The sequence below is a fragment of the Sceloporus occidentalis genome, unplaced genomic scaffold (genome assembly GCF_023333645.1).
Source record: "Sceloporus occidentalis isolate IW3139 unplaced genomic scaffold, rSceOcc1.0.p SCAF_173, whole genome shotgun sequence".
In the NCBI taxonomy this organism is placed as follows: Eukaryota; Metazoa; Chordata; class Lepidosauria; order Squamata; family Phrynosomatidae; genus Sceloporus; species Sceloporus occidentalis.
The window spans coordinates 55695-125742 of record NW_028317153.1 but is presented as its reverse complement, the minus strand read 5'-3'; the positions used below and the strand labels follow the sequence as shown (position 1 = coordinate 125742).

Below are 70048 nucleotides of genomic sequence, written 5' to 3'. Positions count from 1 at the left end.
TCTTTCATCCCCGTTTTAATTTTACTTAATTTTTATTTAAAGAAATGCATTTCTCCCGGCTCTGGCACATCATAGGTTAACTATATCGGGTGCAGAGAGGGAGAGACGCAGCCTTGACTGCTGTTAGAGTAACTGGGGATGGACTTTATCTCTGGCCTGATTGCGTGGAGTAGTACTCGCTGTTGCACAATTTCCAGTGCTTGTAAAGAGAAAGAAGTACTAAACCTTCACATTTAGAGACGCGTCGTCGGGAGGTCAGAGCCGGCTGCCTGACGGCTCCCATGTCTTCCTCCTCCCTCGCAGGCACCGAGTCTGACAATTCTTCCGGGGAGTTTGCGGAGACCAGCCAGAGGAGTGCTGAGATGACGCTCGCAGATCAAAACTCCGCGGCCAGGGGGGAAAGGGGTCCGCAGGAGAATGGAGTGAAGAAACACCGGTGAGTTTGGGGCAGAAATTTCACATTTATACAGGGATTGGGTTTTTTCGCACCTCGACGAGCAGTAGCTGGGTCTATCGAGTTCCCTTTGCTTAGTAATTAAAAATCTGCTCGGTACCCAAATACTCTCGGTGCCCCCCTGCCTGTGACTGCAGTCCGGTGGGGCTGATACAACACATCGGATGTTCCCAAAAGGGGACGGGTTCCCAGTTTCCTTGTATTTATCTCCAAATAATTTTCCAGGACTTTCCCCTTTTGGTTGCCATCGCAGTAAATATTTTTCCATGCCAGCTTAGTTTTCAGACGGGGGTCCCTGACTCCTCCCCTTACCTGTCCATCACGGGAGACCATCTCTACCTGGGAGTTCAGAAAGTAAGGAGGACGCGTTCTGTTGCGCGGACCTTCACCTCTGTCATAGAGGAAATGGGGGCATGAATAGAACGTTTTATAACACCTTATCTCCCAGTAAACCGGGTATTTCCCAGGTAACATTAATTACCCCCCCCGGGGGTATTGGCTGCTGCTATAGGTGATTGTGTAGATTATCAGATGTGTTACTGTTACGGGGTTCAACAAGGGTCATAATCTAAAACTAGATGGTCGGAGGCTATGATGTGATGAAAGGAGGTTTTACTTTACTGAGAGGGTGGTAGATAAATTGAGCAGCCTCCCAGCAGAAGTGGTAGAGGCTAATACAGTGAGGGTATTGAACATGCATTTTTACACTGAATTAATGAGTTGCAAAATGATTACTATTTTTTTTTTTTAAAGCCGTATTTTGAGCATGTGTCTGTTCTGTGTCCCCCAGGACCTCCCTGCCGGCCCCCATGTTTTCCAGGAATAATTTCAGCATTTGGAGCATTTTAAAGAAATGCATCGGTCTGGTGAGTTCGAGAACCCGTTTACACCTGTGTTAAAGTAAACGCTAAAGAATAGAAATGGGGTTTATAGACAAGGAGATCCTCGTGGGAGAAAGCGGCCCTTAATCTGAATTATATAATAATGATGAATCCGATATATCAACAAACCTCAAACAAGATCCGTGTCGCTGGGAATGCGGCGTCTTGTTATCCCGATATAATACTTCTCTTATTTCCAGAATCTTTAGTCTGTACTGGCGCCCCCTATAGGCGGTGGTGGGGTTTGATTTAACCCTGTGGATGCTGGAGCTTTATCACTCGCTCAGAGGGTCACATCGCTCCAGCTGGCGAGTGATAAGAGATCGTATGTAGGGTGGGGGGACTGTTTAAAGGGACAATGGTCGGCCTTTCTAAAGACGTATATCAAAGTACTCCGTGAACCCGTAATATACATTCTCCAAAGAATAAAAAGACTCGCCTGACGTCAGAACCGCAGCCCTGCAGTCGCCAACCTTCTTCTCGTCATTGATTGGCTGCTGATTGCGCCGGAGCTGTCGGTCGGCGAGCGTGTCACGTGCATGGAAAATAGCCTGGGGGGCAACAAAATGGATATGGGGGGATTCTCCGGAACCCCCCCAATCTGCAAGGGGGAGACGCTATAAAAGTTTAAAGGGACCCCCCAACTATCACACGCATTAACGTGGATATGATGACTGGGGTGTCCCTTTAAGGTTGTTGCAGTTGATGGCGTATAAGGCTAATATCCCATGACGGTAACGGTCTGGAAGGGGTTAATGCGGACTACAGCAGGGTATTTAAAACTCCGATTTCTTCTGCATTTCTGCTGAGATTCCGGAGACGCGTTTGATTTGCCCCGCGGTTGCATGTCGGCAGGATGGGTTTTTTCATCCCGTGTTACTGAATTTTAATGTGTTTCTCGCTAACTTCTTTCCCAATAAGAGAAAATATATTTTATTTGTGAAATGCTCGGTCTGCGCTCCTGGCAGAGAGGACTGGTGGCTCCCAGGGGCCCCCAGCAAACGACTGTTTGTTTTTCTTTTTTTTTTCTTCATTATGCTTTATGTGCCTCCAGGAACTATCGAAAATCACAATGCCGATCGTCTTTAACGAGCCCCTGAGCTTCCTGCAGAGAATCACAGAGTACATGGAACACACGTACCTGATTGACAAGGCTTGTGCCTGCGCGGACCCACTGCTCAGAATGCAGGTCAGTGCGAGCGGCTGTCGGGGTAAATCTGTATCGCCGCGGAGTCCGTGGCTGCTGGCACGTGGCGGAGAGACTCTCGGTCGGAATTATAGCTGGAAACCAGCGCTAATTGCCGAGCGGATCCTTTGAACACAAGAAGTAATGTCTGTACCGGAGGAACGGAGAAGCTGCAGCCTGCCGCCCGGGAAGCTCATTAGGTGGAATATTTGAATGTGCCAGGCGGTGTTAGATTAACCATTCGGCAGCGTTCATATTATAAATTTATTGTTTTATATAGCGCCTTCATGTTCAGTAGCGCTGTACAGTGGGTAAACAGGACATGACAAGTAGCATAGAACATAACAATTTGCCTTACAGAAACAGCATGCGAGGAGGTCCCTGCCCACAGGAGCTTACAATCTAGAGATGAGGAATTACGTGCGTATGCCCTTTGGAGGGGTAAATAGGAGTGTTGGTTATCTGAACATTCTAGATTAGCTCCAACAGCTTGCAATCTCTTTCCGCTTTTGACCGTGCTGAGTGTGACAGTCGCAGGCGTCGGTGAATCAATAGCTCCCGGGTTCCAGACGGATCTCATGGTGTGTATAGATCTCAATGAGGCGTTTGTAATGACTTTAACCCTTCCCTACCCGTGAGCAGTGCTGGATTAAGGGATTTGTGGAAGGGTTAATTTCCAGCTGGTCTTCTAACTCGCGTTACGTAAAGCAGAGACTGAGCCCAGCGGGATGTTCCTCCTCTTTATAACGATTAATTTACTATTGCAAAGGGTAAAAATCATATAATTCGCTATCAGAGCCACTGTTTGAGTGTGGCGTTCAAACTCACACTTGGCTCACACTGTGGAGGAAGCTGCAGCCCCACCTGGCGTCCTGCCTGCCACGTCACGTTGGAATGCTTTCGCATCCAGGGAAAGGAACGGCCCGACGAGGAGGGATGATTATTGGCAGCCCCGGCGGCTCCAACTATTATTACAAAAAACAAAGATTTGCCAAGTTTGCTAAAACGCGTTGGGGGTTAACGTCACATGACCCACAGGAAAGTGTCTTTTTAAGATAAACTTGAATATTTCACCCATTGTACAGCGCTGTGGAATATGATGGTGCTATATAATTCAATAAATAATAATAGTCCGAGCCTCGCGTCCTCCCGCAGAGAAGCGTGTGCTCATCTATCTCCCGTTTTCTCTTTGTAGAGCGTGGCTGCTTTTGCGGTCTCTGCAGTCGCGTCTCAATGGGAGAGAACTGGGAAACCATTTAACCCGCTGCTGGGAGAAACCTATGAGCTGATAAGGTGAGGCAGAGGATAGTGGGAATTGGAGTCTTGTGACCCGGTCAGTTCTTGTGCATTTTTATCATGCGATTGTCTCTTTTTTTTATTTTTTGCCTTTTTCTAGGGAAGACTTGGGGTTCAGGTTTGTCTCCGAGCAAGTCAGCCACCACCCCCCGGTTAGTGCCTTCTACTCGGAGGGTCTCAATAAGGACTTCATCTTTCACGGCTCCATCTATCCGAAGCTGAAGTTTTGGGGGAAGAGTGTGGAGGCCGAGCCGAAAGGAACCAATACCCTGGAGCTTGTGAAGTAAGTCTGGCTGGTTTGCGCTATTGAGAAAATAATGCCCTCTTCTTGGTACTGGCCTTTTCTTTGTTTGGGTAATAGGCTTAGGATACGGAATAACCTCACCCGGGTGTAGTAGTAGTAGTTCCATAGAATACACTTCCAGAGGTGTTGGTGCAGATCAATCTATTACTTTTAAAGTGCCCACTTTCTATTAATATTTGGGTTGCCAAAAATTGCCATATCATCGTTCCCATATTCTGCCCTTGTGATGAAGACTGCTGTGTCCTGACGGCTCCCCGAAGAGTGACGTGAAACAAGGTGAGCTCAGGACAGCCAGGTGGATACTTGGCGGTTAGAGGCAAAGTGTGCCAAGGACAAGTGAAATGAAATAATTATTAAATAAATGCCGTAATGTCCCTTAAACTATAACACTGCCGGTAATATAAATCAAACCAGACAGAGGACGTCAGATTCGAGCGCAGGTTCAAGGGGCATCGCTCTTGGAGAGAGGTTACTTCTAAGATATGAGCGCTCCGTGTTTCGTGTCGCTCCTGAAATGTCAGTGTTTGGGAAGAAATACTCTTTGCCCACGAGAAATTGCTTGTGTTTTTTCTACACATGCCCGTTCCTGAGCAGGAAGCTGCTGTAGTACAAAACAGGAAGTCAGAAGTGCGCAGAGAAATGCCTTCCTCCTGCCGCTTCCAACAGGAAACCCCGCAACGGGGACTCCGTTATTTAAAAAGAAATAGAAATTCTGACTTTACTGACAGAGACCGAGAAATAATTGTTGAAAGTAACAGCCAATGTGCCCCCTACAGGCACCAAGAGGCCTATACATGGACGAACCCAACATGCTGCGTCCACAATGTGATCATCGGCAAGCTGTGGATCGAGCAGTACGGCACGGTGGAAATTGTGAACCACAGGTAAAATTTTATTTGCAAATCAACAGATTTAGAGAATTTGGGCATCCAGTGGGTGGCAAGCAGAGCAGGCTGTCTGTAGCCGCATGCATGCATTATTATTATTATTTATTGTTTTATATAGCGCCATCATATTCTGTAGCGCTGTACAATGGTTATACAATACATAGATATATATACATTCCATATGGAGGCTCTAAAGACCTAAAGTCATGTAGTTTGTTAGGATTTATATATTCTGCTTATTAATGACCGATGCAGAGGATATAAAATTATCCATAAAATGATTGATGGATGACACTTTTATAAAGGCCAGGATGATAGCGCTCCAGCAGTGAATGGGTTATCGGTATTTGGGGGGCGCAGGGACCCCTGTCATAGCTTTTAACCAATTTACTATTTGTCCCCACAGAACTGGAGATAAATGCATCCTGAACTTCAGACCCTGCGGCCTGTTTGGGAAGGAACTCCACAGGGTGGAAGGATATATCCAGGACAAGAAGTACGAGTCGGACCTCTGTATCTCACACACACACTCTCTTCCCGCATTCTCTCTGTATTACAAATGCTTTCTTCTTTATTGTTACACTCCCTCATTCAAGGTGTTCTTTCTGTATTGCCCCTGGCGTAGTCTGCGACGACGTATTACAATGAGGGGCAGTTAATGGTCGGGGGCACACAGCACCCTAGCTTCTTCCCCGGCGCCCCCTTGTGCTTATTACCGCCGCTGCTGATTCTGCACTCCAGTCACGGGCTCGGAGTGTCGCTTCCGGTCCCAAATTAATTGGAGTAGGCAGACCTGTGAGCGGCAGCCGCTCCATCCCGTCAGGAGCCGCAGCGTGCGTCTCGGAAGCTCCGCGGGGCTGCAATTACTGAGCGCTCGCTGCTTGTCGTGCGGGGAGGGCACAGTCGGCTCGTGAAAGGCTGGAAGACACCATCTGAAACTCGGCCCGCTTGTTATCTGGATATTTGGCTGCCGTCAGTCCATCTGTCGGTCTGTCTGGTGTTCGAGTTGCTCTCTGAACCCCTCCGTAGGGTATCGGGTAAAACGCTTCGTATTTGGTTCTGATTTTGGAGTCCGATTTTGTAGCTCTTGATTGTTTTTTGGTTTTTTTTTATAGTAAGAAGAAGCTGTGTGTGATTTACGGGAAGTGGACAGAGTGTTTGTGGAGCGTGGATCCAGCCGCTTACGAGAACTACAAGAAATCTGACAAGAGAGGAGGTGAACAGAAAAAGCCCAAGCAGGTAAAGGGTGTGAGCGAGGGTCCGCGCGTCCCCTGTCCCCCCCCGTGTCCGTCTTCTCTCTTGCCAGAGCCCAGACTCTCACTTTATCTGTCTGTTGATTTTCATCGGTAGAACGAGGTGAGGTCGGAGGAGGACGAGGAGGACAGCATGCCGGAGGTGCAGGAGACGGTGCAGGTCGTGCCTGGGAGTAAACTCCTGTGGAGGATCACTACACGGCCACCCAATTCCTCCCAGGTGAGGAGTGGTAACCGGGAATGCCTCAATACCCCCGACATATGTCTCTCTGCCACCATTCCTTGTGTCGGCTGTTATCTGTGTGTCTGATCCTCTGCCTTTTTTAACTTTTTTTTCTCCATACCAGATGTACAACTTTACCAACTTTGCCATGGCTCTCAACGAGTTGGATAAACAACTAGAAGACACTTTAGCGCCAACAGACTGCCGCCTGCGCCCAGATATTAGGAGCATGGAGAACGGGGACTTAGGTGGGTGATGAGGACAACTACCTCTTGCACTACAGCCTTCCTTTACCCTTGTAGCATGTTTTATCCCCAATACTCAGCCAGCCACCCCCTACAAATCCTCTCCCCCCTTCTATTGAACTGAAACCTGGCATTAGTCACAAAGTGGAAAGGGCAGACCTAGGGACTATGGGTCTTGACATATTTTTGGGTTTCGCCTCCAGATCAGGCCGGTAAGGAGAAGGAGAGATTGGAAGAGAAGCAGAGAGCGGCAAGAAAAGAAAGAGCCCAAAACACTGAACAATGGAGAACGAGGTAATAGAACTTCAGGGGCTTCTTGGTAGCTGAGTAGCAGCCATGTGTAGATACGGGATTTGCCCCCCGGTTACTTTGAGTAAGAAGACAAGGACCACCCTTGGAATTTTTGGGGGCTCCTCCGCTCCAACCAGCTTGTATCGTCAGAGGATCAAACACTCTTAAACCTCTTTTTCGTTTCTTTCGTAGATGGTTTACCCAAGGAAATAACCCGCACACCAGAACGTCCGACTGGCTCTATACAGGAAAATACTTCAATAGAAATTTCACGGACTGCCCTGATATTTATTAACGCTTCTCCCGCTCCTCGGGATCCCCGTTTCACCTTCAGACTTAAAAGTCATACGGACATTTGCACCGGAGCGTCGGCTCGCTAACTGTGTCTACGGCTAAACAGACATATATATATATATATAAATATTCCGTAGGTTTATTTTTTGGGGAGATAACGGAACAATTTAAGGAAAACTAAATTGTATAGCAGAGAGGGGGATTATTTAATTACTGCGGGTTGCCAAAGAGAAACGCATTAGAAATTTCTAGGTTACAAGAAATCAGGCTATGGGTCGGGAAAATGTAACCTAAATTATCATGATTTATTTGGATTTTATATAAGGGGCGATTTAACACTGATTTTGATGATTGGTTTCCGGTATCACTTAAGAGTGTAGGCAATAGAGCAGAATTGAGGTGTTTGAGCGACCGGTTGTGAGATTATAAAATTATGCTTTAAGTCTCAGCTGAGTCAGAAATTCCTCTTTTTCGTAGAAAAAAGAAAAAAGTAGTGCGCTGGGGCCTATCATCTACAGATCGCCGGGTTGAATATCAATTCTAGCTTTGATTTGGTTCTAATAAGCACAAATGCATTTTAAACGTTGAACGTCTTGTTTTCTGTGTATAAAGTATGGCAGGGGTCCCGAGATACTCTGGATCCTTATACATCGGAACGGCCGGTCACAGCAGCACCCTGGAACCTGTTTGTATTCTGAAAGACGCGGCTTGTCTTGTATTTGGATTGTAGAAATTACCTTTTTTTATTGTCTGTGACCCCACGGTAACTTTTCACCCCATAACCACTGTTGCTGTCTCGTATGGGTTTAAAGTTCTCCGGCTCTTTATCCCATTGGCTGGTCCAGCATTTTTATCCCCTGATTGTTACACTATAAAGGGGGAACCTCTCCCGCAAAGAGGGTCAAGTTGGCCCCGCGTAATGCATACTTAATTCCCCGGCTTTCGGCTCGAAGTCAGTTTTTTTCAAAGAAACCGCTATTCCCATGATGATCAGCAAGTTGCGGACATACCCCCCCCCCCCCCAGGTAACAACTGTACTCCATCAAAGAGACAAAGGGGGTCTACGCCTGTTAATATCCACCCCCTACAGAATACCAGGGCTTAGTGGCATTCCTAGGAAAGGTAAAAGGGGGGTAAATACCCCACCCAGGTGTATTTTACTTTATTTAGCACCATTTTCTAGCCATAGGTAACTAGAAGAATGAAATAATAAATAGAATGAAGGATCACGTCTCAAAATGTATCGGGAATCCTCCTTCGTGGTTCCTAAATCCCTTCGCAGCTAGAGGGGGCCTGAAAAAAGAAAGGACTAATAACTGTTACAAGATATTATTTTATATTTAATAACAGATTATTCATCCTTGTATACAAATCCTCTGAAATCCTCTAATGTAACTGCGGAAAGCTTATCAAAAAAAAAAATGATTTTTTTTTTTGGGGGGGGGGGAGTTTTTTTATTTTTTTTTTAATGAATAAATTGATTGCCAGAGTCTTCTATTTTGAGATTGATAGAATTTATATAAAACTTTTTGGGATGAAGTCTGCAGTGCGGCTGATCTTTCAATGTTTACATTTCTCCGGTTTCACTGTTAATGGCAGAAATGGAGGTTCAGCAGTTGGCCCCCGAAGCCCCTCTTAGCTTCTTGGTTGAAGTCTGAATTAGGATAGTAACCTAAGTTGTTTTAAGCTTTAAGGAAATACAAGAACTGTACATATTCTAAAAAGAAAAAGCCGGTTACTCAACATCGAGACGGAGACTTCCTCGGCAGACCTCGGGACTTCCTCGGCAGACCTAAGGAGCTCCTCCGCAGACTTTAACCACATATTGATCGTTAAGGTTTAACTCTTGCAGAGGTGGGCATGCCAGAGTTGAAGTTGCTGCCCTCCGCACCTTCCAGCCGACGTTTCCATCCCCGCATCTGCTTCAGTGTCACCGCCTGCAAACCATAGACGCATACTCTGTCTTAAAAGTAATATTTGTCATGTTACATTCGAGCGGTTCCAGGTGGAACACCTCGACTTCTGCCTTATTGTTTTATGTGTGAAATATAATTTAAAAAAAAGGAATATTTCTTTTTTATACACAATGTTGCGGATCACCTGTACCATACAGCAATATTTAAACGCCAAGCTAATGAATTTATAGACCGAGTGTTTTTACAGAGTCGGAGTGTCCGCGATGGCACTACGTGGGTTGCAATGGACATATTTAACGTCTGTAAAACGGCGGCCCCCGGGTTTAATAAAAAGGATTGTGATTCTAAGTATTTCGTGCTCCGTGGTATTTGTAGATGGAGGTTGACGCACGGCTCGTTACCCCCTACGGATCTATTGTATGCGGTGAGTGTTAAATTGCCATCAAAACCAGCTGTCAGGCGAGGAGATGTCGATACAGTATCTAATTATTACAAATAGACTGAACATCTCTAACGTTCTTAATGGAATGTATTTAATCCTAGGACGCGTACATCTGCTTTCACCGCGAAAGTTCTACTGACAGCCGCCAATATGAGAGCGTCCGGAACGGGTGGTCTTGTGATTATTTGTATTAAAAAATATATATATTGTCAAAAATAATTGGATTCCCAATCTTCGCTTGCCAGCCCCATTGAGTTGCCCACAAGGTGAGGTCCTCGCTGGTGGGTCGGATCTATACTTCTAATTCTTTAGATACATTGTAACTGTTAATTGGATTCAACACCCCTTGGGTATCATTTCTCTACATATATATTATATGGGGTATATGAGAACTCCCTGATGGAATCTAAACATGAGATGTCCCTCCGAGTCTAAAGTCAATAAGTCCCCCCAAAAAAGGACCAAATGCACCGACGCTCCTTTTATTACCATTACCCAGAAACGTAAGGCCGGCACATCAGCACGTAATGGACGGAAAACTTGGATTTTGGCTAAAAGTTACTGATTTTTGCTAGTAGAGGAGCTTCTGGACTTCATGGCTTAGAATATCGATGGACAGAGCGTGCCGCGATGCTTAGAGGTGTTTGTAAGACCCCTTTGTGGATTTTTTGGCACGATTCTGAAGGTTTTGTGTGTTTCAAAAAAAAAAAAAGGCATTTAAAAAGTTATTTAGCAAAAATGTTTTTGGCCAAATAGGTTCTCCCAGATGCTCCGTAATGGGGTTCGGGATGATTTTCTTTTTTGGATGCGTTTTGGATCGTAACCAAATCTCTGAGCGATCGGACCCCCAATCCCACGGACCCTTCTTCTGTCTCTCCGTCCTAATGCTCTGTGAATCCGTCTGTCCATATAGCTGTCTATTGGTCCCGCTGTCTGTCCGTCCCTATACTTCTGTCTGTCCAAGTCCATTTGACCGCTCATCGGTCCATTGCTCTTGATTTGTCTGTCTGTCTGTCCTTGTCAATATAACAGTCCAAGGGCCGGTCTGTCTGTCTGTCCTTCCATCTGTCTCTATCCAGCTTGCTGTCTCCTCTTCACCCTACAGAGAATCACGGCCGCCCCCCCATTCGGTCTCGTTCAGCGGGTCTCCCAGTCCCCGTCTGCCTGTCCTTCCCAACATCTGTCTGTCAATCTATCACTGTACACACAGTCCCCCCTAGGTAACACCCCCCTCCCTGTCGGCTCCTCCCCTGCCCCTCCCACAGAACGATCACACAGTCACTGGGTGACACAGCAGGCCTGGTGCGCTCTCACTCTAACTTTGCAGTGACTACCTAACTAGCCCCGCCTCATATTGAGATTGCATCCACCAATCAGGAGTGTTCCTTTTCAGCCGGCAGCCAATAGGGCGCGCCGGGCGGTGCGTGCGGGTGATGTCAGCGGCCTGGTTGTAGAGAAGCCTGTGGTGTCAGTGCAGAAAGCGTCGCTTGGTAGAGAATCAGGTAATTGGGTACTGATGGAGGGCCCCGGGCCCCAGACAAAGCCCCCAACCTTCTCCTGCCAGCATCGCCGCCCATCCCATAGTTTCTCAGGATCTATCTGACTTATTATCGCCTCAAGATCCCCCATCGCATCATGTACCCTGTATCTCCCCCTGTGAGGATCCCCATGGGGCCCCTGTAGCTCCCCCTGTGAGGATCCCCATGGGGCCCCTGTAGCACCCCCTGTGGGGATGCCCAAGGGACCCTTTGATGCCCATGGCACGATATCTCACCTATTGGCATTCTAGGCACCCATGTGATCGTCCTCTGGCGCCCTGGTGTTTCCTGCCCCTGTTTTATCTCTCACCATCCCCAGGGGGTCCTTCCTGCCCCCTGCAGCCCCCCCTGCTCCCTATTTGTTCCACTCCTCTCCCTCTCGCCCTCTATTATTAAGGGATATTGGCGCGGAGTCTGGTTTATTTGCGCTCGGCTCGTTGCCCGCGGTAACCTCCTGAATCCTTTCCTCCGCAGAATGTCGTCCGGAGCTCTGTTTCCCAGCCTGGTCTCCGGCTCCCGGGGGTCGTCCAGCAAGTACCTGGTGGAGTTCCGAGCCGGGAAGATGTCGCTGAAGGGCAGCACGGTGACGCCGGACAAGCGCAAGGGTCTGGTGTACATCCAGCAGACGGACGACTCGCTCATTCACTTCTGCTGGAAGGACAGGACTTCCGGCAACGTGGAGGATGTAAGCGGCTCGAATCGGCCCCCTGGGGTCCGACCCCTCTAATGCCCCAAATCACTTCTCCTCGGTCGATAGTCCTTTCTTTGAGATCAGGCGAAGGGACTTCTGGCCGATTGATCGGCTGCCGCTGTAAGAGGAGAAAAGGCTCTAGCTGTGCACAGCCAGCAATCGTTCAGCCTGCCGTCCCTGCACGGCCCTCGCTCTATGCCCGGCCGATATGTGCTTTTTGTGCCGTATCGACGCGCCGCGTAAAACCCGCAATCTGCTTTCATTCGCAGGACCTGATCATTTTCCCCGATGACTGCGAGTTCAAGCGGGTGGCGCAGTGCACGACGGGGCGAGTGTTTGTGCTGAAGTTTAAGGCCGGCTCCAAGAGGCTCTTCTTCTGGATGCAGGTGAGCTGACAATCTACTGTTCATGGCGTAGCCGTGCGACGTTGTAAGAGACGGCAACGTGGGGGTATTTGGTGGCCAGAGAAGACTACAGAGTGTATATTTTTAAAAGATTACTTTATTATTATTATTTTTATTAATTAATAAGTTAGATTTTTCATCAGAATTTACTGCCCTTATTATTCTGAAAGCTGATCTCGCTGTTTTCCGTAGGAGCCGAAGGCTGATAAGGATGAAGAAAACTGCCGCAAGGTGAACGAATACCTGAATAACCCCCCGATGCCCGGCGCTCTGGGGGGCAGCGGCAGCGGAGGCCATGAGCTGTCTGCGCTGGGAGGTGAGAATACCCCTCGGGGGCAGGAAGCCTTCATAGTGCATTAAAGAGCAGCCGTCGCCTTGCTGAATCTGCAATGGGGGGTGTTCTGCGCTGTCTCATGCGTTGGGGGGGTGTTCTGCGCTGTCTCGTGCGTTGGGGGGGTGTTCTGCGCTGTCTCGTGCGTTGGGGGTCTGCGCACTCATCTTCCTTTTGTGTTTGGCTGTAGGGGAAGGAGGATTGCAAAGCTTGTTGGGAAACATGAGCCACAACCAACTGATGCAGCTGATCGGACCGACCGGCCTCGGCGGACTGGGTAAAGTATTTACACCATGCAAGGGTACACCGGATTATTCCTCCCCAGCAGGCAGTGATGCGTGGGGGGGGGGGGTTTGTGTGTGAAGTGGGAGATGTCTGCTTGTCCCGAAGGGAATCTTCATGCCTTCTGTTTCTGGCAGGTGGCCTGGGAGCCCTTACTGGTCCTGGATTGGCTAGTTTGTTAGGCAGCGGAGGGCCCACAACTAGCAGCTCCTCATCCAGGTGAGTAACCCAGAATCTTCCGGCATATCGGCCCTCATCCAACCCCCGTCTAGTCGCCCGTTCCTCCTGCTGTAAAGACTCAAACCTTAATCAGTCTTTGGTCTCGTCTTAGATTCAAGAGCCGTATGTCTATCCTGTGCATGTTTAATCCCCTCACTGTATTACGCTCTACCACTTCTGCTAGGAGGCTGTTCCACTTAGCTACCACATTGATGTCAATTGTATCTCACCCTCTAGTTTTAGATTATGGCCTCTTGTTGTAATAATTATTCTCTTGTGTTTATTCTCTATACTGTGAGTTTGGTATTTTGGTTACTAATTTTGTTTTTAATGTAACCGGATTTCTCCGCGGTTCCCGCAGCTCCCGGAGTCAGTCAGCGGCGGTTACTCCGTCCAGCACTGCCTCATCCACGCGCACCACGTCTGCAGCACCCGTCACTCCGGCAGCGGCTGTGGCGGCAGCGGCACCTGCGGCCACTCCCAGCCCGGCGATGAGCTCCGGCAACGGCGAAAGCGCAGCAGCTAGCCCGACGCAGCCGATCCAGCTGAGTGACCTTCAGAACATCTTGGCCACCATGAACGTGCCGGCGACCGGCGAAGGCGGACAGCGAGGTAATTACCGCCTGTGCTGAGCATCCAATGGCCATGGAAATCGCACCCGCCGGCTCAGGGGCCGGCTCTTCCGACGACGCTCTTAGTGAGAAGTCTCGGAAATTTCATTGCCTGGCTATTAACGCATAGATGGGGCCGCAGGGGCCACAACTCCATAGTCTTCCTGTTTCACTTGGTACTTCGGTGCCAAATCGCCGGCAGACGGCTGAGGCTGTGCAAACCGCTTGCTGTAATTAATTATATATATATATAGATATTTAAATTTTTTTTAGAAATAATGTGATTTTTGTAATGTTGGTTAATAGTTGGATCGGATCCTTTAGGATCCCCTATTTTGCGTCTGTCCTCTCTTTTCATATCTGTGATGTATTGTCTGCTTCCCAGTGGATCTGGCCAGCGTTCTCACTCCGGAAATCATGGCACCCATCCTGGCTAACGCCGAAGTCCGGGAGAGGCTGTTGCCGTACCTGCCGTCCGGAGAGTCCCTGCCGCAGACGGCCGACGAAATCCAGAACACGCTGACGTCCCCTCAGTTTCAGCAGGTTAGTCGATCCAGAACTTCATTATTATTAATCCGGCCCGATAAAGGACCCCAAGCCGATGGCTTTTTGTAGCAAATAAAAGGTTTTTTCTTCTTCCGTCTGCCGACGAGCCTCCGATGTCCTTAACCCCTTCAATCCCAGGGGTTTTTGGTACCGCAAAGCCCGGAGCAATTTTGCCATTTTTGGGGTATGTCAGTTCAGCGATGATTCTCTTTTCCTGTGAATAGTGTACCCATATAAACTATATATTGTTTTTTCAAGGAGAGATAGAGCTTTTGTTTGATACCATAGTTGGACGATTAGCTGAAAATTTAGAATGAGAAATTTAGTAAAAACTAGCGAAGATTAGAAAAAAAAAACTAATTTCTTTTTACATTTTCCCTCTGAATTCTCACAAAATTAGGTAAAGTGATGGAAAATCCCCTCCAAGTTTTTTTAATTCAGGTGTCCTGATTTCAGAAATACCTAATTTATATAGATTTTCCAGACTTTCCCAGCACCGGGGAGCATACTATAAGGTGTACAATTTTGTATACTTTTTATGCCTATGGCTTAACGGGTTTGGGGGTTGTGAACGGGGGCAGGAGGGTTATACTGGCTAGATGTTATGCTAGGGCAATGGGAAGTAAGGTTTTTTTAATATTTTTTTTTTTTTTTTATATATTTATTTTTTTTAACACAGAAATGGTTAGAGGTCCTCCTAGGGACCTCCTGAACATGCCAGTGATGTCACAATGACATCACAGCTCACATTATAATTTTTTTTAGTATTATTTATATTATTATTATTTTAATGATTTATTTAATTTTTTTAATGAATTAACTTTTTTTCTGCTTTTCTCTTTCAGGACGGGAGGGGGAGTGAGAGAGATGGTTTCTCACTCCCCTCCCCGCGATCCCCCTGCACCGATCACACTGTGATCTCTATGCAGGTCCTCACAGACCTGCATAGAGATCGCAGCGTCTCTGTGCCTCATCCTTCATGCCGGAAGCTGTTACAGGAGATCGGACAGCAGAAAGCCGGCAATGCCGGCTTCTGCTGTCAGTGGGGACAGCACTCCCATGCAGCGGCACAAAGGGCTGGATGTACCGGGACGTCCATAGGGGATTCTTAATAGGTGTTTCTTGGACGTCCCGGTATGTCTATAGGGGAATGAATTGTATTTTATTTGGAAAAAGCTTGGAAATGTATAAAGGTCGAAGACTACATCGTTATTCTGGCTCCAAACCTGTGATGGGAAAAATGGCGTCTATCTCTTGAACACGCTTATGATGTCATGTGGACGTGGGTTGCTTAGATAACGGATAACAAATCATGCTTTCTAAGGCATTTTTGTCTTTCTTTATAAATAACCCCAGAGATGAGTTGGTGACTCCAGTGGTCTCCTCTTCGAGGCTCATCTAAGATTTGGGGTCTCTGTGTGATGCGGACCATCGCTGCGGCCGCAGGGGGCGTGTTTAATCCCGTGTCCCTTTTTGTTGTCTGGTACAGGCCCTCGGTATGTTCAGCGCTGCGCTGTCATCCGGCCAGCTCGGCCCTTTAATGAGTCAGTTTGGCTTGCCAGCCGAGGCCGTGGAAGCCGCCAACAAGGGAGGTAAGTGGCTTTCTTTGTCTCTTGTACCACGGACAGCGTGTGATGCCCCACCACCGATCGACAAACCCGTCCCACGGGGTATAATTTACGTTTAAGTTCTCTGCTGATCTGATTTGGACAGGAAATTATTTCCTAAAATCTGACCTCAAAAGCTCTCTCCTTTTGGTAACTTCACAAAATCCCAGACAGCGAGTTTCTTTCAGCGAACACCGGGGTTAATTACCCTGCAGGGGTGTGAATTCCTGGCTGCTCTCATGCACCGTATTCCAGAAATCATAACTGCGGCTGAGAACGATTTCTGGATGTAAACTCTGTCTCTGATCCGGGCGTCTCCAGGTTAATGCGTGTCCCTGGTTTCTTTGTGATATAGATTAATTTGGTAAAGCCCCAGCCGAGATTTCTTAAAGATCCGGTCATTTTAAGTTTGAAAAGTCTTAATTTTTTGGTTTTGTCTCCTTTACAAGTACCCTCTTATGCAAATGAGCTGCAGCAGAGGAGAGTCATTTGCATACAGGGGTCCCTGTGAATCGAAATAAGGATATGGATTTTAAAACCCTCCATTTCCAGCAGTCCCGTCTTTAAACCTTTTTACTCCACGATGGCTCCTAATCAGGTTTTTTGTAACATTGTGCGTATTTAGTGAATATTGCTTTTATCGCCTCTGGATCTTTACGGTAGGAAACGAGGGGCTGATCCGCGGCTGATGTTTCTTTTGTGCCTTTTCACTCCAGATATCGAAGCTTTCGCCAAAGCCATGCAGAGCACGTCCTCCCAGAAAGAGAGGGACTCCAAGGAGAAGAAAGAAGAGGAGGAAGATATGAGTCTAGATTAAACGTGTCCCTCGTGGCTGAGCCCCGCTTCTCCCCCTCCACGTGTGTTATTTGCCGTGTTAAATAAACGTCTCTGCTGCAGCTCCGCTCTCTGTGCCGTACATAGGGGACTCTTTGTAAGTAGACTATTTTATGCCTGTCTTAAAAACCTCGCTCTACAGCCCGGTACGTTCTGTTCTAAAGCAAACAATTCTCCGTATTATTGTTCTGATTAAACCTTTTGGAGCGCGGCTGGAAGCGGAGGTCGCCATCAGAGCCGAGCCTCCGCCGCTCGTTAGACCCCCGCTAATTAAACAGCGAGATGCACAAAAACACGAGCAAGAAATGTTTTTATTTCAGAGATGACATTGTACCATCGATTTTACAAACCTCCGGTGGGGCGGAAAAAAACACAGAAAGGTAGATTCTTATGTCTGTGAATTACAAAAACAACCTAGAACCTAATTTTACATGGACGACCCGTCATGCTGTGAAAACCAAACAGTGACATAAGTTAAATTGATTGCCTCTAAAACCCAGGCGTCGGGTGGTGAGTGGTGTGTGTGTGTGTGTGTGTGTGTGTGTGTGTGTGTGTGTGTGTATATATATATATATATATATATATATATATATATATATATATATACACACACACACACACACACACCTTCAATGTGTAAGTGCAGATGTGAAGACAGTGACTGGAATATATTTAAATATATTTAGATTTATCAAAAAAAAAAAAAATGCTACCACGAGAGGGATAATAAATACCCCGCAGACAGTGTTTAAACCCTAGATTTACATAAAGAATAAAAGTGGTTTATAAACAGGTTTTATTTGCAAAGAAACTGGTTCTTAAAGGGAAAGTAAACCGAATACCCCTCCGGTCTACTAACCATAAGGTGTTGATTGTGGGGAACGTGGACTCCAAGCCGAAAAACACTATAAATACTATATTTAAATGTAATAATATTTAGGATTTTATAATGAAATGGACATAGAAACAGATGAAGCCCCTCTTCATTGCATTTTCCGTCATCTTAAATGGCTTAGAATTCTTTATATATTCTATATTTTGGAATTAAGTCATTTCCATAAAAAGAATGGGAAACCCGTTCTCCAGCAAAATCAGCCTAAATTTTAACCGCTCGACGGCTGTGATCCCCAAATAACATTGGTAAAGATGCAGTTAGAGGGTTAATGAGCTCGGAGTCACCATTCCAGTGTTTTTCAATAAAACGTACATACATTGCACACTCTCCTCCCGTGGATTTAGTGAAAAAATAGTAGTACAGTTTACAGCTAATAATACCAGATTCAGTAGTATTCGTGAGTTAGTCGTAAAGTAGGTGGGGGGGTGTTGGGAGGAGTTAAAGTACTTTGCATATAAATATATATAAATCACTGGTGTCAAATAGGAACTGTGCAACCACAGACAAGAAGAGGTTAAGTCGGAAACCCAAGATAAGGTTTAAAGCACCCATGTTCCTGGAGGAGCAGAAAGGGGTCACCCTGTGTTATCACCCCGTTCCTCGCCCCAGTACTGGCACAGTTTAGCGCTGCTTGTCCTGAGGGCCTTTCCCACTGTCGGTCCTCACAGAGCCGGGCAGATGTTGGCTCCGACGGATCCGGTAAACGCGCCGGATTTAGAGACGTCGACGGCCGTCCTGTTGATGACGAGATTCCTCATGCAGCCGTGATAATGAGCATGCGGAGAAGATGAGGCTGGGGGCCGGGCGGTGTGGCGAGACTCTGTGACGAGACGGACAGAAGGTCAGTTTTGGTTATCGTCGCCCGCTAGCTCTCTTTTAATTTGGTGTCTTTCCTCATTTAATCTCACACATTGCCCCCAAACCACACCTTTCCCTATACAGAGCCTCCAAGCTCCTTTACCCATACTCTACCGCACGCACACACGCAGCACTAACCGGGTACGGCGCCCACATAGAGCGTTCCTTTGCTCCTGAGCGGGTGGGATGGACTGGTTCCCACGGTGTGATTCCCTTCCGTGTCCACATCAAGTTGGATAACGTTCCTGCCTTTTGTAACTGAGGACAAGAAGAAAATATTTCCTTAATGGTGGAGAGAGAAAAAAGTGCTCTCAACCTGTGATGAACCTAAAAATCTGCATAATGGGGTATAAGTGTTATTCCTCCTCAAAATCACTATAGTTACAATATGTGGGGGGGGGGGAATCAACTGAATTTGAGATGTAAACTTGGTCTTGATTCACTTAATAAAGTAGGACCATGGGGGACCCTAGACCATGGCTCACCTGCTATTGTATGCCACTGTCCATCACACAGACTCTGCTGGAATCCCACCGACGTGGAATATTCACCGGCTCCGACGTTCACCGCTGCAGTGACCTGGGGCAGCAGAGAGAGAGAGTCAGACATCCTAACATCCAGGTAGCAATCGACTTTGGGCCGGGAACCTGCTCATTACCTTTCCTTCAGCCACAGAGAGCATGAGATAATGACCATCCTTGGTCTCTAAGTGGAGTATAATCCCTGACGGGCGCATCGGACGAATCTCCAGCTTCAGCTCCAGGTCCTCTCCCAAATTTATTAAATTCTCTGAAAGAAAGGATAAGAAAGAGGTCGGTACATCTTTCTTTTGAATGCAGCGACACGCTTTTATATAAGGATACGCACCTAGTGTTAGGAATCCCCCATCCGAGAAGAAGAGTCCCTTTTCTGTGGTCCCCTCGTAGCATGGTGTGACCCCCATGGATTTGTTGGGGGAGTTTAGGAGTCTTCCATCCATCTTCAGGTTTCTGAGACATCCACTGAAACCTCTTAGGGATGGGTCCTAGGATTTTGGAAAGAAGGCAATGGATTAATCTCAGCCAAGTAGAACGTTCTGTACAATCCCGTGTACGCGGTCCCACACGCACAACACGCGGTCACCTGCACTCTTAGTCTGACCTCACTCACCAAACTAGCTGGTTGGACTTTCAGGGCTGGGAGTCCGCCAACGTAGACTGAATGTGTGAAAGGCAGCACGAGTCCGGATGGCAGCGTCCTGCTCTTTGCTTTCAGTCCGTCTACAACTAGGCGCAGCTTATTCTTCTCTCTCCCGAAGAAAACCTGAAAGGGACACAAATTTGTTACCGGAAGCCAATTCCAAAATCCATCCCTACCCTACGCAGCGGCGGGATGAACAGGACTGTATGTTTGGGCTCATAGAAATATTAATTTAATGTTCAGTTCACCTTCTTGAACTGAGAAAGCAGCAGACCGAAGGTACATAGACTGGAAGCGTGTCCCTCGTGTAGACGACGGGGCTCTGGTAATGCGCGATAGACTAGACGATGCATGGGGTCTACGTACCGTATGCCATTGTCCATCGTTGTACTTGTCTTTGCTGGTCACGTGGATTTTCTTTCCTCTGACGTCTATCTGGACAACAAACCGGGAGTTGGAGACGGAGAGCGCCAGGAACGAGCGATGTTGCTCATCGCCCGTGTAGACGATAAGACCATGAGAGGCGTTCAGCCGGACATCCAGGGAGAAGTGGAACCTAACAGAAGGAGCTCAAACGTCACTTGGAAGTTTTGAAACATTTGTTTTAAAAACATGCTCTTAAAAAATAGCTATTCATTTTGATGCCTCCAGCTATGAGGTTTGCAGGTATTGTGTCAAAACATTCTGCTATTTAACTGGGAATTACGATAAGTTTAAGGGACGAGGCACGTGGTTGGGTCTAGTGGGTTAGGGTTAGTTCACCTTTCTCTGAGTAAACCAGGGATTTCTCCGAACTCCAGGTGGCTGAAGGGAGATCCCCCAAATCGCATCGCCCCCTTCACAGTTTGGGGGAGAACGCAGGACGACTCTTCTGATTGCTTGTGTTCCAACGACGCCAGCTTCCTCTGCCGTGCCTGGAAACACGGAAAATTCTGATTCCCGTATAGGCCTTCCTTCCCTTAACCCACTACCCACAAATATATATATATATATATATATATTTTTTTTTTTATTATTATTTTTTAAGTAACCTTTCTATAACCCCCCAAAATAAATAAGGATTTGTCATTTTACATGGTGACATAAAATAATCGTAAAATAATCAAAATGACAATATCGTCCTAAAAACACCAAAAGCGGCAAACTGCGTAACATGTAATAAATTTGCTGTATCGGCGAGTTGTGTCCATGCGATATGATTTGCTGTTAAGAGGTGAAGCGCATTAAAATCAGCGTGGAATAGCAATCGCGGAATTGTATGAACATCTTCAAACGCTGATTAGCTAAGAATCGTTTATTTTCCTGGAGATCTATAGATTAGATTTAACATTTCTTGCAGAAGTGGAAATAATGTATCTACTTGTGTGATTGTAACTTAATACTCAATTTGCAACCTTTGAATATATAATAAAGAGAGAGCGAACGCCTAATCTGCTCCCGCGGTGCACTTAAGCTACCGCTAATAACTTTATTATTATTTTTTGACGTTCGGCATGTAACACAGACTCTGCATCGTGAGCGCCCGCCAAGCGCCTTCCAGTTACCTTGAGTTTATCTTTCCTGAGCAAAGCTCTTATCTCCTGTGCCTGATCCTCCGTATGGTCCTTGCAGCTCATAGTCACGTTCTGACTCTGCTGGTTCTGTATCAGATCCAGCACCGTCTGCGGACCCGATTTCCTGCATTGAAATAAATAAAGCGAAGACTTTGAGAGGTAAGGCCAGGTACGGGGTGGAAGAGGGGTAAAGCACAGGGGCAAGTAGAGGTGGGATGAGGGGCTAGAAAGAGCGAGCAAAAAGGAAAGGTGGGATGAAGGAAAAAGAAGTAGATGGGGGAGGCAATGCAGGAAGACGTCGGACCCTCACCTCTTTACAAAGACATTACTGATGCACCCGGTCAGATTCCCTGGTTCCGTCGTCTCCGGGAAGCCGCCGAGGAGGAAGGTGCTGGCGGCCGCCTCCAGTTTGCCCGTCTGACCGACTCCTGATATCTGCCGTGTTTCCTGCAGCTGGTCATCCAAGTAAAACCAAACCCTGGGTGACGGAAACACGTGCGTTTGACACATTTATCTGCAGCTGGTTCTCATTTGCCCCATATTACAGATAATTTAGAACAAGAACTTGAACTTAGCCAAAAAATTACTATATTACTATTATAAAGGGAATAACAGACTCACTTGTCCTTATTGCTGTACAGGGTAAGATAATGGCCCATTCCATCTGCATACAGAGACTTGGACGTTAGCTCAGTTGAGAGGACTTTCACAGACACGTGGCCATCTTGTATAGAGACCTGGCATGACCCCCCCTGCGGAAAGTAATCAAAAACACCCCAGGCTGTCACTAAGACTTTTAAAACCTAGCCTAGAGAACCCCTAAATATATTCCATGAGGCACAAATACACCTAATAATATAAATTCAGTATCTGTAACCCGAAACGGCTTTTGGCATCACACGTATTGAGTCTTGTGCTGAAGCGTAGCAGTATTACTTCTAGATATATAAACCATAAAGAAACGGAGTAGAAGAAGCCTTGGTACCTCCGTAGAGTGGCTGTACATAAGTGCGTTGCTCTGGCTGGTCTGGAACCCAAAGCCCGTGAAGAAATCCTCCTGGAGATTGGGCACGTTCTTCAAAGACATATTGAGGAACCCATGTCCATGGAACCGAGCGGCCCTTGCAATCTGGAAGAAATCGATGACATGGGACAGGTTAGCCCATCCGATATAAGACACAATATTGGATGGGTTCGCACGCGGCGCTCACTCACTCACCAGCAGGTCTGACGTGCAGCCATAGCTGACGCCGGTGGTGTTCATCCTTTTCAGGTCCACGTATTTCCCCAAAGCTTTGAGGCCCTTCATGCAGCCTCTGATAGAGCCTCCTCCCGGGAACATCTCCTTCAGACTGGTAGAGAAAGGCATTGTTTAGGAAGACCTTGGACACCAATAGCTCACGTAACGCATTGGTGGATCCAGCGGTTTAACGCCTCACCTATCAGGCAGCTTGTTGGACGAAACTCCCCCCAGGTAAAAATATTGGGCCGACTCCAGTTTACCATTCTCATACTCCACCATAAACACGTTTAGTCTCTCCAGACGCACGAATATCCTCTTTTTACCGGCAATGACTGCCAAGATTACCTGGACCTGCAGGTGAAGCAATGTGCAGTCAAACCTTGGTAACATACATTATATAATTATTAGTTTTTAATAATTAAGACAGATTACCACTTTGGCGGTGGAAGTGCTGACGTGAACCAACGACGAGTCCACAGGCTTGGCCGTCTGAAGTCCCTCTCCAATGTCGAAGTGGAGAGTTAGTTTTCCTTCCTGAACCGCCAGACACAGAAACTGTTCCTAAAATGAAAAAGCCGCACGAAGCGACACCAGTTAAACGATCGTCGCAGAACCTCACGGTATAGGTCTTATACGGCCTTCACCTCCTACAACAAGGAAAACACCAGAAGATTCCTAGGCACCAACTCACCCCGGCGTTTTTAAAGAGTTTATTTAACCCCTTCGTGACAAAGGCTGATTTTACTTTTTGTACCCTTCGTGACAATGGCCGTTTTAACATTTCTGCGCTGCTCGTGTTTAGCTGTAATTTTCTTCTTTCCCGTTTACTGAACCCACACACATTAGATATTGTTTTTTTCAGGACAAGAAGGGCTTTCTTTAGATGACATTGTTTTGATTGTATCGTATTATTTACTATTAAAAAAAGTATAAAATATGGTGAAAAATTTAGAAAAAAATGACTTTCTAACTTTTAGTTGAAAAATCTTTTACTCATCTATAAAAGGTAATAAAAAAACCTGCTAAATAGATTCTACTATTTGTCCTGAGTTTAGAAATACCCAATGTTTTTATGTTTTTTTGCTTTTTTCTGCACGTTATGGAGCAATAAGTACAGGTACCGTTTTGCTATTTCAAAGCCATTTTTTCCAAATCTGGTAATTCTTCCCCCCATGTGCCATTTCGGGTATCTTTGAAGCCGGCCAATGCAATTTACCCTATCAAGTCATATATTTTTGAAAACTAGACAGCCCAGGGTATTCCAAATGCTGGTATTTTAACCCTTTCCAAGCACTTATTCTACCATCAGCCTTTGTCAAACTTTATGGTAGTAATTTTTTTGCATTTGTTTTTTCACACACATTTTACTTTAGGTATAAATAAACAGGTTCTGGTATATGTCACTATCAAAAAACACCCCAATATGTGTTTAGCAACATCTCCTGAGTACAGCGATACCTCACATGAATGATTTTGCCTGGCTGTTTGGGGGCAAAAGGGCCACATTTGGGGCATGCACATTTTTCAATGTTGCACTTTGGCATTTGGGGATCCACTGCCCATGCCCTATTTGGTACATCTTTGAGCCGGGCCATTTCAGTGTGCCCAATAAAGCTATATATTTTTGAAAACTAGACACCCCAGGGTATTTCAAATGCTAGTATTTTAACTCTTTCCATGCACCATATCTACCACCAGTCTTTGTCAAACTTTGTGATAGTCATTTTTTTCCATTTGTTTTGTCACACACATTTTACTTCAGGTATGAATTAAAATGTTCTCGTATATGTCACTATCACAAAACACCCCAATATGTGTTCAGCAACATCTCCTGAGCGCAGTGATACCCCACATGAATGATTTTGCCTGGCTGTTCGGGGGCAAAAGAGCCACATTTGGGGCATGCACATTTTTCAATGTTGAACTTTGGCATTTGGGGATCCACTGCCCGTGCCCTATTTGGTACATCTTTGAGCCGGGCCATTTCAGTATGCCCAACAAAACCATATATTTTTGAAAACTAGACACCCCAGGGTATTTTAAATGCTGGTATTTTAACTCTTTGCATGCACACATTTTACCACCAGCATTTTTTTAAAGTTTGCAGTAGTATTTTTGTGTGTGTATTTTTCCCACACACACCTACTTTATGTATGAATTTACAGCTCCTGGTATATGCCGCTGTCACACGACACCCCAATATGTGTTCAGCAACATCTCCTGAGTACAGTGATACCCCACATGCATGGGTTTGTAATTTTTGGGGGGAACTAAAAGGCCACATTTGGTACGTGTGCATTTTTCTAATTGGAAATTAGATGTGTGGCCATCCTTCCCCCCGTGTTAATTGGGACCTTGTTGAACCCGGCCAATTCAATTTACCCCATCAAATCATACATTTTTTAAAAGTAGACACCCCATGGGCATTTAATATGCCAGTATTTTAACTCTTTCCATGCGAGAATTGTTTTAAGCTAATATGCTAATTTTAGGACTTGCTCACAAAAATATATTTTTTATATATATATTTTTTTTTTGCCTTTTTTTTTTTTTTTTTTTAACATTTTTTTTCAACTTGAAGGTTCCCCTGATAGTGACATCAGTGGGAAATTATTTTTACATTTTACTGTTTTTTTACTATTTTTTTTCTAATTATTATTAATTTTATTTTATTTTTAATTTATTTTTTCTAATCACACTGTGATTAGAAAGCTGAGCTCCATTGACTTGCATGGTTGAATGCAGTACCTATATTCAACCTGCAAGTGGAGCCAGAGTTCTCTAGAGGGTCTGGAGACCGTCTAGCGAACTCTTTAGACTTTATTGTTTCTTTATTGAATTTTCCCGGACCGCCGCCATCTTGCAGATGGCGAAGATCACCGGCAGCTGCGGCTGTGACCGCTCTCCGGAGCGGTCACAGCCCATCCAAAGGTAAGTGTTTGGTGTCGTTGATCGCCTCTTAAACGCTTTTAAAACGGGCGTCCGCCGCCATACAAAGTATGGCGGATGTTGACGCCCCGGGGAGGGGCCAGAGATGTGCCGATAATGGCGTTGCTGAATGCCTCGAGGTCGAGGCATTACAGCAACGCCGTTTCGGTGCAGAAAGCGAAAATAGATCGCTTTCTGCACCCGTTTAATGACGTGCCGGTCCTGGCACGTCATTTGTCGTTATCGACAAGAATTTCCGTGACGTGCCCGGACCGGCAATTGTCATCAAGGGGTTAAAGGTTCTTTAAACAGAAGCCTAACAAACAGATAATCACGGAGCAGATAATCAACCCGCAGAGAGAAGAGGAAATCCTAATCTGCAATCAGCGAGGTGACAATTTCACCGCGTGTTATCTCTTCATTAGGCAGAATACGTCTGCCACAACTGAACGCCACGCTGTTAACAAAAAGGTGGTTATTTTTGCACTAATTTTTTGTTTAAAAGGCGTTTAGAGGATGAATTGAGGAAATATTGCATTTTTATAATGCTCAAGGTAATCCGATGTTTATCGAAGGTGGGTACTGATATTGGGTTTGTGCAGTCTTAATAGTTTACCTCCGCATCGAGGAAAAAGAGGATCCCGTTGTATGAGACGAGACGGATGTCCATTTCAAACCTCTTGGAGGAACCTAGAAGGGTGTCTAGTTTTATTTCTGCATAACCTGTGCCGTCAAAATACGACCCATCTGTGAGCCAAGGGTCGCTGGTGGATTTGGATCTGGGGGGGAAAAAAGCAGTATAGTTATAATATAAATTATAAGTATGACCCATGATAGTCTGCAGGGTTTAATGGGGATATCTAAATATTCTACGGCCCGTGGGGACTATGGCCCTGAACTCTGCACCGTATAGACATCACCTCCAGAGTTCCTTGCAAAGTCAATCAAAGCCACCATTGATGTTGTCGCAGATTCTGCTTAATACAACCCAGCAGAACGTCCGCCTCTCGCACTCGGTGAGCACGAGGATCGCCATCTTGCTCCTTATCCAATGCGGTTACCTGGCACATGGTTTCTCCTGGGTGGTGTCCAGCTGGAAGGTCCTCTCAAAATCGTACAGACTGATTGGCTTCTCGTTCAGGGTGTCCATTTCAATGCATCCAAGGTACCTTGGATAATTCAAAGCATCCGGCGGCTAGTGGATAATAAGAGTGATACATTGTTTCTGTTATCTCTTTCTGTGCCGGCACACAGCCGGGGGGGTTCAGGTAGTAACCCGCTTACCCCACCTTATTATCGCATGACATACAGAGTGCCCTTTGCACCCAGGGATTCTGGGTAATAACCCGCCTTATCCCAAAATCACACAGTATACAAATCATGTCCACATGTTTGAATATGATACTTAGTGATGCCGTGTTTGGGAAAGTTAGTGACAGTAGACTGTCAGAATACAGATCGCCCAATGTGTCTCGTTAGCATACCACAAATTCCTCAGGGTATCCTCCCACGTAGAACACCACACGTTGCGGGTCCAGATTGAGCAGACCCTGCTGGCCCACGGCGGTGCTGTCTCCTTTCTTCTCGTGCAAGATCTGACTCGAAAAAACAGTGGTGGACATCTGCCCGTACTGCAGGATCCTGGTAGAATCGGACATCAAGAGAGGTCAGCGGGGATCGAGAACACAAAGTGATTATCAGAACAAAGAACACGGCGGGGGACATTTCTGCAGAACATTGACACATAGCGAAACCCGCAGCACATTCTCGGCAGAAATTCAGAATCGAAGCCTTTGGTCATCAGCAGTTCCCACCCGTACGCCGATCAAAGTGTTTTGTGCTGAATGACAGTAAAAAAAATGTATTTTCTTGCCTCTCCCGTCTGTATATGCAACACTTTCAAGTTCCCCAACTGAATTAAAGCTCTTTGTTCTACTACTTCAATTTTACCCAGAAAACGTATCCTAACAGACGGACGCATGGCCCCTAAAGCAGCATGACAGATGGGGAAAAAAAAGAGACAACTATTTACATCCAGAAAGTCCCCCAATCTGATCAAGAAGGGAACATGAATGTAACAGGACTTGATACACATATTTGCCATAAATAAATGAGATTGTAAAATAAGACACAAAATGTATCTACTGAGAATAGTTACAAAAAGTCCTAGAACTTTCACTCCACTTTTTGCTATTATTATACTACGCCCCGGTTTTTAATATTAAAAAAAAAGTAAATAAAAACAGAAGGATCTGGGTTACCGCTCTATGCTGACAGTGACAAAGGACTCCTTGATCTCCTCGCTGGTGGTCAGGAAGGTGGGCGACTCATCTCCCAGTTGGTAGACAAAGTTCAGCTTGTTCCCTTTCAGGACCAGTCCGAGGTAATCTCCCAAACCCTAAGGAGCGGACGCAACACGAAAGGGTTAAAAACAGCTTTAAAAAGAAAAGGTCCTCCCTCATTCCCACCTTAACTACTGGAAATCCACCATCCCCCAATCATCGACTTTCTGCTTCTAAAACTCAATTTCCGCGTTTCATCTGGTGCAGGTTTCCCACTTTATCTACCTTCTCCAGAAACACCACCCCAGATAAAGCGAATGGATGATTAATTGCCGGCTCTTTGGCCTGTCGTGTCTCCTACCCCCTCCGTTCGTGCCACACTTACATCATCATGCCCAAGGAACATCACAAAGCGTCCCTGGTCTGTTTCAGCCTGACGCTTCTTCTTGTTCTGGGGTCTAGAGTTCTGGACATGCAGTTTGAGGGAGGTGTATGCGGCCAGATCATGCAGGTTTTCTGGGGTCCTCAGCTGCACCCCTGAAGTACCATTAAACTTCACAGGGACTTTGACCTTTACAGGAAAGAGGGGGATCAGAAAAGGATGGAGAGCAACACAATAATGCATCTTATGCACATTGCCCAAACCACTTCGATTCCATTGGATGGAAGAATCATATATAGTAATAAATATAATATTTCCGTTGGAAGCATTACATTCCGTCTTTCAGATGCCATTTCTCACACCAATTACTTATTTTACTTCTCACCTTGCTAGCTGCATCTCTAGCCTGAGAGATCAAATGTCGGATTCTCTGGATGCTGTCAGAGATGCTGCCGTTCTGGCCTTGACGTTTTTCCAGTTTATTCAGCTTATCCAGAAGAAGGGGTATTGTGTTTTCCAAATTAGAAACTTTACGGAGAAAAAATAAGAAAAAAATAATGAAACAATTACGTCATCATTGTATCCCTGTTTCTCCAGCCTCTTAAAACCCAGCGTGTTCCTCACCAGAAGTTTTTGCCTCCTCCATGGCTTTGTTTACATCTTCATTTTGCAGACCGCCATATTTCTCTTTCCACTGTTCCAGGTTCTTCTTTATGTCGGTCAAGGTGGCCTCTACTTTATTGGCTGTGTCGTTGGCCTCGGCTGCCTTAAACTTGGCGCTTGTGATATCGTCGGTGACGTTATCTGCACAAAGAATCATAGCGGCAGATAAGAACCATGTGGCACGTCTAGAACTCACTTCAGTATATTCAGTATATTCTTATTCCTTTTACCACTTCTCCCAGAAGGCTATGTCACTTGAACCCTCATAGTCGAGTACTATAAATCCTAAAGACAGATGCCATCTCGACAGGATAACATGTCAACTAAATGCAGCATACTATTCATGAAATAGCACAATAGCAGAACAGACATTAATCTATACATCTTTGTTAATAGTATCATTATTTCTAGACAGTAAAAAGTATTAAGGATACGTATTCTTTGTTTAACTTTTTTTGCGGGCGGGTTGCATTCGTTGACTTAACGAGAGACAGAGACCGAGCTCACAGTCCTGATGGGACCTGGTTACTGATCGTTAGAGACGAGACCGCTAGCCCCCCAGAATGAGAAGTCTGAGCGCCGTTACCTCGAGTTCTGCCGAGTTTCTCGATCACAGAGCTGAGATCAGACTGAAGTCTTGCTTTCTTTTCTCTCCTGCCCAGAAGGTTTTTCCTGGCCTCCTCAAGCTTCTTCAGAACATCTAGAAAAGAAGGAATGTTTGCTTTTGGACTGTGTCACCCTCTCCCCACCTGTCCCATTCTCTCATAAATGTTTATCTGAGCTTTAGTGGTTTGCGGATCCAGACCTCAATACCGGACACATGCTTATTAGACACTTTGTCTACTCACATTGTGCTTGTTGCGCAAACACAAAGGCTCACAAGTGAGGTGGCTTTAAATTCTCTTCCACATCATCATTCTTGGTCTTATCGATAAATTACGTATTAAATTGGATTACTGATGTTACCGACAGGACCGGGATAAACCACTTCTCTTCTCGGCTTGGAATAGTAACTTCAGACAAGGAAAATAATACTTTTCTCACCTCCGCTCAATTCCCTCTCGGCCTCTTTGGCAGTTTCTTCCAGCTGCGTGCTCTTTTTCTTCAAATCTTGGCCCTTTCGGCCCAGGTCCTCGGAAATGACACTCTGCAAAGAGCAAGACCGACATGAAAAAAATCTACAACCAGTTTGAAATAGTGTGTCGTTGAGATAGCGTAGGGGAGGTATCCTTAAACTATACGTAAAAAGATTCCCAAGGTTTCTAATGTCCTAAAATGTATCATCCAGGAAACAAACTATGAATAACGGTAAAAGAAATGGTAAATTGAATAACAATTACTAATGTAAATAAGCAGCCAGTTGAAGGTAAACTAATGAAGACTGGTCCAGTTCTCCCACCGTCCCTACCTTCACGGCCTCTGCAGCTGCGCGGTTGGCGTCCTTTGCTGCCTTCTCAGCTTGTTTCACAGAATCAATGATACTGGAGTACGCATTAGATGCATTTATGGCTTTCTGGATATATGTATCCTGATTTGAATCACCAATGGCACTGTAATGGAGGAAGAAACATCATTGAAACATGGTTGACATTCCAATCCCTTTTCTTGCTGAATGTTTATGTCAATTGCTTAAGCATTCTGGTTTCTATGGAAAATGCACCTGAATAGGTTCTTTGCCAGCTGGCCAAGCTCCTTAGCATGCATCTCCGCTTTCTCCACAATTGGGATTTTCCCGCTGGCCAGGGAGAACTTCTTCACCTTGTCCAAGATTGGGCCACGAGCGCCGTCCAGTCCAGCAGCCAGCTTCTCATACTCCTGAAGGACAGAGAGACACAGAGTAACATCCGTTAACACACCGGGTGCTCTTTGAATGCCACTGAGACTGTAACACCTCATCTGAAGTCTTCCCTTACCTCCTTTAGGTTTTCAATCATCTGCAGGAGATCGGAGACCTGGACCAGAGAATCTTCCGCCATCTTCAAAGCCGCAACCATCTCTCTGTGCTGCTTCTGGAGGTCGTTGATTTTCAGCTGCTCGATACAAGGAGATATGGTGGGATATATGAAGAAAAAGCATTGCCTAATTAACAAGTGCTTAATCCGAGCTACATGGCTCTGCTCTTACTGTGTTCTCCTCCAGGTTATTCTGGTTAAGGGTGTTGAGGTCTTCAGTCTGACGGGTTTTATTGACCGCCTCATTCAGAGAATCTCTTAGATCCATCACCTCGGAGTTGTAAGTGTCCAGGCGCCTCTTGGTCTCACTCAGCAGCTCCTGGTTGGTCTGAAGAGTTTTTACCAGCTCGGCCTTAACCCGATCCAGCACTGACCAAGCAGATGAGAGAGAAGCAGGTCAATATCCATAAAGGCTTTTGCATTTATTAGAATTCCTGCTGCAAAATATATTTAATTATAAATCTCAGGAATGGGAGATCTCTGAAGCCGGAAGTATCTCTAAAGCTTCTACAACATTGGTTCTGACCCAACATAAACAACCAAAAACATCATGTATTGATGGAATTACATACGTTTTCTGGCCAAATCGAGCTCCTTCTCAGCCAAGTCCGAGGGGTGTTTGAAATCTTTTGCTCTCATCTCTCTCATCATGGACTCCACCTCCATAATGATTCGTATAAACTCTTCCGTGGAGGTCACGTTGCTACTGTTCGACTGTCCGATTCGCTTCAGCTGATCGATCAACCCTGAGTCAAAAACAGGTAAATTTAAGATCCTCTAGATAATTCTTACAGCAAGAGCAAAGTTTATAAGAAATGTTCTATTATATAATAAATATATATATATATATATATATAAAAATATATATATATATTTGTGTACGGAGTCTGGGACATTAGTGTGATGAACGAGAATAGTGAGACTGACGAAACGCCTACCTACAAGATCTGAGGTGTGCCATGATCTTGATGGACGGTACGCCAAAAAGAGGGCATACCCAAGTAATGAGAATTAATATAAGGAGAGGGTGGGTGGGGGAAATGCGTGACCCTGACTCAACGCATAGCACCTGAGGGTGAGCTGTAGGGGGTTAAGTAGTACTACAGACTCCGCCCACAAATACGGCCATTGCCATAGCCTCTAACATTATATATATGTATATATTATATATATATATATATATAGTTTAATTACATCTTTGCACTTTGTGTACTTTCTCACAATTTAATCAAGCGCTTTGCTACTTTGTTTCAAAATGTTTCTGCGATTAAGCTACATAAGAAAAAAAGAAAAAAAGAAAGAAAGAAAGAAAGGTTGAGAATTGAGAATTACAGACCCTGTTTGGAATGGATGTTTTTTTGGTGCATAATGTCTAACATTAAAGTAGTTATTGAGAGGTTTATGCCAGCGACTGTGATCATTGGGCCTCATACAGAGAGAACGTTCCAATCTGTTGGAGCTTCTTACCCAGAGATATATTATGGAGAGACTTCACTTTGCTTTTAAGATCTTTGGCCTTTTGGTTGGTAGCTTTCGTTGCTATTTGCACGACATTGGCTGTTTTTTTGGTCATATTCATCTGTAAAAGAAAACCATGGAATTAGTTTTACCAAATATTTAAGTAACGTGAAGAGGGAACACTTATCATCCCTGCCACCTACAGGAGGAGTCAGAAAGAAGAACTCTCACCTTGTCTTGCAAAGCATCAAGATCCTGAGAAAGGCTAATGCTGTCATCTTCCAGATCATCGGCTTTATCTTTTATTCCATTAACCTGGCCCTGATACTGAAGCCACAGGTCCTGGGAAAGAAAGACACACATATAATTGTAGAAGACACATTTAAAACTTTAGAATATTAGACAATGTCTGAAAACATTACTCTTTAGATAAGGGGGTGAACAGGAGGTTGGTGTTGGGTGCTGGTTTTTCCCATTTACCGTGATGTTGGCGATGGAATTGTTGAGGCTTCCGAGTCGGGTCCATGCGATGGAGCTTACACTCAGATTGGTGAGCTGGTCCCGGACAATGGGTAGAAAATCTCCCATTCTCTGTAGGTCTTCCAACAGGGTCACCACACAACTATCACAAGCTGGAGAAAGTGGGGATCAGTGATGGACCATTATGGACAGCTGAAAGATTTCCTAACAATACTCCAAAACGCAACCATGAAATAGAGAGGGTGGACAGTTTGGTGAAAATGATACTTGTTGGTGAATAAGAAGACGGAAGTGATGGCCAACCTCTTCACTTCCCGTATCATACAGAAAGTCGAGGTCCGTCTTTACTTGCCATATGTGGAATTCAAACTTGTAGGAGTTCCCAGAGGTCACCATTTTCTACAAATGTCAGGGATCAAACCCATGTGCCACAGGTTCCATTGTGGACCCTCTACATCATCCCCACTAATAAAATCTGAGCTACTTCTATGTCAGGAAACCATAAGACTTCAATAAAGCAACAAAGCAACAAATGTTATGTCAATCAGACTCATCAACCCTTTCATGTTAATATGAGCCCTAACCGGAAACGTTACGTCAATGATAACCAAACCCGGTACTTACGTTCGCATTTCATGGTCTCTGACTCATGAACGACGGGGATCTCGTGCGGGCGGCTGCAGGTGTCACACTGCTTCCCTGTAAGCCCGTCGCTGCACTGGCATTCTCCGGACCGGGGGTCACAGGAGCCCCCTTTACAGCTGCATTCTAAAAAGCATCATGCAATATTACTGAATGCTATGCAACGTTCCTCCTGGAGTAAGAAGCTTTACCCATGCAATAGCAAGGTTCTAGACACCCCTACAGCAACAAAATATGGCGGTTGGGTTGAGCACCATGGTAGGGTACATGGACAATCGGAGTAAAGGACTAGGGTGAGGGGAGAGGCTTGGACCTTCGACATACCAACTGGATGTGCCAAAGCACAGAAATGAACTGCCCAGGGAAGTGTCTGGGAATACTACTTACTTAGGCATCCGCTAGGACCGAAGCCCCAGTATCCAGGGGCACACTGCTGGCACCGAGGACCGGTGACCCCTGGGAGGCACCGACATTGACCAGTTCCAGCGTCACAAGTCGTATCGGCTGAGCCGGCACCACAGCCACATCTCTGGCATCCATTACACCCATCGAAGCCGTAGTAACCAGGCTAAAAAAGGGGGTTTATAAAGAAATGATTGTGAAACAGTGAAGGAAAAGGGGTAGCAATCATTACTGACGCCTCTAGACTGTAAGCTCTCTGGTCCAGGTGGTAACCAGGTACTGGCTTTACCTCTTGTTAGTATTGTCAATAAACACATTGTTTGGATTAACAAATTGCGCAAAATGCACGTCCTCCAACCATGATTACCTCACAGTGGTCGCAGCGTGCGCCGGTCACGCCGGGTTTGCACCGACATCTTCCTGTCCGTGGGTCACATGACTCCGTCCCACAAGCAGAACAATCGCATTCTGCAAGCAAACAGGGGGAAAGCGTATAAAAACCTATACATAGCACAAAGCAGGACCCCCTATAGAATTATTATCGCCTCCGTCCACGCCATTACACAGTGAAGGCATAATGCTTTAGGTTCTTACTGGTGCAGTTTTTGGCGGCGATGGCGTCTCCGTGGTAACCGGGCGCACACACCTCGCAGCGCGGCCCCGCGGTATTGAACATGCAGTTGGAGCACGCGCCGGAGAGCGGGTCACAGTCGCTAAACAGCATGTTGGAATCTGTGTTCCCGTTGCACTCGCACGGCCGGCATGAGCTCCCAATCACCATAGGGTTGCCATAGTAACCAGGTGCGCAGCTATCAGGAAGGAACAGAAAGCGTTAACGGAGTCTTGAGGCACCAAAACTTTTACTTATTAAATGAAGTTTTAATTCATAAATAAAGAAATGATAAATTTAGCAAAATACTCCTTTCCATTTAACGTTAAACTTCTGCGAAAATCACTTTTACGATATAGTTTGATCTCATGACTCGGGGGAAATTTACTTTTTTGTGATAAAGACTTAATTTTCTGTGTATGAACGACTTACCGCTCGCAGCTGGCGCCCGCGTAGCCCGGTTTACACAGACACTGGGTGGCGAAGCCTCTCTGGACGCATCCGATGGCAAAGCTACAAGTGAGAAACGCGTCGGTAAAGCGGGTCTATCCAGAACATAGTGTCATGGCTAGGGGCTCTTGGATAGCTGGGGCAATTAAAATGTAGGAACATGCGCTATTAAACAGCACACCGGACATATTTAAAGAGTCACACTGCAGGATATTTATACCCCATCTGTAGGGCCAGGGCTGCTCTTGGGGTAAGCAGAATTGCAGAGCCGGGGTATGATATTATAACTTAGCATTCAACTTCACTCAACGATGTAGAGACCACAAGAGAAAGGGAGAGAAAGGAAAGCAGTGACATGGCGGGGCCTGGACCAAATTAATTGTTGTTTTAACAGTTTTTATAGTATTGGATCTTTCATTCTGTGTTTCATTCTGTGTCATTGTTATGAATTCGGTCTTAACTGCTGGGTTTCCACTCACTTGTTCGAGTGCACAGACAAGGGACACGGGCAAGCAATACACTGCAGGGATCCGTCTGCTGTTCGGTTAGCAACAAATCCTTCCTTGCATCTCTCACACCGCTCTCCCTCTGTATTGTGCTGGCATTTCTAGAGCGGATAAAGAGCGGAATCAGGGATGTCTGGCTGATTTCCCGTCGTCCCACCATATTGTTGCGACTCAACTCAACGTAACTTACCACGCAGCCTCCGGTGCCAGGCAAACACTGGTCAGAATGTCCACTGCAGTTACACGGGACACATTTTCCCAAGAATAAGCCTTTGGTGTCTCTGTAGAATCCAGGAGCACATTCCTGGAGAAGAAACCATGAAAGATCATGGAAGATTTATGTTTGGCCAACCAAGGACAGAATTCCAAAAGCTAGGGGGCAGCTTCATATTATAGAAACTGCAAATGTTGGAAACTTATACATTGCATTAGATGGGTCTCAATGAACGCCCCACTGATGACCCAGTCATGGAGTGCAGTACCTGGCAGGAGTCCCCTCTATAGTTGGCTGGGCACATGCAGAGCTCTACATTGTTGGCTCGATCTCTACCACTCGTCCCTTGTCCAATCTCCAGGACAACTCTTCTCAAAGACACAGCAGAAGAAGACTGGGAGTTCAGGGCTCGAACCTGGAGCTGCTCTAGATTGGCTAGAACCATCATCAGGTCTTCACGAGATACCGGGTTGTAAGTCTGTGTGTGAATGAAGTTACCCTGCAAGGTGTCAAATAGGAAAGAATGGGAATTAGAAGAGAAAGTAATGGACCATTAAAATATTAATACTTATCCTTTTCAGTCTTCCCACTGGCCTCCTGCTCATCACTCACCTCCAGGAGATGTACTTGTCCTTGGTGGTTCTCCCCTGGCGCTGGGTACTTGGCCTCCAGGAAGGCGATAGTCATTTGGTTACCCTGCAGAATAACGAAATCATAGAGTCAGTGCTTGATGTTCACTATGCATTAGAACAGCGTATCTGTGTGACTCCAGTGGCTCATATTGGAACATCATACCTTTAAAATGACATCGGCCCGTCTTTCCACAGGGACATAGAGAGGGTCGCCTCTGAGTGCCTCAGAGTGAAGCTCATATCGGAGCAGCCCGCCATAGGAGGACACCTGTGCAACAATAAAAATGCAGTTTTATGTAAACACCGTTATGTTTTGAATGGCTTGTTAGAAGATTGAGAATCAAACCAAGAGAAAGGAAGGATCGGGCTGTTAAGCAGGTATTAGGAAGACACATACCCGGTCACCGAGGTAAGAAGATGGGGAAATCCAATAAAACTCCTGATACACATCAGGAACATCTGAAAGATCCGCCTCAACAAGACCCTCATTCAGCTGCACAGAGGTCTCCACTTCTTGACGATCTCCACCTATCAGGACCCAGCCATTCATGTCACTGAACTGTGCAGGGTGAAGAGATAAATTAAGGTCAATATATCAGGTCCCCACAGACCTAAAGGTTAGCTTGAGACCAAAGGGTGAACCTACCTCTGCTCGATATTTTGATGCTGTGTGGCATCGATCGGTGGCCCCAAAACAGAAACATCTGGTGCAGCCCTTGGGATTTTCAGGGTCCAAGTAGAAGGTCCCCAGGCGGCAGCGGTCACAGGTCGTACCCTCTACGTTTTCCTGTAAAGTAGGATTTTTTTAGCTTGTAAAACTAGTATTCACCTGGGAGGATGGATCCACACCAAACATCCTGCTCTGGATGTTGGCTCCCACAGGAGGAACGAGGTAACCAATGTCCACGTTGAGCCACGGTTCCCATTCAATAAGTTCTCCAGATCTTCACTCACCTTGCAGTGACACTGGCCAGAGATGGGGTCGCAAACACTGGGCTCTGTGCCCGACCTGTTACAGTCACAAGGCTTGCAGTTGGGGTATCCATAATAACCAGTGGCACATTTCTCACACCTTCTACCCATGATGTTTTCTTTACACCTACATAAACGGGAAAGGGGAAAAGGCTCCAGACATTTTTGTTTTTTTACTTAATAAGAAAATGTTTAAAGACCATTTGCTTCCGATCCAACAATTGATACATTGTATTTTGTCATCCTTCCCTTAAAATCATTCTCGATATGTCACAACAACAAAAAAAAACACGTGGCGTGTGGCCCTCTGGGGCGGCATGAAGGACTAGGTCATTCTCAAATAGGTGTTTAATAGTCCCTTTTTAACCCATTACTTTACAGCTGTAATGGGTCCTGTGGGTTATGCTCCAGTTTTAATGAGGTTAGACATCTATTGAATTGCGAAGCAATCTATTGGAGGGACGCAGTAACTCCCAACTCATAAAAAGTTATGTTGGCCTCACACGACCTTAGTACATAACCCAAGACTTTTATTACCAATCAGCCTTGTTTATAAGTCTAGGAAACTGTAAAATGATTATCTATAAAATGACAACAGATATCGGTAAACTTTTTTTATCTGGAAAAAGGTTATCCGGAGAATACAGAAGGAGAAAACCACAGGATTTATTCCAAATCATCGTTAGATATCTAGTTTCTGTGTCTCTACACAGTGCCTTTTACCTGTTTTCTGTAAAACGCAAGACGTACTTTCTGTGACTGTTCTGCATGTGCTGAGAGCTCTAAGCACTATCAAATAAATTGGCCCCCAAGTCTATGAATCCGAGACCCCGCTACCTATGGCCTCACTCACGTGCACTGCCCGGTCCCGACGTCGCATCCCGGCTCTGTCGTGTTCTGTAACCCGACCTTGGAGCAGTCGCACTCCTCGCAGCCAATCAAAGCATGGCATCCAAATGTCTGCGGCTGGCACGCCGTGCACTCTGGCTTGATGGTGCGAGGGGGGCAGATGCACTGTCCGGTGACTTCTTCGCACAGACGAGAGCCGCACTCGCAGGCTGGAGCGGAGAGAGACACACAAAGTCAGACACGGGGTATAAAGAACCTACAGAAACTCAATGAAACGCAACACATTCCGTTACCAATAGCCCTGAAAATTTGCCATCCATTCCGTGCAGACTGGAGAACCTTAGAAGAAGTTGCACAGCCAGCGCGTGACAGACCCGCGGGGTATTATTATTATACTCACGTCGGCAGTTAGGGAATCCCCAGTATCCTGTGGCGCACCGCGAACAATCTCTTCCAATCATATGGGGTCGACACGAGCACTGTCCCCCGTACGGTTCACAAGCCGTGCCCAGGGCTCCAACTTCATGGCAGTTGCAAGGCTGGGCGCCATTATTGTAGAAAAGAGACAGCGAGATAGCCGCGTCTCGGCAAAATTTTGAGGGTGCCGGGCTGGAGAGAGAAGATGGAAAGGTTCAACTCAGAAGCATCCTTTGAGGCCAAAATATGAACCCGCCATGGAGCGAGACTGTCCACGGAGCCTTATCTATCTGCAGTAGGGACAGCAGTATGGGGGGACCTGGCTTAATGACTACAGCAAGGACCTGAATCTGGGGGTAGCCTCTAAATATTGAGAAGCTCCAGGTGGGCAAAAATATGGTTCTGCAAAGTACTTAATAACTGTCTTACCTGCTCTGGAAACTGTTGGCTCCGCACCGACTGATAAAACTGTAAGATTTGTCCAGAGGTTCCTCCACCAGATAGCTGGAGCTGTAACTGTCCTCTGGAATCACCAAAACATATTCCTAAACAAAAAACAAAAGGCAAGACGAGAGGTTCGCACAATGGATTATCGCTCCAACGACACCAAATGTGGCATGAAACGCGGCATGAAAACTCACCAGCCAGATTATCTTCCCGTCCGGGATGCGGACGGTCACAGTCAGGTCGTTATCAGACATGTCCAGAACAACCTGATCCTCAGATACCACCAAGCTGCGGCAGCCATAACCGTGGGGGCAATATGTGGCATTAGCTGAACCTGAAAGTGAAAAATGACAGCTTTATTATACAATCAAATTTCAAATTGTCCCAGGAGGAGAGACAACCTTCTTGATATGCAAGATGAAGAGACCTCTGAGGTCTCTCTAATTCTACAAACACTTGTCACTAGTGTGATCACAAACCAATGGTCTCCAGTTGAATTGTTTTGGCTAACACATTACGTGGAATGGAGCGAACAAGGCAGATACAATTAATCACTCTGTAAATAATAATAAAAAACACTCATTCTTCCGACAACTGCAAACAAGGAAGTAGGGAGGTTCCTCACCTTGCCAGACGCGGCCCCCATGGACAAGCACCTCAATAGTAAAGGTTGGGTGAGATGGCTGATAATAGTGAATCACAATGGCATAACGACCCTGGGACTGAACACGGCCATTATATCCCACCACCAACTGAATTCCAAAAACAAGGGAGAGAAATGAGTCGATTATCCAATTCATTGAGTAAAACAAAACATTTCTGTATCTATATTTTTAATTCCACTGTCCACTTAAACACCCACCTGTGGACTTTGCAGACGGACTAGCTTGGTGGCATCTACAGCTGTAGGTGGCAGATGGCCTGGTGAAGGATGGACCTTTTGACCATCTGCTGAGGTTGTGAGGAATCCCTGAGACAGAGGAACATTGGACGGAACTGAGCCAACGTTCCCCCCTGCGAGGACCACCGACTGCGAAGGTTTCTGGAACCTTGAGGGAACGCAGGACCCACTACGGCCAAACAGAAGAGGAATAAGGAACCACAAGTAAAACAAAAGGACTGAAATCAGCGTATGTGCCGCAGCTTTACCTGCTTGGAGAGAAGGACCCGTGAGCTGAGATGCAATGAACTCGCGGCTCAATGTATTCCATGGTAAACTGATCCCTTGGGATCAGGTAGATCTTTGCCTAGGGACGAGAGGAGATGTCAATATTAAGTGGTCTACGTAACGACATGAAGAGAAAGAGACCGAAAACTCACCAGATGGAATCGCGTCCGATCTGCCGTAAAGCGGATGTTGGCTTCGGTGCTGAGGTCAAAAATGGCCGCTCTGTGAAGAGAATCTAAAGCCACCCCGCGGCACAGAAAACTGAAGAAAAAAGAAACCAAAAACGGATGAATACCTGCGTTCTTCTACACAGGGCAGCATTCTTCTCTATGTAGGCTCCTTCGGGACTGACCTGAATTTGCAGGGGTAGAAAGTAAAAGTCGCGTGCTGGGGAGGACGCTGGGCCGAGTTGACCACAATACTAACGTTCTGGATGTCTTCCTCGTTGGAATATTCCACAAGAAGCACATACCTGCCCGGGTGAGGGACCGGCATGCGGAACTGGACATCAACCTGGAACGCATGGGGCGCACTCATGGTTAGTGTTGCTGCGATGATGTACAGACCCAAATTGAGTACATTTATCATAGCATGGTCCAAAAAAATGGCTACAAATACAGCCCATGAAAAATGCCCCAGTTTGTACTTCCTTTTTAACCGCCGTGATACTTACGTCACTTCCATAGCACATCACCATGGGCGGGTGACGGGGAGTGATCTGCTCAGCTTGGCAAGGTCTTGGCAGATTGTTATCCAAGTGGCAAATCCCCTCACTTGCTTTAGAAGATGGAAATCCATCCAGGGAGAGGTATTTGTACATGAGGCAGCTGAAAGAGACAACGCAGAATGAAGTTACAGAGATCCATAGGCAGTAGCCCCTATGTCATGCTGGGTATAATATAACTTTGTACTTTGGTACAAAGATTTCTTACTTCTGAGAGCTCTGCTCTGCTGCGGGCAGGTAGGTACAAGGCTCGGTGACTTTCATCTGCAGAATCGGGGCTTCGTAGTATGCGCTGGGTAGGAGAACCAGATAGTCCTGTGAGAGGAGACAAAGAGGTGAGGACATGGACAGGCAGATGCTTTGCTACAGGTCAGCGAATCAGCAACTCACCAGGAGAACATCTTCCACCTCAATCGTCACCGACCACATGTTGGGGTTCAGGACAAAAGGCTCCCCAAAGCTGCCTTGTGGGACCGTGACGAAGGATGGTTCGGGACTCGGAGGGAAAGTTATTGTTTTGCTTTGCTCAGAGCCTGTGTCGGGAGAAGCGTATGGAAGTTGATTGTAAATTCCAACCTCTTGAGGGTCATCAGCATAGTCCTTCCCCACAGTCAAGGGGTAGACAGAAAGTAGCTAAAGTATAAATTGCTACGATATACAGGGCATTTAGTAATTAATTTCTACTGTATATGAATCAATTTGCACAAAACTTGAAATTATATCATGCTGAGTAAGCTGGGGGAATGAGTTATCCTTTACACCTTCTTATGAGCACTTCCTGATGATTTCTTATAAGACAGGGTGCAGCAGGAAGTGAGGAATGCGAGGAGAAATGTGTTCCCCCAACCTGTATCAAAACTTTCGATACAGAATACAGACAAAAAATGTAAAATAAAAGGTTTCACATGGAAATAACTTGTTTATTGGTGACAGCTGGCCTTTAATTACCCTTTGGCTTCATTCAACCTTTGCTACACAAGCCGTTGGGTTGGGTTTCAGAGCTACTGGTGGGAAGAGACGCAGACAGACCCTGCTGGGTACTTATACCATGCTTAAGAGCTGTGTGTATTTTTGTCTCTCTCTCTTGACTTTAAAGAGTCCTGTCCCTTGAGACGTAAAGGCCACTTTGTAGGAACTAAATACTGCGGGCACGTAATTAAACTCTAGGAGTAATGTTTCCCCGGCGAGCAACATTTATCATGGTCTGCACCTTGGACATTCCTATTTCCTTCTCCCCTTCAATGTTATAATGACGCATTCAATTGCTTATGGTGGTTTAAAACATGGGGCATACAGACGATCTTACAGTTTGCACAAGCGTTGGACTTTCTGTCCTCCCTGAATGACACTTTTCCCGTCACGCTGTCCGATCCGCGGTTCACGTATCGTAGGACAACTCTGAAGAGGTCAGGCGAGGTGACGTTGATGGTCAACACAACCTTGGGCTGCGAAAAGAAGAATGTCGTTTTTAACAGAGCATGGAAGGCATGTCTGTGCCACATGTAACCAATTACTCAAAATTTAGAATTAAAAATATCTCTACGACGGCCTTAGAAATATACATTTAGTGAAGCTATTAGTCCCGGCAAACTCCATACTGCCTGCAGCCGACGCAGTTTACCTGTATGGGGGACATTTGGGCATATCCTCGCCAGCTGAAATTCTCAAATTCCAGTGGGTTGTAGCCAAAACGAACCGGTCTTCCATCAGCAGCCACCCCGTCTTCCACCTCGTACTTCAGGTGATGGAGGTCAGGGAAGAAAAAGCCATGTGTGGGTCTGTTGTGGGAAAAGAAAAACATGTATTTGTTCCTCGTTCAGGATTAGACATTATTGTGCATGGTTTAGGATGATAGGAATCAGATACGTGTTTAGTTGCAGGTCTTTTTATTTTCCGCACTGACACTCACTGGTTACATCGTGGACCTTCCACATTATCCCGGCATTGGCAGTCACCGTTCTTCTCGTGGCACGCCAAGCCAATGGAGCCACCAATGTCACACTGGCACCCTGCCGACAACAAACACCTGCTTGTTAAACGGTGATATGCGGGAAGGCAGGATATTTATAGAGAGATTAGTGTTGGCACGCAGAGGAAACCAACCACTCTCCCAACAGGGTATTAAGGGGATTTTCCAACTATCTAATTAGAAGAGAATTCATCACCCCATGGAAACCAAACCACATCCGTTCCCTACATCCCCAGGACCACAAACTGAGACGGGTAAAGAAAAGAAGTAGGGAAAGCACTAACATCAAGTGTGAAGAGAGTCACAGAGGGGGCTGGAGACCCCACATCCAGTGTATAGAGTCACAGAGAGGACAGAGAGCCCACACCCAGATCACAGAGAGGACAGAGACCCCACATCCACTATTTAGAGTCATAGAGAGAAGACCCCATAGTCCAGTTTGTGAGCCAATATTACATTGGAACAGAGTATCCTAATCATCATCTCCACTACTTACTACTCTTCAAGGAGAAAAGACACCCCATTCACTCCGACACCCACAGGAGGAGAAGACACCCCAACTTATCCAGACACCCACCGGAGGAGAAGACACCCGACTCAGCCCAACACCCACAGGAGAAGTCACCCCCACTCACCCCAACACCCACAGGAGAAGTCACCCCCACTCACCCTGACACCCAAAGTAACTGTTTGGCTCCAGGTTGTAAAATCCTTCCTTGCATCGGTTGCAGTTACGGCTGCAGATGTTGGGTTTGCAGAAGCACTGACCGGTCACCTGATCACGTACATTCACCAAAAAACATTTACAAAGTGAAAAATGATGCAAACATTTAGCGTTTAACTGAATTATCCTATTGTTGGTCGATATGTGGCAGGCCCTGGATCCTCCATACCATGGTGGAGATATGCCACCTCCTGCTGGAAGTTCATTACCCGAAATAACCTCATTAACTGTCCGTACAGGAACAACTTTAACGTTTCCCTCATATATACGACATCATAAATCTTTCAGGTCATCTCCTATCACAACCCCCCCCCCCCCCCCGCATCCACATGTCTGGAGAGAATTGCTGCAATCTATCCAGTAGAGAATGCCAAAGATCTGTCTTGTCTTGAATGTTTCATATTGAGAGCACAGAGAGATTTATCTTAATTTACCTCCAGATTATAATACGGCAATCATTCCATTAAATTATTGTATTTTCAGCCTCGGGAGAATCGCTAGCCACTCACCTGCTGGCATTCCTCCACCCCGTTTATTGTGCCTTCGAATCCACAGCGACATCCTGCACAGAACACACAATGATTCAGAACGAGTTTGAGGGTCTATATTTCCCGTGCACAGAGCGGAACCAGCTGTCAGTATGGATTTTCTTACTTGTGCAGCCCTGCGGGTTTTCGGGAACCAGGTTCCAATAGAGGGGTTTGCATTTTTCACACGATGCCCCTTCCACGTGTTCCCGACACTCACAGGACCCCTGAGGAACAAGACAGAGCAGGAGAACTGTGGGCAGGACCTTCCAAGCCTTCTGCATATCTCCCCCGGGACAGGGGACAAGCAGAGGAGCATTTCAGTTTCATCCGTGGGACATCTGCCACCAAACCTTCACAGACGGCTGTTCCCCTCCCACTGCATGATTACCCTCTCATCACACCTTTAAAGGACCATGTCGTATCTGTCTGTAACCCCTTCACTGACGGGGCAGCTATGAGGTCATGCTTTAATAAGCCCTCTCTACCCCTCTCGGATCTCCACCTTTTCTCGATGACACTTGTCACCCGATGCCTCCATGTAAGTGCATTCCTCTCCTTGCTCCATGAAAGCAGCTGCTCCATCTCCGTGACCCTCCATCGGGCGCCTGCTTGATCATTCCCCTCATGTCTTCACCCGCATGTCAGGACTACACTACTGCAAAGTCAGCAATGGCTCGGATGCTCACCAAGAGCCCCTTCTACTTCCTCCACCTAGCATTAACCCCATGTCTGCTGTGCTGGGTAATCTGTGAGCTAAACTAGAGCTTTTGTGGGTTTTTCAGCAGTAGATGCGTAGAGTAACCTTACAGAAAAGGTGGTAACACTACGGGGACCCATAAAGATAATCACACAACAGCATTTTTTGTGGGTGATCACCTGAACTCACCTCTGAAGGATTCGTGCTTACGGACGATGAGCCTGAAGGGTTACAAGGACCCACTGAAAAGACAAGGGGATTGTTAACGTCCAACACAAGAGTCAATGACTTAAAGGGCTTCCCCCAAAAATAGTAATGGGGAATAGTAATAGCGCCACGAAAGAACTTTAAACAGGCTGGAACGATGCAGAACAAGCCCGTATAGCATTCGGAAGCAGGGCCGGGTCCCGTGGGGCTATAGACGGGGAGTAAGTAGGTTCTCCCAGACAATATGTGTTCCTTATTGTATTCTAAGGAGGTGTTTGGACCACGATCTACCCTCATAAGTAGAAGAACAGCCGATACCTTCACACTTGGGGAAGCCGTACGTTCCGATTGCGCATGTGTCACACTTCAGGCCAGCGACTCCGTGGCGGCACCGACACTGCCCACTCAGGGGGTCGCACACGCTGTGCAGAGACCCCTCCTGAGAACAGTGACAAGCTGCAGACACGAGAAAAAGACAGTCAGACAGAAGCAAGGGGTTCTCAACTACCAGACACTAATTCCGCAGCAGCCACGGAACGAACGAAGTAGGAAATGAGTGAGCGCCATTTGGTCGTTTGCACAAACGCGAGCATCATCGTCAAAAAAGATTATTATCCTAAAAACTCTCATTGCCCCCAGACACTCACGTGTGCAGCTTGGGAAGCCATAAAATCCAGGCGCGCACTGATTGCAGGTGGGTCCCACGTAACTGGGGTGGCAACGGCAATGACCTGTCGGGGTGCAGTTATTATCCACAGAACCTCGAGGGTCGCAGGAACACGCTGCAGGGGAACGAAACGGTTAAGATTTGGTCTCAAGAAACAAAAGAACACAAAAGGCCCTTGTCGGGTCTGCCATGTAAATATTCTGTGGCAATTTCTGCCCCATGTGGAGAACAAATTAACCCTCTGAACACCAGAGTCACTTGGAGGGGTTTCCGGCTCCAGCGAAGATAATCCCTTAATATAAAGAATCCCAAATATTCTTCTTACGCCGGGATGCGTTCACGTACCTTGGCAATGGGGGTAAGAGTAATATCCCACGATGCACTGCTCACACCGTGGACCGTCGTACTCGGGTTTGCAAAAGCAGCGGCCGTTGGCGTCGCAGCCTTCTGGTAGCGTGCCGTCGGGGCTGCAGCCGCACACTGCGAAGACACAAAAACGGGAGCGTAAAAGCTTCCGACGGGACAAACGTGTCCGACGGTACAGAGGCCACGAAGCTGGAGGAGACATTCGTAACGTTCTGCCCCCATGAATACGAATCAACAGAACGCCAAAAAAACATGAACTCCTGACTGCGAAACGGCACTATTTGGAGGCACTCACGTTGGCAGAGGGGATAATTAAAGAAGCCGGGAGAACATCCATCACAGTAGAACCCTTCGAAGCCGTCCCGACACACACACTGCCCGCTGTCCTTGTCACAGCTGCCGTCGTACACGCCAGGTCCGGTGCACGAGCATTCTGCAAAACAGAGAGAGGCGAGGGGTTAATCCTAACGGGTCCTGAAAGCAACAGACAGACGGAAAGTAAGAGACGGAAAGCGAAGCAGAGAAGTGCAGAGGAGATGGCTGATGAATTAAAAAGACCGAGCGAGACGAGGCTTTGCTCCTCTTCCGGATCAGATTCCAGAATCGGTTCCAACAGCCGGAGACGTTCTAGACTCACCTTGGCAGTTGGGGCCAAAGTACCGCGGAGCACACATATCACAAGCTTCCCCCCGGAAATTGGGTTTGCAGACACAAGCTCCTATAACAGGGTCCTTGCGGCAGGCGTTTCCAGCGGTCCCGGCAACGTAGCAATCGCAGTCTGAGAAGAAACGGAGGCAATGACCAGATCGGCATGTCTAACAGTATCAGTAACAGTTACAGCCGTTTATATATTTCCTCTAATGCCTGGATGGTCCGAAAGTTTACTTTTTAATACAAAAAATGAATTTTTTTCTTACTAATGATCTCTCCAGCTGGAAGAATTTGTTCCCCGGTGTTCCCGCTCGGAGCGTCAGGGACAGCTGGGGAAAGAGAGAGAGAACAGAGTGATAATGCTGTGACATGCGTGTCCTATGCGTGTCTCACATGTCTCAAATATAATCACGTGAAGTAGGAACAAAACTAATACAGGGGGCAGTTGACACTTATCTGGGGCCATAAATACATAAATGCCCCTGGTACTCCATAGAATAACCCACCCCTCAGGTATTTGAGGCTTAAATACATAAAAATATATTTTCAGCACTCACACAACTCGCAACACTCCAACAAGCACTCACACAAGGCACAGCACTCACGCAAGGACATAACTCACATTCATGCTCCGAGACATCACTCGCAGACACACACTAAAGAACATAGCTCCTAGACATGCACTCACGCAAGTGACCACACTGACAGGTATTCATGAACACAACTCATATCATTCAGACAAATTTACAGCACCCACATACTCACACAACTCACAGCACTCACAGACACAATAAAGCAAACTGCAAAAAATCTGCTTCAAAGAATCCACGTGAAACGACTAATAGTCACTGCCAAGCCGGGGACAGCCTTACGGTAACACTCCGGGAAGTCCGTGTATCCTTCAGCGCATGACCTGCAGTCCTCTCCGGTGTAGTTGGGTTTGCAGTAACACCTTCCCGTCAGATCCTCGCACGTCCCGTCCATGTACTCCGACTCACACTTACACCCTGCGTAGAAAAGGCAGAGGATCAGCGGAGCAATTTGGGGAAAACAAACATTTCACAAACTTCAGGTCAACAGTGAGATAACAAAACAGCAGGGATGCCAAACGTAATCGGTCAGGTTGTTTGCGGTCACAGCGAGTCCTGATTTGGGGGCAGTCAATCACAATAAACAGAGATCATAAAAGTGAGAAGGAACTCATTCTGCATAATCCAAGAAGTTCTCATTATATTTTTTACTCAGCAAGACTTACTGCATAGGGACAGCTGGTCGAGTGAGGCTTACACCGGCAGGTAAAGGGACAGTCAGTCGGGTAGGACTTAGTCTGGACCGTAGAGGAAGAGTCAGTCGGGTGGGACTCATTCTGGACCGTAGAGGAAGAGTCATTCGGGTGGGACTCACTCTGGACCGTAGAGGAAAAGTCAGTCGGGTGGGACTTACTCTGGACCATATAGGAAGAGTCAGTCGGGTAGGACTTTCTCTGGACCGTAGAGGAAGAGTCAGTCGGGTGGGACTTACTCTGGACCGTAGAGGAATAGTCAGCCGGGTGGGAATTACTCTGGACCGTAGAGGAAGAGTCAGTTGGGTGGGACTGCGATGTAATACTGCAGACTGTATCCATAGGGTTGGATGGATGGTACTTACTCTGGCAGGTATAAGGAGAATCGGTCGGGTGGTCAGGAGATTTGTAGTATCCTAATCGACAACGTTCACAGTTAACGCCATCTGTGTTGTGCTGGAAAGAGAAGGCAATCATTACAGAATCATTTTGCAAAGACTGACAAAGAACACTTAACGATGCGCCAAGGAATGACGTGAAAACGTTACCGGTAAGAAGGTTACGGTTTATATGAACCACAATCTCACCTGTTTTGAGAGCAAGCTGAAAGCATGAAAGTTTATTCAGAGAGAGAGAAAAAGTGAATGTTAACGGCAAGGATTCAGGAAGCCTGAAGAAGTGAGGAGAGGAGAGCGGCGCAGGAGCATGAAGGTTTACCAAAGAGATGCATTTCCAACAGCTTTAATAATGTAACGATTACGGCCACATTGATGCAGGGGTCCCTCAAAGTAAGAACATGATGCTAGATACACGTAAATAAAATATTTACCTGGCAATCTACGCAGACGCCTCCTCCCAGGTACTGTCCTTGGCGATTCATGCTGGCTCTGCGTTGGTCGACGTCCGCGTCGTAGTAACAGTCATGCGCATGTCCGTTACAGTTACACGCTGGCAAAGGATGACAGGTTAGAGATTTTACTAGGTGGTCCTTCTATCTACCAGAACTTCTGGTATCTTTAGTTATGTTAAGTCGGAACCAATAGTTTGTCTGAAAGTCGCGTGCATCCCTCAACCCCGAGCACGACTAAACGGTGGCCAGAACATACGCGGAGAAGGTGTACAGGTTACGTACAACGGTTCTTATGCTTTGAGGTTGACCATTATCTACCACGGCCACCATTTTTTCACTAGAAGATATTTGAGGTTGACCGTCAGTAGTTTCGCAGTATGGGGTATGAGGAAAGAATGGTGGAAGGTGGTAACGTCTACAGATAAATGTGTAAACGACTCCACGCGACCAATAAACAGCGCGTCACAGCATTTTGACCAAAAAATGAGGGAAATCTAATCTTTAAAACACTTTCCGGGTCAGCGGAGACCAGTGAGAACGAGGCACGCGGATGGAACGGCTGCCGGATGAGAGACATGTGCGTAAAATTAAAAAGAGGTGACCGTAAACCGAGACAGCCCCTCCATTCAGTGCCAGAGGTGGTCTCCGGAGCCCCCTTTAACTCTTTGCCTAGGGGGACTGTCAAGGAAGTGCCGATACTTACGTTCGCATTCGTTGGCATTATCCATGGTGGCTGGTTTCCATGGTAACTGGTGGTACCCCGGACAGCAGCTGTCGCAGGACGGTCCGCATGTGTTGTGCTGGCAGACGCACTGGAGCCTGGAACGAGGGAATAAATCCACATTTCAACAAAGCAAAGGATGACGGATCGCTCCCAGTATAAAATATAAAATGTATATTAACGCAGAATATCCGGGTTATGCAGAAGGTTTCTTGATTTTTTTTTATTATTTAAAAAATATATATATATTTTTTTTTATAAAAATAAATTATAAAAAATAACTATTTAAGTAACAAAAAAAATATGATTGACAAATGGGAATTGAATTGCAGGAAATGTCTTGTAGAAACCAGGAAAATGTCTAATTTCCAGTGGGAATCCCGCGCCTCCCCCCTGACCCCTGGCTTGTAAGGTGGTGATTGAGATAAGAGATATCCCGCTCCTTATGTAAGCAGTCGTTACATCAGTACATGCCGTCGGGTACCAGATTATTATGGAGGAATCCCACCCGCCCTCGTTATCTGAATGCCCCGCATCTCACCCTTACACCCCCCCCTTCAGGGATCCCCACCCTGGACTAATCCACCAGAACTGACTGGTTTGGGGTAACACAAATAGAAACCCTTATCTACCTACCTTATACCCTCCCTCAAATCCGGAGCACAAACAGTTAATAATTAAAAGTAAAACTTAAGTATGTTGAAACTTCTTGATCCTTTCTTATCCACATTCCTGAAAGGGTTAAGATTTATGGAATCTCTCTGTTAAAACTCATCATTGTTGACAAAAATCTTCATTTTAAAGAATTTTTTTTCCCCTTTTTTTCTTTATTTATTTTTTAAAATCCAAAATTAAGTTTTTCTGCCGAGCTCGCCAGCAATCACGCGACTCCCGTCGACTTAAAACTGCATTTTAGTTGCTCGGTGAAGCTTAGAGAACTAATTACCCTCCTCCCTGCCCGAATATCTCCCGACACAGGAGGAGACAGACACGGTGTTTATAGGGGGATGTATATACATATACATACACTGTATATTACTGGGGTCAAAGGTTAATCCCTGGGGGTCACACACTGTCTATGATCACACATAGCCAAAGGCAGCGGATTCATACATTACCATACACCCCCCCACCCCCGCTGTCTGTCTGTCTGTCTGTCATTCCTTCCGCTGTGTTTCCTAACCATGTGAGGTTGAAGCGTGAAACCGGGTGAAATAAAGGCTTATTTACCTGTACGGGTTGACGGGGTCCCTGGCGTTGCACACCTCGGCGTGCCCGTTACACACGCAGCGCCCGCCGATACTAATGTCCTTAATGCTGTAATAATACTGGGATTAAAGGAGAAAGAACACAAGGTTAATTTGTTACCCGAGAGACACAGCATTTCGTCGCCAGTTACATTTATTTATATAGCGCCAGCAGATTCCGTGGCGCTTTCCAATCAGAGTCGGCGGGATAAATTTACAAGCACAAAAAGATGCAAAAGGGGAAGAGGGTCCTGTTCCCAGGAGCTTACAATCTAGTCGGTTGAGGGGGAGAGAAACAATAGTTACTATAAGGTAACCAGGTTGGGAGATCTGTCATCTTAAATTCTAACATTATATGAAACAGGTCCAATAACCCAATATATCAGCAAAAATAAGACGGATAAAGCGGACATTTAAGAACTAGTATGAAAACTGGGAGAAAAGCCCCCCAGCAGACGGATGGATTTCCGGATTTGCCCCGGATACTTACCCTGCGGGTCACGGTGGGATCCCTCAGGGTCTTGCCCATGAGATGTCCCAGTAAAGTGTTGGTCCTCAGGAACCTCAGACGGATGTGCGTGGCCTTGGTGAAGTTCCTCAGCACGGGAGAGTAGGTGAAATTCATGGAACCCGGACGTCCGATGACCAAGGACATCACCACCTGGGATCAAGTAACACGACAATCATTCAACGTTCCCGCGAGAAAGTCAACCGACGAAACTCGCCTCGAAGGACCCACCTCTCCGTTCTCCAAGGGCACGATGCGGGAATACTCTGTCGTACATATGACATCATCGTCATTGATGATCCTGTCTATTGCGTGACGCCCAAAGACCTCAATACAGTCTCTCTTAGAAGCTAAAACAGAACATGAGAATTAGGGAACTAGAACACGAAAAGAACATCCTTCTAGCTACTAAACTCCATAATAGAAACTGCATCCCAAGGATTCCATCCAAGAACAGAACACAGGCCCAGAACACAGACCCAGAACGTCCCCCAGAACAGGGCAACCAGAGCTTTTAAAAGACCCTTAAAGTATTTTAGTCACGGTTAATTCAGGTGAATTCAGGCGCCTACAGAACAGAACCAGGGCAGACGTGGGGGGGGGTTCCGCGTCTGTCCCACAGAGGTGGAAATTTGATGCTTGTTTTCGTAAAGGGTAATTACTCTGCGTGGGATTCAGCGGCTCGCGGTATTCGGGAAAAATGACCAGTTTAAGATCACCCGTCACCAGCACGATGTCTAAAACAGGGTAACTTTGTATTAATCGTGTTTTAGTAACGACATTCTTCTGGATCAGGATCTCGGGTCTGGTTGACGAGCGATCGGGACCCAAGAGGGTTCTAGAATCCTTCTCAGGGAAGATATTCCCATCTTAATCTAATTAGTGCTCCTAAAACTGCATCCGCAGAGCTAAATATATAGATGCAACAGAATGTTCGGGACGAGGACAGCGGAACCGCAAGGAACGAGCGGCGAAAGGGACTGTCTTTGAACTCATTGCGGGTTAAAGGTGCCGTTCCACTCACATAAACCCTACGGATCTCTGAAAGTTTAATCGCATAAGAAACTTGTTCTAGTAGCAACAGCCTATCAGTGCCTGCTTTTGTTTCATGTGACAATTAAGCATTCCCTGAAAAATTAGGCATAAAGTTACATAGGAGCAAGGACCACGGGATTGGATTGGGATTGGGCCACCCCAAGGAAAGTTATCAATAAAGAAGCATCGTGATATTGTTCCCATCAGAAAACGTATTGCGAGACTTTAATGGCCACACAGGTCAATTAGTTCACTATGGCTAACAAAGTGGGCTTAAAAGCTTGCGATCTTTATATATATATATATATAATGTGTAGAGTTATCGGCACCGGTGTGGAGCTGGACTTACAGGCAAAGTACTGCCAGGGCTGGTACGTGGCCCCGTAATCTGTGGACCTCTCAAGTACCCATAAATCCGGGCGCGGGGAGTTGGCAAACTTGATCCACACGTAGGCGACATGGAAAACCTGCGGAGAGAGAGGAGATCAGCGTTAACATCGCTCAGTATCAGCGAGCATCACCCGGCTGCCAAAGGGTTAAATTCCCCGGCGGTCACCAGTTTATCCAAACATTCAGATAAACTGGTTTTGGTTAAAAAAAGTTAAAAAACAAACAAAAAAAACAGGAGATAATAAAAGAATGTTTTAATCGCTGGGGGGTCGCCGCACCCGCCATGTTTCCCGTTCACACGTCAGAGCGACTCCTTTTCCCGCTATCTCATCCATCTACCTGCCCTTCACCCACCGCCCGGGGCCAGAACAGCCTCATCCAACACCAGGGAGAGAGGGCCGGGGGACGATGTATATACACGGGACGCCAGAGTTTTAACCCTCGCAGACTCGCAGTCCAGGAATTAAAACATAAAATGCTGTTTTGTTTTTTTAATAATTTCAGACACAATTATAAAATATACTAAAAACCGCATTTTACTCAAATTCCCTCCGAATCAGTTTTTTTTTGCGTGTTGTGTTGTTTTAGCGGGGAGGTTTGGAAAGCACTATTTAAGGAGAGCCCCGAGCGAGCGATCCGCAGAACGCCGGCCTGGGAGTTTCTGTGTCGGGGACCATAAAAGGGCAGATCGGCGTCGGACAACCTCAGGACTATTTGCCAGACTCAAGCCCGCTAGGGTTTATTACCCAGAAGCCTCTGCTGCATCCCAAGCAATACCCCCGGGCTTTGTAATTGGGGTCACTAGGAAATATTCACACTTACAGTACCCTTACAAAAAATTACTGCACTTTTTCTGAAGTAATACTGCTGTTTTTTGGACATGAAAAAACTGCAATACTGCACTTTTACTGCAGTATTACTGCACATTTACTGCAGTTGTACTGCATTTGTACTTCACTGTACTGCAGTTTTACTGCACTTTTTTTTTTATATTGCAAACCTACAGTTGTACTTCAATGTACTGCAGCTTTATTGCATTTGTACTTCCGTACAAAAATAACTGCCGTAAAACTGCAGTACAGTGAAGTACAAATGCAGTACAACTGCAGTAAATGTGCAGTAATACTACAGTAAAAGTGCAGTATTGCAGTTTTTTCATCTCCAAAAAACTGCAGTATTACTTCAGAAAAACTGCAGTATTTTTTTCGTAAGCTCTGCACTGTGCACTATTCTACCGGGTTACTCTGCACTGTATGTATCACCCTGCCTGCGGTCACAGTACACTGCGCTGAACATCCATCTGCATGTAGTCGGTGTGCTCTCCATTGTACCCGGCCCTCGGGCCGCGAATGGACAGTGTTGACACATTTTACCTGCTCCTCTTTGTTCAATGATTAAACACCTCGGCAGCCCCCCCCCCCCCCCGAATGCACTCCTCGCCTCTGGATAGTGTTAGATCGCGGGGCAGAGAGCCTGAACCGACGCTGGTATAAGCAGATACAGCCCTACCGGTCCAGGAGGAAAGGGAGACTTTTTATTGGGCCCGAAAAAGATGTAGCGTCGGGTAAGCTTTTAAGACCTCGGAGGTCTCCCCTTCAGATGGGTTCACATAATCAGTGAAAAGTTTCGGAGTTTGTTTGGAATCAGAGGCGTCTTTAATTCATCTTCAGGACTAAATCCAAGAAAGGAACACAAAAAGGAATAAAAGAGGTCAGATTCACCGAGGGCGGAGCCAACATATTCCGTGGCGTAGTACAATACAGAGTACAGAACATGCCTGCCCCCCCGGGAGCCTCCACCTTTCCTGCCATTTACCATTCACTACCAGAAGAGCTCAGAGGAGACGTCACCCGGATCCGACCTTCCGCCGGGAATCCGCAGCCAGGCATTGTGAGAACGCACTCTGTGCCAACCGGGGGGGGGCAGATCCCGTGCCAACCGTGGGGGGGGGGGCTACAATAAGAAGGGGAGTGCATATCAAACGGCAATGTTAGTATCTCGCAACCCTGGCACATAAGAGTTAAGTGTGAGTGTTTGTCCCACGCTGTGCCTCCCCCTCACCCCCTCCTCCCTGTCTCTGCATGCCCACCTCTCCATGTTGGCAGCGCAAAGGCTGGCATTGTTCCGCCCCGGTTCCCAGACCATCCTCCTCCTCTCAGGCCTTTCTCCGCTCGGCGCTGCTGTCAGCGGGATGAAGGCAAACACTCGCTTTGTGTTCGCGTCAACAGCCACAGGCCCAGCGCATGACACATTTATTCAGCGGCTTAATACAGCTCAAGGCTGCAAAACTGAGAAAATGAGGAGATGTGACCTGGAACAGCTTCCCAGTAGAGGTGGTAATATTTCACCGTAAAGGACAGAAAGGTGAATATGCGAAGCCGGTAGGAGGGCAGACGGGCGCGGCCGGTGTCCTTATCTGCCGCCGCTCGCTGCTTTCAATCAGTTTATACAAAAAGGACTTTCCGAACGTTATCTCTATTAACAATTATTTGCTTAAAGTGCGTCGGGAGAAGAGTAAATAAAGTAAATAAAGTTAAAACGAGTAGCGATTTTATGAGGACCGGAAAGCTTTCCATCTTACCCCCCCCCCCCATTATCGACTTTAATCCTTCTTGGCGGACGGCGTTTGTTGGAGGCGCCGCGGATCCCACTTTAGGGGCTTCCCCGGGTACGCCACCCCTTTACCAGGTGAACAAGAAAAACCCCAAACGGTCCCCAAACTATCATCACATAGCGGCCGTAAAGAATCGGAACTCGCAGAGCGAGACAAATCCTATCACGCTGATTCGCTCCCAGGAGCTTACACTCTATTTGTAAAGAAACTTAATAGGAATCAGAATGGGGTTTTTTTGCCCATTTTATCTCTACCCCTTGATCACAAACTGCAGAGACCCCCCAGTGCCCGCATATTAAGGGTCTGGAGGGAGGAGAAGGTTACTGTTGCCGGAGGGCGACGACGACTCGGTGAAGGATGGGGAGGCGTGGGGGTTGGAAAGCGCATCCCACCCACAGACGCCTGGCAGGGAAAGTGTTAAGCCTCCCGCGCAGGAGAGGAACCTGATCCTTCCAGCAGCCAAGGGGTTAATCCTGCAGTTACCATCCGCTCTTCACCTAGAATGTAAGCTCTGTGGACCAGGAATCTGTAGCCCCCCCCCTCCTGTGCCATATTGAGCTAAGAAAAACAGGCAAACGATGGCTGGCCACCTTGGATGACTACAAGTCCCATCACGCTCAACAGGGCAACAGCAGGCTAATCCGCGTGTGCTTTGGCTGCCCGTGTTTATAAATAGCAAATTTTGTCGCAAAGTTCTAGATTTGGGACAACGGCATTGGTTTCCATGGGAACCGCTCCACATTTAGAGAGTCTGCCCCCAAAAAATGTTTGCTCAGGACGGAACGCTGAAGGCCGCCGAGAATTCCAGGAATTTATAAATATTTGTTTGTTTTCTAAACAATATTTTGTATCCAGGAGTGGAAACCAAAACAGACGATAAACTATTCTATAGAATCCTAACAAATTTCAACGTAAAATACATAGAAAACGGGACGCCGCCTGTAGAGTGAAAGCTCCTGGGGACAAGGCCATCAATCGAACGTCATTTCCGGATCAGTTCCTACCACCTCTGTTGGGAGCGTAATCCACAAGTCCACTACCCCTGCTGCTAATAATGTCTAGCAGGCCTTAAACACTGGGATGGCAGCTTCTAGAGAAAGGCGTCTTTGTTCCATGACATAGATTTCCATGCCGGGGCTTCTATTAATAGCCGGCCGCCTGCCCCAAACGAAAAGCGAAAGTTCCAATGAAACTTTACCAATTTTCCGGGGAATTAGGAAAAAGTGGGGGGTTGGGGGGGGTTATTGAGTTTTGTACATAAGGGGCAAAGTTTTGGGTCCATAAAAGGATTTCCCTGGCATTCGAGACGTCCATACCTGGGAACTCGCAGGGATTGCCCGGAGTCTCAGGGTGAAGGGGCAGATTCTCCAGGTCACAAAGTCCGGCGCCGACTACCCCCGATATTTTAGACTCCCAGACGGTGCTGTGTTATGCTCGATTATCCCTGCTTGAATTCAGGTGACTCAATAAAGTGCATCTTTAGATATCGACGAGTCAAGGTTTCCGCGAAGGCCGTTTGGGTAACGCGTACGGCGAGTCACTGCATAGAATCTTTATGGCGGGGCATTAAAGGGTTAAGAGCCTCAGCATTTAGAAAGCTCCCAGGTATGAAGACGTCTCGCCAAAGAGCTCACAATCTAACTTCAAACAAATTCGTAAGTGGAAGGACTAGGCGAGCGGCGGCGGCGGCACGGAGAGGACGTACGGGGGCTGTTTGACTGGGGGGGGGGCTGTTTGTACAGAGGGGCTGTTATCTCGGTTCTGTTAAGGGGGTAATTATCCAGGAATCCAGATTTTACCCTCTCTGGGCTTTCATTTCCTACAAGGACACAACTTGAAAGGGCCCGCACCGCGTCCTCATTACGGGGGCTTTTACAAGCCGGACTCGAGATTACTGGGCATGGAACGTGGGGGGGCACCCCTCGCATTAACCCCTTCCCTGCCATAAGGACGTGAAAAATATTTTTACATTTTTATTATTATTTTTTTAATACATTTTTTTAAAAAGTGTAATTTCAAAGAAAAAAAGGGTTACATTTAGGAGGGGGGCGTCACTTGTGGCAATAGGGTCTCTGCTGGCGGCTACCATGGACTGGGTAGTCAGCGGAGGGCTGGTATCCATGGCGACCTTTTGGGAGAGAATTAGTAGGGCTTGGGGGGGCAGGGGGTATTTAACAATTGAGGGAGTTGAAAGGGCAGATACCAAGAATAAACTGATCTGCCGGGAGAATCTGCCCCTTTAAAGAGCCCCTCATACACCAAGTGCCTGTCATTCATACGCTTACCCCATGACAGCGGCAGGAGGCTGTGTACAGCAGTGCTGAGTATACTGACAGCTCCCCTTAAATCCTGATTCCGAAGTAGATCCTTCATTTCTCGACTTTGACAAATTTTTTAAGGGCATTTTTTTGATTCAGGACAAGAGTCTGGCCAACTTCTTCCGCTAGCCATTCCATGTACCCACCACTCTTTCCGGTACAGTGCGTGAGGTCTGGCAGTGCAGGGGTTAGGATAAGCCAATTCCTCAGCCTTGCAGAACAAAGCAGTGGGGAAAAAAAAAAAGAACATTTTTTGTTAATTAGCCGTTCTAGAAGTGTCTGAGGAATTTGAAATCCTTCCTCAAAGTCGGCATTCAGCCCCCTCTCCCTCCGCACACCTTCCAGTCCCAAGCTGCCAACCTGCCCCCTTCCGATTGTTTGCCGTGTGCAGGGTGAGCAGAGGGGGGGTGTTTGCAAAGCTGACAAGAGCTTAATTAACCATACATTCATCAAACAAGCACATCATGCATAGGGGCAATTAATCGGTAATGCCCCAGAGAGCCAAGCAGCGCATTCAGGGGCAATTAATCCAGAGATACTCGGTACGGTATGCTGGGGGCTTTTAATTAACCCTTGCTTGTCACAGAGCCTCACATTAAACTCAGGGCTGCAAAATTAACCCCTTATCTTACAGAAACACACAATGCAGCCAGTCATTTCAGACTTTTTGGGGAGCACTTTATTTAACCAATTCCTTGCCGAAGCGGGTATTTTTTTATCCTAGTTGTGACTTTATGCATTTCACTATGCGGGTCAGAATTTGGGGGGGGGGGTATGTAACAAACAGGTAACGAATACATCACAGGCGAGGCTCTCGGAAACGCAGCATAGGCCTCGCAGGATGTATGACGTCATCGGGAGAGTCTACGGGGCGATAGAGCCTATGGAAAAAACTATAGGCTCTAAAAGAGCTTGCAATCAAATAATTGGGTGTCTGTAACAAAGTGTACATGGCAAATGGCCATTTAATACATTAGGAGCAATCTGATCACTGCGACCACTTAGGGGTCTAATGATCTCCAGAGTCCGACGCGTCCCACGGCCTTCCGGTCATAAATGCTCCAAAAGACGCCATTAATGGCTCATTTCACGTCCAACGTTACTGGCGATTTTCTAACATCTTTCTGGAAGCGCAGCTAAATTTCCTGTTTACCGTTACGTCCCCATTGGGTTCAGCCCAAGGATTTCCTTCTGTCAAGATATCCGAAAGTCAGACACAGCCAAGAACACTAGGAGATGGCGGGTGGAGTCGTTCCGAATCGCTTATCCCTGCGTTGGGCCAAAACCAAAGAACGAGCCCATTCTGCCTGCCGGTTCCACCTGCTCGCTGCCTTTTGGGCCAAATTTTGAGCACCATGTCTCCAAAAATAAGCAATCGACGTCCTGACCTTCAAAAACCAATTAAGAGACGGCTCTGTTACAAAGTTTCGATAAGCGGTCTTATCGCCATAGCAACCAGCGGAATGATTAGAACAGCAAGAAACATTCCGAGGCTTGGAAACTTTGTAGCAAAATCACTTTCAACATATTACCCTAATTTCATGGATAACGATTTAATATATATATAATATATATATAGAAATTCTTGCTACATGGACCCAAAACGCTGCAAAATCTTCCTTCTCCTCCTGTTTCTTCTTGTTGACTTTAAACACAGAGATGGGTGCAAGTTGTGGTTTTTGGGGAGAAAAGCAAGAAAATCTATTAGCCGGTAATATTTAAAAGGATAATTCTTTTGCATTAGATGGATGGGGTGGGGGGAGGGGCGAGAGGATAAGAAGACAGAAACCACTCAATTCTTAACTTCAAATAATTCATTAAAAGCATTTTTGAAGCCGTGCCAATTCCAGGGGTTTCTCGGTGAGTGATTTCCGACCTTCTCAATAACCTCTTCATCTACAGAAGTCAATATTCTTCTGGGACGACCTGGTGAAGCCAGGCGCCTCGGCCTCAAGTATTAAGGAGGCACCCTTAACCCTTTCCCTACTGCCCTCCGGCACAGGTGTGTATCCCAGGTTAATCATTAAATAAGGTGTTTGGCAGCTTGCGGAGGGTTAAGTACCTTCCCGCAGTGACCCAAGTGTTTGAAGGTCTTGAGAATTTGTATTTGCTTTTCACAGCAGAAAGGCGATTTTTCCTCTCAGCTTAAGTAATCAGAGTCAGAGCGCTGATTATAATGTGTGGACAGAAGAATGCAGGGGAGAGGGCTCTGGAAGAAAGCGAGATGATGAAAGACGCAGAGGGGGCTGCTAGGTGCCGGACTTCAAGGTCGATTTTGTTGGGGGGAAAAAATGAACTTTTGGTTCCACTGACAGAATGTTTACAGCGTTATAAATCCGGGTCATACTAGAAATCGAGCGAGGAGTGCGTCGGGTGCCCGCACCGGGCAAACCTGATCCGACACACAAGACGCCGATCTCGTTTTCAGTTGAAGTCTCATTCCTTACAGTCTTTAACACAAAAACTCTAATAATCCTGCTCCCGAAATCCGACAGCGGGAAGCGGACGTCGTTCACCTGCTCGCAGTATGGCCGCTTGTTGGTTGCCAAGGAGACCGTAACGGGTCTTTAACTCCACCAAAACCGCCACAGCCGGGGGTGGCAGCGACCCGTCAGGTAGACCGTGGCCTGGGGATAACAAAAGGTTAACGTGCCAGAAGAGCAAGCAGGCTTTTGTTGCCGGTTTAGTCTTTACCTAGCAGAGGGCCTCAGACGGGGGCGACGACCAACAATGGCGGCAGCACATGAAAGCCAAACGCTCGGCTTTGTTCTACGCGCTCTTTGTGAGAGACGGAAAGCTGATCCAGAACGTAATCGGAAAATTAATAATCATCAGGCCGCTAGGAAAAACACCCCGGCGATCCGCTGCCTTGTCTCATAGAACACAGTTCATTATCGTAAAGGTTTTATTATTCTTATCGGTTTGGATCCATTCTGTATATTTAAGGTTCTTTGACTTCCGTGTAAAAGCTCTATCGGTACAAAACCATAAAGTCAGATCCAGGAACCTCAGGAAAAGCCCCCCCCCCCCCCCCGGCACCTTCTCTGGCGTCTCCTACGTTCCATCATTCATTGTCAAAACAACATAATGTATCGTATTTGTTAATTGTTCATTAAACGCCCACAATCGCCATGTCTGCACACGTTATCACCCTCGCCCTCTTTGAAAAGGTGCCTTTCAACAAAAGCCCTATTCTTGTAGTTACACAAACAGTTATTAAAATAATCGGAACTGAGCATTTTTCAAATGACGGCCGAATTAAACCTACATTCCGGGGATAATTCTCATCTAAACGCAACTCCTCAATTACCTTCAACAAAGCAGGTTTTAAGAACCCTTCACATGCTGATGCATTTGTCACAATGTATTACCCACTCATTGATCTTCTGCCCCGTTGGGGGTATTTGAGGACAGAGACGGAATGTTCCAATGGGAATATTAATCCTTTCGGTGAATGATGCCTTTTCACTCAATCGTATCCATAGCGATAACCTGTCAATCATCGCTAAATATCTGCACCGCCTTCGTATGGAGAAAAACCCAGCGTTGATTGTCGGGGCCGGCAGCGTCTCTGGCATCGCTTGGCGGGTTTGTGTAAAAATATATGAAAGAAAAGCAAGAATTCTTGGTAATTTAAGGGTCCCTCTTTTCCCACAACTCCCTGGGGATGCGCAGAATTGGGACATCACCAGAAATTCCTGCAGTCCGCATTCCTGGTCATTGGGCCGGCTAACGGCTAACAGCCACCGACCCCGATCTGACAGCTTGAGAGAGAGCAGGCTAATTCCAACTGCACCGGCTTGGGGCCACAGTAACCCCTTCTGCGCCAGTCTGCATCCAGGGCAAGGGGTAAAACAAAGACAGGGCAATCAACCCATAAATTCCGGCTTGTTGGGTGGCCCCATTAAACTGGTCAACTGGCTTGGAGGTTTAACAAAAACAAAACAAAACAAAAAAAAGGTAATAAACACCAATCAATTCACTAATCCTGAAAGTTCTGGACCATAAATCAGATACCAGGGGGTCTGCAAGGCAAGTTACACCCCCTCCCGGACCACCCTTATAATGGATGTAGACTTGAAAATAAACAGATGTAACAGCAATAACATACAATAATAATAAAAATTGAATTATGATTTTTTTTGTACAATATATATATCTATATATATACCGTATATATAGGAGATATATTTCCTGGGTATTATGCAATAAGTTGGGGAGAGTAATGATATTACATTGATAATTAGTACTGGGTTTATATTATATGTGCCATCTCAACCCTCAAATGTCTTCGTTTTTCTTTTTAAAGAAAAGGACCCATTTTGCAGGAATAGTTTCAGGTTTGCTTTGCTGTGAGGACTGGAATATTTTGTGATTGTCCCCCATACGTTAGATCGTCGTCGCCCCCCACGACGTGCCAGCCAGGGATTACAACAGGATTCCGCAAACAGCCCTGCAGCCGCGTCTTTAATGAATGAGGTCATCGCGAGCTCGTCTCCTGTTAACGGCAGCCAAGCGAGCGCAGGCCTGTAGGAACACGCAGACCGGGCCAGCACCGAGAGCTTCACCCCGGCGATCACAGGAGAGACGCTCCATTAACTTTTCGCGTCACGGAGAACACGCTCCTTGGAGTGCATGCGCAACAAACACTGAGACGCTCCAGGAAGCTTTGGTGTTCCATGGACCAAAACCAGTCCCTGCGACTCCCCGAGTATTTTACCAATATCCCCAAACGAACCCCAGGGGCAGAACTCGAGTGTGGGCGACCTCTTCATACAAACGCTGACCAAGTCTCAGGATACGTATAGAGATAAGGGGCATGACTATAGGCAGCGATTTAAGGTTATTACTGTTAGTTCTTGTTTTATATAGCACCATCATATTCCGTAGCGCTGTACAATGGGTAGACAGAACATAAGTAGTATATAACGTAACAACAACAACAGGCGAGGCCCAAACCCTACACCCAGGATCCTGTATCCCGCATTGAATAGAAGACGCCAGCCCAGGTGGCCACGTTAAAGCCAGAAAGAGCAGAGGTTTGGGTTTTTGACCAGCAGTGGTCATGGGAACCGACGCGTTCCACAGAAAGCACATCAGCAACTAAATTAAGGAAATGTTCCATACATGATGACTCTTAAGGTCTGGAAATGTCATATATGCGACTCATACGTCCGTGTAAACAGATAAGTAACTGTTACAGGAGAACGAGTGCCCTAAGGGGTTAAGGAAAGAATGTCAAACAGTCTCTTTTGTTAATGGAACTACCTGAGATCACAAGAGAACTTATTTTAAAAGGATGGCGGGTAAGCTCTCCGGATGTCAGGGCGACGGGTGCAGGTACAGACGGATCCGAGGATAACTGAAATTCCACACATCCCGGGGACGGGAAAACAAAGACATTCCTGATTCCAAGGTACCTGGCGGATGCTTCACGAGGACGGACGGACAGACAGACAGTAAGACAGAGCACCCCGGGGCTAATTTGTAGTCTGATTCTCGTTCTAATAATAAAATTACAAAGTAAACTTCTCTACGGGACGAAAACCTTGGAGCGGGGGGGGGGGCAGATTATTATTCATAAAAGGTGTGCGGAATTCTGATGCCCGGATTAACCCGGGAATTCGGACAGATCAGAATAAACACCGTTAATTGCAAAATAACAGTAATCAGCACATTTTTTTGATTTTTTTTTGTTTGGCTTTTAAAGAAAAGGGTCACAGGTCACTGAATTAATGACAACTCCCAGCACCCCCCCCCACACACATTTCACAGCTTCTCAGGCCTTTTCTGTAACAATGTATCCAACACTTAGACCAAAATAGAAAATATTATTATTTATTTGTAAATAAACGTCATGTTCCCACGTTCTACTCTTCTTTAAAAGTAAAGGGCCGGAGCCTCGCGTGAAATGTTTAGAGGCGCAATAATTTGGGGCTGTGGTGGGCTTGTGCCCCCCCATCTGTTTACTGGGTGCAAGAAATGGATTTAAGAATGTTGTGTCTGCCTCCAGTAATCAGAGGAACCCGTACAAGTATTAATTATCTAAAATATCATGTTCGAGGGCTTTTAGTGCGAACAACAAGATGTTTTCACTTAAAATCATCATATAACCTTTTAATATAACGCGAGCAGCCCGTGTCATTATCATAGACCTCGTCTTGCTTGGGAAACAAGGCTCCTCTTGTGTACAGAAAAGGTCATGCCCAGCGGGTAGGAGAAACCGTATCGGAAGGGCCACCTCGCAGGGAACCTCCGAAAAGAGTCGGAGGTCTGAGGACGCATTTGGAGGTTTCATGGCCTGGGAACGGACTGCGATCACATTTAGAGGCCATTACAGAGTCTTTAAAAGTGTTGGGGGGAGGGGCAGCAAGTAGACAATAAAACACAATTAAATGCCCCGAGCCCTCCTCCTCCTCAGCAGCCAAAAGAAGAACAGCCATCAACATTGGGGGCACAGAGGGGAGGCGGGTGATCCCTGCAACGCGTGGAGTGGAACTTATTCTTAATCAGTCTGGATGGTCAAATGATAAACACTTAGTGGGTACAAGGTGTTGGAGCAAGTATTAAGTTCTCAGAATGTTCTAAGTCACCTTCTCGTGGTCTCCTCCTTACACAGAGGTCTAATACACCATTATATTTCGTGGTGGCCAAGTGACCACCCTAGTACTCCTGCAACAAGACCCTAAATACTTCCTCCTCTGGGGTTCCAACGACTAATATCGAGCAGATCTGCCCATAAATATGACCTGACCCCAACATAGCGCTAGACTTCAGTACGTGGAACCCTCTTCCCGAGGTTATGAACGTCTCTCAAAAGATGCAAACATTCTATAGGCTTATGAACTACATGCTGGAACATGTCAGCGCTATAAGAGGGGTCAACAGAAAAGCACAAACCTGGCCCAGGTCCAGGGTAACGTTGACCTCGTTGTTCTCCAATCCGCGAGACAATGGAGGACTTTGCCACCAACGTTCCGTTCCATCGATGGCATTGGTGATTGGGTGAGCCTTCTCTCTGCTGTGAGCCATACAGATGTCACAGTACTGTCCCTGAAAACAATAAGACGGCCACGTCAGGTACATGGAGATGACGATGGGGGGGGGATATATATATATATATATATATATATATATATATATATATATATTACACACATATACAATATATATATATATATATATATATATATACTAATCCCAATTAAGCTCTGATTACATTACACTGGGGGGGGGGGGTTAACCCCAATTCATTTCTCTCCCAGACTTCAAAGAAGCCCCAGGAATTCAGATAAAGAACTGCAGGGGCAATTAAGGAAATCAGGGCCTTGGAGATACAGAGACAGGAGAGGAACAAGACAGAGAGAGGAGAGGAACGAGACAGAGAGAGGAGAGGAACGAGAAAGAGAGAGGGGAGGAACGAGACACGCAGTCCTCCGGTATATGGGGGAACATATAATTAGAGTGTGTTTTTTACCATTTTGCTGCCGAGGTGCTTTTAGATAACAGCGCATCGCTGCATGATTGAAATTCAATTAGAAGCAGAATTTAGTTATACATTATAAGGTCAGGGGGCTGAATACCGGTCCGCAAGGGCCACAGACATGATCACCAAACATGACACCCCTGCCATAAAGCGCACGAGAATGTTTTGGGGAGACGTACAACAGCAACCTAAAGCGCTATCATGAAATCCAGCTTCCAAGAAATTTGGTTCTGTTGCCATGGTGATTGCACACTAAAGACCTCTGCACACCCCACTTCCCGGGGGGGGGAATGACTGTTTGGCTGATGCCTCCTGTCTACTCAACTTGTTACCCCAAAGTTAGCCAGAAGTTCAGCACCACGGGCAGGGCCCCCCATTACCTATTATAAAGTTGCCCCGCACTCAGCCCTCTGGATGCCACGGGATGGGGTGGATCAGGAGGCATTTTTTTTAATTACATAACTGATACCTCCTGGGAATGACTTGTAGCCTCAATAATCATTTCATTGCACCTGTGTGAGCTTCTGACTCCTGCCCCTGGTGGTAACAGGAGGGGTACATACAGAGTCTGAATGATGAGTGGGGCAAAAAAAGGCACCAGTCACCCCAGTTCTGGCTGCATTAATATGGGACAAAGTTTTATTTACTTCTTGCATTTTAGGGAAACTCTCCCCACAGGTACTCAGTACCACTCTATCAGAAACCTCAGCAGCTAAACATCTATCCAGGGAGGGGAGTCGGGGGGTCTCAATGATTTAAGGGGGGCTGCCAGACACTGATATGGAGAACAGTCATTGTACAAATACAAGGGTAAAGCAGGCAACAAGCAGTGGGCCCCACACCCCACAGGGCCCACTCACAGTACCCACCACACCCCACAGGGGCCACTCACATACCGCGCCCCCATACCCCACAAGGGGAGTCCAGTACCTGGATGGTCTGCGAGGGGTCTCCGGACACTGGCCCCCCGACCAGCTTGCAGTAAAGCTCCTCCATGGCTCTGCCATCCTCGCCCTCCCCGCAGGTGGCCGTGGCCGAGATCCGGGTGCCCTCTGCCAAGTTGAAGTATGGGGGGTGCAGGCTGTAGCCATTTACGCCATTAGTGAGCAGTTCCTGGGCAGAGGCGATAGTCAGCAGGCACAGCACCAGCAACAGGTGGCTGAGAGTCCTGGGTACCGCCGGGCCACAGTGAGTGAGTCCCGGCTGCCCCCTGGCACAGTGAGCGATCCCTGCCATCCCCCGGGCGCGGTGAGCGATCCCTGCCATCCCTCGGCAGCGGTGAGTCTGAGGGTCCCTGCGCTGCTCCCTCCCTGAATGGTTTAACCACAATGGACTTCGGAATCAGCAGCAGAGACGGGGCGGGGGCAACTACCGAGGACCTGCCCTGGGACCTCCTAGTGTCATTATACAGAGGGCTGCCGGGGGCTGGCACTAAACACGGAGCTGATGGGGTTAAATACACAGAGCTGATGGGGTTAAATACACACATCGCTGTCTGATGGGGTTCCAAACCCCAGAGCTCCCTGATGGGTTATTACAGGGAGCCCCTGGGGTATTTGATACAAAGCTGCCTACTGGGGGTATTATCTACAGATCTGCCATACCCTGGGGTATTTGAAACAGAGCTGCCTACTGGGGGTATTATACACAGATCCGCCTAGTGGGGTTATTATACAGGGGGGGGGGGCTGGGGTATTATATATAGAGAGAGCTGCCTCGTAGAGTTATGTTATACAGGGAGCCCCTGGGTGATATATAAAGAGTTGCCTAGTGGGATTATTATACAGGGAGCCCCTGGGGTATTATATAAAGAGTTGCCTAGTGGGGTCTTATACAGGGAGCCCCTGTGGTTCATGTATCAGTCTCAGGGGCAGGCATGTAACGTACTTATTACATGTATGTGGCACTGTGCCCCTGGGTCATATGGATGTGGCTCTCTGGCTGCCTCTCTTGCCCCCTCTGCAGGTGCCACACTGAACCGCACATCACCCAAACACCATAGGGGCAGCAGCAGGAACTGGGGTCCCACCCTGGTCTGGTGGCCTGAGACTGGATTCTGCTAGCCCAGTGCGGGAGCCCAAAGCTGTATAAAAATGAAATAGGAACCCCTAAACAACATGCGGTCCGAAAACATAAACGGGGGTGCAGAAGCGTGCTTCTGGGCAGAAGGGCAGATTTCCTGGGTTTGGGGAAAATGGGCAGATTATGAGGTCACTAACGGCTCCGGGGGAATGATCACACGGTTGCCCTGCATTTTCTATTAGAAAAGGTGACAGGTGTGTCTCTAAGGATCTGGGGTTTCCATGGAGACCAGAATCAACCAGCAGGTTGTTACATTCTATCCCTGTGCAAATGACCAAATAATCAGTATTTAGAGAATAAGGTTCTCTATTTTAACTGCCAGGGTTTAGAAAATATAGTTTTTCCTCCCCTGTATCAGCACAGGGACTGTGTGTAGAGCAATCACCCCACAATCAGGAGGAACTAACCGGCCGTAGGGTAGATTGGGGTAACAGTAAGAGCTGCAGACAACACTGGGTCCGGGTCTCGGGGGAATTAAATGCCCCCCCTGTGATAGCAGAGTGAGAGAATAGGAAGAGCTCTTGTCCCCGGTTCCCACGCTTTGGAGTGAATTATGTCATACATGGCAGCCTATATGACATCATGGAGTAATTGGAGGAGGCCGATGGTGAGAGACCCCTCTGCCTCTTCATACCGGACCACCAGGAGCCGCAGGCCTCAGACCTCCGTGCCGCGCAGGCGGCATGTCCAACATGCATTAGTGGGGTCTTCGTGTCACAGGGTCTTGCCACTGCGGCTTTTTCGTTTAACCCTTTGGGTGAAGTGTGAGCAATGATTAAGGCACACATGTGTGAGTGAATGACGGCTACGCGGCTGCACTGAAGAGGTTAATACATCTCCCCCTCCAGGGCTCTGGTTTCAGGGCTGATCCTACCAGCTGGAACGCAGCTGCCCTGTTGGCGCTGGGATAGTTGGCATGTTCTACTCATGACATCACAGGACTGATGCGGTGGGGGGGCAAGGGTGGTCATGGCTGTTCCCAGGAGAGGGAATTACCTCGACAGGTAATATACTACGTCAGTTCATGTCCGCTAAGCAGCATTCTACTATACAAGGGGGGGGGTTGGGTAAGAAATGCCTGTCATTGGAGTGATTTACTTCCAGTAAACAGAGCATCTGGACACAGTAAACACACAAACACAGGACTCGCCACACGCATGCGATATGGCCTTCACTTGTCACTGATGTTTACTGCACCCCAGGCTGTCCAGGGCGGGGAGTTTTGGGGCACTTTGTAAATTAAAAAAAAACATATATATATAAATTTCTGTTAAGTTTCACCATTTTTAGCAAAACTTAATTTATGGAAAGAACCTAATTTGCTTCTTTGTCAATCAGTGTAATTGAAGCTGAGATCAGTGGCAGCCTGTGGCAGAACCAGCTTTATCTAAACCATTTTCTCAGGAGTGAGCCTGGGGTTAGTGGCGCCTGGATGTCTTCAGCTCTGAACACTCACCCCCCTGCGTTACTAAAACACACACATACTAACACTCAAACTCACCCTAACACTATACACTAACATACATACACAATCTAACATCATATGCTGCGACACACGTTAACACCCACCCTACACATACATGCCAACACCTAATCATGCTAATACCATACACCAACGCACACACACACGCTCACACTAACATATATTAACACCTGAGCACACACATAATGTCATACAGTCACACACACTCACTCTGACCCCATACGCTTACACACACACTCTGAATGGTGTAGTTACACACCCTGCCTCGGTGCACAGCAGTCTCTTTTTCACGCTGGCAGGATCCCAGTGGAATATTTATCTGACTGATAACGCAGGTGATCCTGTAACTGGCGCTCAGTACAAGCCTGAGAACCGACTTTTTCCTCCCCTGCAATTGGTCTGTGGGACGGGGGCATGCGGAGATCGGAGCCGCGTCCCATGGGGCAAGAAAGAGGGGGGAAACTCAGGCCTCAAATATGCAGCTATCTGCAGAATTCTGGAGGGGGTGAAACTCAAACCTGGGATTTGGTAACAGATGGCGGAATCAGTTCACCCGTGACAAGCGATGTGCGTGTCCTGCGGCCCGTACTCCTCGTGTGGCCCTTTGGGAATCTGTTGAGCCAAAAATGTTGTAAATGTCAGCTCTGGGGAACAGCAGTTTGTGTAGAAGTTTAATTTAAGGGGGCAGTAAAGTAAATATGACTCGGGTCATATTCAGAAATAGCAATTCTGGGCCAGAGTTCTAAATGTGGAAAGGTCACCATGGAAACCGACAGAATGTTGCGGCTAATTGCCCCATATGTAGAACTTCGCACCAGAATGATCCTTCATCTATATATTAACAAATACGAGGGTCCCAATAAAATGGGATGAGGAGGAAAAACTACCCATCAGGGGCATCTGGTGAGTAACACCTCACCTGACGCAAGAACAAAAATACAGCGTAAAACGACAGAAATCAGCGTGTTTTTTTTTTTTAAAAATCTGTATTTTTTGTTAGCGCTGCCGGCCCCTCCTGAAGCGGACGCTCGGTAATCTATAGTTACGGGCTTTGAAAGGAGTAGGAAGGACGGGCTTTGGCAGGGAACGCGGCTGGTATTTCCAGAAGGTTACGGAATAAGCTGCAAGTATGAAAAAATGAAAAAAAGCAGGAATTTCTGGCATTTCGGGGAGGAGTTGGGGGGGCAAACACAGGCCAGGTGGTTTATTGATAGAAGCCGCTTATTCTGCGGGGGTCTCACCTAACTGTGACCTGAACAAGCTGGAATCTGTCCCAAATCCCACGCTCTGTGGACGATGAGCCTGTATTTCACCAACATCCACTGCCCCCCCCAACGTAATGTATAGAGGTGGGTGCGCTAACGCGTTTTAGTGTGGGGGGTGGCTAAAGGGCCATCATGATGTATCTCTAAGGGCTAGTTTTATAAAATATGCCAATGGAGCCTGTACTTGCATCTGGTGTGGTCAGTCGGCCCCCCATTGATGCCCCACGGAAAGCCAATAACTCATCCTACCATCGCCGGGGAATGTCGGCCAACCAATGAGCAGCAAACATAATTCATGTAATAATCTGATAAACC

At 46.7% G+C, this 70048-nt stretch overlaps 3 protein-coding genes across 4 annotated transcripts in view; 2 read left to right on the top strand and 1 right to left on the bottom strand.

The window, feature by feature from the left end:
* LOC149279261 (oxysterol-binding protein-related protein 2-like) overlaps positions 1–7315 on the top strand; it is a 9513-nt gene extending 2198 nt beyond the window's left edge. Inside the window, exons 2-13 of one of the 2 annotated variants that reach the window (XM_089501364.1) lie at positions 304–436; positions 1245–1320; positions 2390–2524; positions 3717–3814; positions 3918–4100; positions 4898–5005; positions 5415–5504; positions 6124–6247; positions 6359–6481; positions 6609–6732; positions 6933–7023; positions 7213–7315. In XM_089501364.1, coding sequence (XP_089357490.1) covers positions 304–436; positions 1245–1320; positions 2390–2524; positions 3717–3814; positions 3918–4100; positions 4898–5005; positions 5415–5504; positions 6124–6247; positions 6359–6481; positions 6609–6732; positions 6933–7023; positions 7213–7315 — 1388 coding nt within the window. Of the gene's footprint in view, positions 1–303; positions 437–1244; positions 1321–2389; positions 2525–3716; positions 3815–3917; positions 4101–4897; positions 5006–5414; positions 5505–6123; positions 6275–6358; positions 6482–6608; positions 6733–6932; positions 7024–7212 lie in introns of both variants that reach the window. The other variant, XM_089501363.1, reaches the window with a different exon arrangement.
* Positions 7316–11685: 4370 nt separating this feature from the next.
* Positions 11686–16718, top strand: LOC149279260 (proteasomal ubiquitin receptor ADRM1-A-like). Its single transcript, XM_089501370.1, has 9 exons — positions 11686–11895; positions 12171–12287; positions 12498–12621; positions 12827–12913; positions 13056–13137; positions 13499–13749; positions 14134–14291; positions 15784–15886; positions 16618–16718. Exons 1-9 carry the CDS (start codon positions 11686–11688, stop codon positions 16716–16718), a joined length of 1233 nt encoding a protein of 410 aa, XP_089357496.1.
* A 1574-nt stretch (positions 16719–18292) lies between these two features.
* LOC149279259 (laminin subunit alpha-5-like) lies at positions 18293–66169 on the bottom strand. Its single transcript, XM_089501380.1, has 80 exons — positions 65834–66169; positions 64318–64470; positions 52445–52562; positions 51292–51410; positions 51043–51213; positions 50536–50633; positions 49288–49403; positions 48564–48682; positions 48100–48190; positions 47325–47459; positions 46719–46781; positions 46439–46579; positions 46097–46234; positions 45781–45915; positions 45416–45550; positions 45087–45224; positions 44751–44803; positions 43989–44088; positions 43844–43896; positions 43280–43385; positions 42551–42650; positions 42263–42419; positions 41948–42086; positions 41032–41174; positions 40850–40956; positions 40591–40744; positions 40270–40430; positions 40070–40178; positions 39899–39996; positions 39612–39819; positions 39375–39501; positions 38944–39083; positions 38732–38847; positions 38286–38494; positions 37890–38094; positions 37019–37163; positions 36711–36851; positions 36462–36623; positions 36228–36332; positions 36045–36128; positions 35701–35931; positions 35409–35522; positions 35192–35319; positions 34695–34775; positions 34247–34461; positions 34020–34120; positions 33638–33818; positions 33233–33376; positions 32609–32760; positions 32360–32470; positions 32138–32249; positions 31243–31416; positions 30843–31039; positions 30632–30751; positions 30379–30533; positions 30127–30268; positions 29763–29865; positions 29305–29418; positions 28680–28859; positions 28441–28583; positions 28059–28244; positions 27653–27789; positions 26876–27032; positions 26453–26586; positions 26008–26170; positions 22896–23024; positions 22660–22814; positions 22440–22572; positions 22206–22349; positions 21842–21972; positions 21531–21698; positions 21212–21344; positions 20430–20581; positions 20034–20223; positions 19638–19790; positions 19356–19512; positions 19147–19277; positions 18974–19067; positions 18627–18746; positions 18293–18450 (listed from the first exon to the last, which is right to left on the bottom strand). The coding sequence occupies exons 1-80, from the start codon at positions 66167–66169 to the stop codon at positions 18293–18295; spliced, it is 11151 nt and encodes a 3716-aa protein (XP_089357506.1).
* Between the last annotated feature and the right edge of the window lie 3879 nt (positions 66170–70048).

What these genes read in the sequence shown, in the direction of transcription:
- LOC149279260 (XM_089501370.1), top strand. Translation starts at nt 11,686, where the DNA reads ATGTCGTCCGGAGCTCTGTTTCCCAGCCTGGTCTCCGGCTCCCGGGGG. An exon ending in CTTCCGGCAACGTGGAGGAT is followed by an intron (nt 11,896 to 12,170) that starts GTAAGCGGCTCG and finishes TTTCATTCGCAG; the next exon opens with GACCTGATCATTTTCCCCGA. An exon ending in CGTCCCCTCAGTTTCAGCAG is followed by an intron (nt 14,292 to 15,783) that starts GTTAGTCGATCC and finishes TGTCTGGTACAG; the next exon opens with GCCCTCGGTATGTTCAGCGC.
- LOC149279259 (XM_089501380.1), bottom strand. Translation starts at nt 66,169, where the DNA reads ATGGCAGGGATCGCTCACCGCGCCCGGGGGATGGCAGGGATCGCTCAC. An exon ending in TAATGCCAACGAATGCGAAC is followed by an intron (nt 48,683 to 49,287) that starts GTAAGTATCGGC and finishes ATCCTTTGCCAG; the next exon opens with CGTGTAACTGTAACGGACAT. An exon ending in CTGTACAGCAATAAGGACAA is followed by an intron (nt 21,699 to 21,841) that starts GTGAGTCTGTTA and finishes TCCGTCACCCAG; the next exon opens with GGTTTGGTTTTACTTGGATG.